This window comes from Sciurus carolinensis, chromosome 11, assembly GCF_902686445.1.
Source record: "Sciurus carolinensis chromosome 11, mSciCar1.2, whole genome shotgun sequence".
In the NCBI taxonomy this organism is placed as follows: Eukaryota; Metazoa; Chordata; class Mammalia; order Rodentia; family Sciuridae; genus Sciurus; species Sciurus carolinensis.
The window spans coordinates 19,802,268-19,874,356 of NC_062223.1; the positions used below are offsets into that span (position 1 = coordinate 19,802,268).

General features: G+C 36.9%; 1 protein-coding gene and 2 pseudogenes across 1 annotated transcript; all 3 read right to left on the reverse strand.

Annotated features, from left to right (window-relative positions):
* Positions 1-4,815: 4,815 nt before the first annotated feature.
* On the reverse strand, positions 4,816-10,020 carry LOC124959134 (olfactory receptor 4C13-like; annotated as a pseudogene).
* A 7,823-nt stretch (positions 10,021-17,843) lies between these two features.
* LOC124959135 (olfactory receptor 4C46-like) lies at positions 17,844-18,810 on the reverse strand (annotated as a pseudogene).
* A 29,290-nt stretch (positions 18,811-48,100) lies between these two features.
* Positions 48,101-49,060, reverse strand: LOC124959136 (olfactory receptor 4S2-like). The gene has a single exon (XM_047517767.1). It carries the CDS (start codon positions 49,043-49,045, stop codon positions 48,101-48,103), a length of 945 nt encoding a protein of 314 aa, XP_047373723.1. The 5' UTR covers positions 49,046-49,060.
* Between the last annotated feature and the right edge of the window lie 23,029 nt (positions 49,061-72,089).

Genomic DNA, 72,089 nt, shown 5'->3' on the forward strand with positions numbered 1-72,089 from the left:
GATACTGCATACACTCTCATGGTTTGAGGTACTCCCGATGGTAGAGGATTCCAGAATTCTTGCAGCTCCACTCAGATCACTTTTTCCAACTCACACATCAATCATTGCTCACTGATTACTTTAATACCTCCTGTCCCTGCTCCCTTGTGAACTTGCCTTTCCACTTTTGTTTTAAATTGAACAAGGTCATTCCAATCAAGTTCTAAGCCCCAGAATGCTGCACATTGTATGGACGCCCCCTGCCTCTCCAATGACTGGTCCTGCTAATTCCCACCTCCTTCATTCTGACTAGCATCCTTGGTTTGTTCAATTTCCTAAATGTCCTCTTTGTGACTTTCCCTGGAATTTTCTTCTTTCAGGTGTATTTTCTTGGCTATTCAATTTATTTTCTGGGCTTTGAACTAAAAGTCAACTTTTCTGGTCAACCTGTATAAAATTTCCACACACATTCACATGGATACTTGTTCACCATAAACTTAACAGTATCTCATATATTATGTGTTATGTATTTACTTTATTTAGTTACTGTCAATTATAATAATAAGCTCAAAGAAGGCAGAGAATCAGTGATGTTTTTACTCTACAGAATAAAGGTTGACATGTAGTAAATAGTCAATTAATATTCATTATGTGAATAACATAAATGCATTGACAAAAATTACAAACATGAGGTATTACCTAAAATAAGGGCATATTCTCATACTTATTTTCAGAAATATTTCCAGATCTAAATTCTCCTTCAAAAGTTCTCTATTCCAAACCAGTATATTTTTTTGTTTAATAAAAGTAATATTTATTATACAACCTTGAGAAAATAATAATAACCAGAAAAATCACTCATAGGTTAGGCCCAAACTGACACTTTATGCTTCTGTTTACTAAGCAGGCAAGTCCTATTTTGGGGTTCATATTTTGCAAACTACTATAGATGTTGCCAGCACCTCATCCAAATTTCAACTAATTTTTTACTACTATCAGAACCCTGAGATTGTTTGCACTGGCAATTCACCAGTCTCCCTTAGAGCTGGGTAGCTGTTGGGCACAACTATGAGCCAATGAAACCTAAAATATAGTTTGTCATAGAATTTTTGGATACTTTTGCTTCCTTATTGGCTTTTTTTTTCTTTTCCTTTTCTTCCTTCATTCCTATGATCCTGAAACCTGCAACACTCATTTTGCAAGCATAAAGACAAAAGACTCAAAAAAAAAAAAAAAAAAAAAAACAAAAAACCAAGGTAGAGCAAGAATGTGGAAGAGATCTTGATCTTGGATGGATGATTCAAACAACTCTTGCATGGACTGTATCATTCAAGCATCTATAACATTATTTAAAATAGTCCCTTCATCAACCTCACAGAAAGCACAGGATCCTGTTTCAAATGCTTAATAGATGAACCAGTGTCAAGAAACCCATAGAGGCTTGGGTTATCAGCTGCATATGGAGTATCATTGCTGTATTAAATCCATATTGTATCTAATAGCTCTCCATAATCTTTCTAAAAAACACTTAGTATTTTGTTGTAAATATTATATAGATTAATTTCATCAAGTCTTCATTCATGTCTACAATTAACTAAGTTTGAAGTATGGATTTGTGTGTAATAGAGGAGAATTGGTTACCTCAATGTTAATACACATATTTCTTTACTAACCTTATTATATACAGACTTGAAGGAATGTAGAAGAAAAACTGAGTGGTCAGCAGCATAATCTTTACTATTTTTAGATCACAGTCTATCATTATAACTATAAAATGAGCCATAAACTGAACTGAGTTCACAGCCTCAAATTTGGATAGAAATAATCATTACTCTCACTCACAGAAAGTACAAGATATGTATATTCTGTATATTATGTGCACATATACATTTTATATATGGACATATATGTATTCTGTGTAGTGTGTTTGTATATATACTGTGTAGTGAATATGTGTGTGTGGTGCAGGTTCTAACACTTTTCCTCCTTTTTTCCACTAACTCATTCATTAAAGCCACTGTGATTAGAATATGATATCACTGAAAGTGGTCCTGAGGACATGTGATGTGTCTGGTGCTTTGTGATTGTCAGGAAGTTAACTTTTCAACACAAAAGATCCATTAATGATAGTCCAACTGTGTGACTTTGGACACAATTCATATAATGTTCCAAGTATACAGAACTGGAGATAAAGATTTTTACCAAGTGACATATGGAAGTCAGGGAAGCCAATATGGTAGGGAAGAAAGTATGTTGTCTCAAGTGAAGTCTGGCTTTAGCTTTGGCCTCTGCAGCTCTACAGTACTCCTTGTACTGAATAAAGTTGTCTGCATGGAGGCCAGGGGACACAAACCTTTTGTACTCTTTTGATAGTCTGTTATTATCCCCTTGATTCATAAAACAAGGTTCTGACTACATCACTTGCTAGATTTGAAATGCTTTCAATGTTTGACCTACAGTCCTTAACATTAAGCTTTAACAGTATTATGAGACATTTCCTGATCTTGGCCTTTTCTGTCCCTCAAATCTCAGAAGTTACAATTTACCTTTATACTAAGTTAGTATGCAGCGGAATGCCTGGCACTACTGGGGTTTTGATGAAAATAGTGTTGAATGAATGGATCATTTAATAACTACAACTTAGTTGAATTGAAGTTTTTCTGCAGTTCTTGTTTTTTAAATCTGTGTGTCTACTACTGGTCCTAGGAATGATTTGACCTCATATCTTGTCTATTCACTCTACTGATCCCACCCTAACTCTGGGGTGTCATTTTTTTATGTTTTTCCATCTACGAATCCTTTTTCTTTCCCTGTCAAATTTATTTTATTTAATTTTAATTTTTTAGTTTTACAAGCTGCATTTTGATTCATTGTATGTAAATGGGGTACAAATTTTGATTTCTAAGGTTGTACGCGACGTAGATTCACACCATTCATGTAATCGTACGTATACATAGGGTAATATTGTCTGTCTCATTCTACTATCTTTTCTTCCCCCAACCCCTACCACCCCATTTTCCTCTAAACCCTCCAAAGTTTTCTCATTTTTCTTTTCCCCCCTGCCACCCACCCCCTTCATTATGTATCATCATCCACTATCAGAGAAAATATTCCATCCTTGGTTTTTTGGACTTGTTCTATTTAACTTAGCATGATATTCTCTAACTCCATCCATTTACCAGCAAGTGACATAATTTTATTCTTTATGGCAGAGTAAATATTCCATTGTGTATATATAGCACAGTTTCTTTATCCATTCATCAAATGAAGGGCATCTTGGTTGGTTCCACAATTGGAACTATTGTGAATTGAGCAACTTATTGACTCATGCCCCAGATCTCTGTTTGGTACCTATCATGTATCATTTCATAGCACCCTTTCTGTCTTATTCTTTCTAATACTCAGCAGTAATTTTCTACTCCTTTCTGAGAGTCTCTCAATTGATTTTAAGTTTAGAAAGGAAGAAGCTAATTGTACGTTAAGTCACACCAGAAACCCACCAATATATATTCCTTGGAAGCAAAATTATGTTTATTAATGAGTGAAGGAAGAATTGCATTAAAACTACTTAATACTGTAATTTCTTTGTGTGTAGAAAGATCTATGTGTTATGAAAAACAACTTTTAATAATGAAATATAACCACAAAGAAAAAAGAAAATTATAAGCAGCTCACATTTGTAGAATAATAAGGTTCTCCTGAGGGAATACCAAGGTAAACACTTTTCATATATTGTGAAACTCAGTTCCATATTCATTCCCATTCCTCTTTTTAAGTGAAGGTTAGACAAATTTTTGTTTTCATTTAGAGGACAATTGAGAATTCTCTTCAGAATTCTCCTCTGAAGAAAATAAAGGCAGAAAAATTTCCTGTAATCTCATATATAGATAATCATTTTTAGTGTACATTTTATTGAATTCACTTCTGTGATTTGTACTTTTTAAAATTTATTCAATATGTAATCAGGTTCCAAACATTGTGCAACTTGTGAAAAATATTGGCAGCCAGTGGGCAAGTGTTTTATGGATTATAACTGCACTTTTAGTAAATAGGAATTCCGGAGTGACATTAAGGCACTCTTGTTTAACTCGTCCCTCTTTTTAATGGGTTATCAGCAGGTAATGATATGAACAATACCTTGTTTCTAAAGACTAAAAGGAATCTTAGAAACATAGGTGAATCTTTCTTACCACTTGTAAAGTATATGAATGACCCAAAGAACTTAGACACCATAATATTAAAAATATATGACCATCCATTCTGACTTATAAAATAATAATGAATAATGATAAAATATCTTAATTTTAGTAATAGATAATCAAATAGTATTATAATATGCTAAGTACAGTCCTCTTCTCTAAAATTGTAACAAGTAAAATTATTGCTGACAGTATAAGAATGGAGCTAAGTGGATGGTCCAGAAAATCAGTAATATTCTGGTTACTTTATCATCAGTACATCTGTTCTGATAACTTCCCATTTCTGTCAGGAACAATAGCAGTGTTTACATGATTTAGTGTGATAGACATAATTGATCAATACCAGTGTTTTTTTGACATCCATACTTTTATTAGAAGGAAACACTATAAATCCATATAAACAGATAAAGTAAGGAAAAACAGGATGAGATTTGGTAGAAACTTGTAATATGTGTAAATTGTCCGGGGTTAGGTTGTCTCCATTTTCTGAACCTATTTCTACTTCTTTCAAAGCAGAGTTTATGAATAACAATTTTTATTTTCATGGTCTTCTAACATATTTTGCTGAGATATTACAAAATGTTCATTCATCCTTTCCTCTCTTGAATCAATGTTGGGATTTGGGCACATTCATTTATCAAATAATTTTTCTGCTAAACAATTTTCTAATGGCACTTTCCATTTGAGCATTTCTCAAAGTGTAAATCACAGGGTTTAACATGGGAGTTATCATGGTATAGAATACAGCAACTGCTTTATCAATGGATAAATTAATTGGAGGTCTCATGTACACAAATATGCAGGGAACAAAGAATAAAATGACCACTGTAATGTGGGAGACCCAGGTGGACAGGACCTTGCACCTGCTCTCCATGCTCTGTGTCCTCAGGGAGCGCAGGATGACCACATAGGAGAACAGCAGGAGGAGGAAGTTTAACAAGCAGATGAACCCACTGTTGGCAACAAGGAAGAGCCCCAGAGTGTGGGTATCAGTGCAGACCAGATTGAGCAAAGGGTTCAGATCACACATAAAGTGATCTATGACATTAGGGCCACAGAAGGGTAGTGGGAAGATGAAGAGCAGCTGGATGGTTGCATTGAAAATGGCTCCCACCCATGACACTCCCACTAGCAGAATGCACACTCTCCAGTTCATGATGTTTGCATAGTGTAAGGGCTTGCAGATGGCCACATAGTGGTCATAGGCCATCACTGTGAGCAGAATTATCTCAGCACCTGCAAAGAAATGTTCCCCGAAGACTTGGGCCATGCATTCACTGAATAGGATGATCTGCTTTTCATGGAGTGAATCCACGATCAGTTTAGGAGTATTGACAGAGGCATAGCAGGCATCAATAAAGGAGAAGATAAGCCAGGAAAAAGTACATGGGGGACCCCAAGAGTGAGCTGGCAATGATGGTTATCAATATAAGCAAATTTCCTGCCATAGAGATGATGTAGATGAGCAAAAACACAACAAATATAATTTTCTACATCTTTGGGTTTTGTGTAAGTCCCAGAAGAACAAACTCTGTCACCTTGTAGACTCCATGTGTTTCACGTGGCAGTTTATTATATTACCTGGAAAGGTTGACAGAACCTTGGATTTATTCAACTTTTCCATTCTAATAAATATTAAATGCCTGAATTCCACTGAGTTGTGAAATCTTAAGATATTTGTATGTTTTTGTGGTATCATTTATGTTTTTGGATGGAACAAAGAACTCTGAATTCCTGAGGATTCTCAAATTGCTCCTGGGTGAATAGTATGAAAAAAATACTATATACTTTTGTAAACTGGATGATAGGTATCTTAGTACACTTACGTATCTGGAATGAGTTTCACCCTGAAATGAAATAATGGATTTCATACACCAGTAGTAGCTTAGGCCAAAAAGGGAGGTAGAAGATGAATCTGCTAGATATCTACTTAAAGGTAAAGAATTTTGCACCTTATTACTAGGAAATGGAGAATGACAAATGAGAATAGAGAATGAGTAAAAGGATCACAAGGATGTTGAGTAAGGGGAATCTTGGCTACTAGTCTTGTGTGTCCTGGATGAAGCTGAGTGAGGTTCAGTAGAGTAGAAGCCAGAGGCAGGAACCTCAGGTAGAAAGGTATTATAATATTTAATATAAATAATTTTAGAAATGTAATAAAATATAAAAAGATACTACAAAATAACCTATATTTAGTGACTAATTTCAAGAACCTACTAATACTTGATAATGAAATATTTAATGTGAATTCTGTGTTTTCCAAGGTACAAAGTACTATGCACACAATTCATTTTAATAATTAGAATAACATTGTGTTTGGCATTATTTTGTACATTTAACAGGTAAGAAAATGATGTCAGAAACTAATGTCTACTGTTCTAAAAACAATGACAATATTATCTGAATCTTTCTGAACATTTCATGTGTTTTAAGCAATTTAATGGATTCGTGTTGCAGATTCTCTTACTTGGGGTGCATTTCCTGCCAATTCACACACCTACAGCATCATCTATAAACTGAGAATAACAATACCTCCTCATCATTTGTTATGAGGATTGATTGTTATGTGAACAGATCCACCACAGAGCTGGGGATACACATAGGAACTTTCACTCATATTTATAAATGCATGTGCACTCAGCAGAGAGCAGAATTGACAGTTTGAGAAATCACCTGAGAAAGTTTTGACCCTACAACAATCTAAGGAGGAATGATTTCCAAAATTACTTTTAAAGAAGTCAGAGACACCTGTATTATCCAGTATTTGACACCAGAAAGAGTCCCACTTGTCTATGTTAGACTAAAGAGTGATGATTTGTGTCCATTAATATTCATATTTAGGTCTTTTGTGTGTGAGTGGTGTATTAAATTTTGTTTTCAAAATTAACCCCAGTTATTAATTTATATGTCTATTCATGAAATAATGGTTCCTGGTGCTAGACACCTGGATTTTAGAAAGTGCTTCATCTTTATCAGTAACAAATTGTTTAAAGCTAAATTAGGTTAATATTATATTGCAAATGAGCTTTGAAAATTTGGGGTACAGATGAGATTTTCTATGATTGTATTTGACAAATATAGAAAAGTAATGCTACCTGTATATAAAAAATAACAATATTTAATAAGCATCACCACTGTTGAAAACCTACTTTTGCAGTTCTAGATGATTTTAGTGACATTTCGGTGTGTTCAGGCACAAATCCATCATCAAATGAGTTCCTCTTGCAATAAGCATATTTCAATATGAGAGATAAAATGGAGTTGAGAAAAAAAAACACTCAATTGAATATCAAATCAAACATTTTTAACCATGTGTCTTTTTAAGTTTAAATCTTTCAGTCTCACATAAGAGACTAAAGTGATTTCACAGAAATCCAGAGGTTTTAATTTAGAATGGATTCACTTGATTCACAATGGAGAAATGATCTTCATTACCTGGTTCTGGTCCATCACGGCAGGATGTAGGAAGTGCAGAGGGAAAGCATTTCAGTGGGTAATTGCACACACAAGTTGTCTGCTCTACAACAAGGAGCATTTACATCTCACACTCTCCAGATATTTAAAGTGGTTCCCATAAAACCTCAGGTACCTTGCTTGCAGCTGTGCATTCTCTCTCAGGAATTAGTTATCCCCTTGTTGGAAAGGCTTTGTTTTAGAAGTGATTGTCTTGGCATTATGTCTGAGTGTCACCCACTCTTGAACACAGATTGCGTTCCCTGCACTTTGAAGGTAAACAAGTGGGGATTGCTAGGAAAGCTGAATGCCATGTAAACAGCATGGTGGCCTAAGTCCAGCCTGGGGACCAGTGGTGCAGGCTCCCTGATGATACTTGTGACAGAGGGATTTTTTAATTCTTACCATTTTTAAACCACTTGTGAAAACCCATTCTTGATTGCTTGGGAGCTAAAGCAGTGAAGACATAACTTTAATGAGAGACATTTTAAGTAGATAACTCCAAAGCTGCTTTTCCTAATTTTCATAGTCTTTTGGAAATAGTCAGAATCCCCAGATGACTCTAAATTAGTAATCCCCGGTCTCAGGGTCTGGTCAGTTTGGAATAATAAGCAGCATGACAAATTTGGAAAGATATTTGAAACACAGGAAGAAAGTTTATATCTCTCCATATTTTGTCACTTGGCATTGTTTATTGTTTTCCATTCTGTCATTCTATGAAGTATATAGGTATAAATTGTTTTGGTTTTAAATTAAAATTTCCTGATGACTAACTACAGGCATTTTTTTCATATTCTTATTTTTCATTAATGATACTATTTTGTGAAAATTCTATTTATATCTTTGCATAATTTAAAAGTATTTTTTCCTGATTTCTTCCTATTTCATTATAAGTGCTCAGCATATTACAGATATAGTCTTTGTCAAGTCCAGTATGTGTAAACACACACACAATTTACTCAAAGCCTGTGGATTCTGTTATCATTTCTCAAATAACACTTGTTTGAGGTATAATTTACACATGAAAAACGTACAGAAATAATATATTAAACTTGCTGTTGGGAGATAGATGTAAGTATATGAAACTGTTCCCACAATCTAAATCATAAAACCATTCAATCACCTATCTTATCCTCTTCAAAATTGTTCCTCACCTCTTGTTTGTTACTATTACTGTGATAAGAACATCTAACATATGATCTACCATCTTAGCAAAATTTTAAGTATGGAAAAAAGTACAGATAAGCATAAGAACTGAGGTGTATAGACTTCTAGAACTTATTCATGTCATGCAACCAAGCTTTTGCATTCTTCGATTAACATCTTCTCTTTCCCTCTTTCCTCAGTTCATGACTGCGGATATTCCACTCTATGAATCTATGAGTTAGACTCTTATACATTTATCCTATAAATGTTGCCATGTCATATTTGTCCTTCTGTTCCAGACCTTATTTTTTTGTCTTTTTTATATTGCCTTCTGGGTTCATCCATTTGGTTGTAAATGAAAGGATTTTCCTTTTGTAAGTCTGAATAATGTTCTGTTATTTACATATGTTGGATATTCTTTAAGCAATATACATGCCATGGTCCTATGTTAGATTGACTCAATTTTTAAAATCAACTTCGACTTTCTCAATGCAAAGTTTATGAATAAAAATCTTTTTAATATTTGTCTTATAATTATACTTTGCTGATACATTCCAAAACATCTTAAATCTTTTCCTCAGCTGAATCACTGCTGGGTTTTAGGCACATTTATTTGTGACCTGAAATACCTGATAAATAATTTCCTCATTGCATCTTTCATCTGAGCATTTCTGAAACTGTAGACAAAGGGCATGGGATTTATCCTGGTATAGAATACAGCAAATGCTTTATCAAGGGTTAAAGTAACTGGTGATCTAATGTACACAAAAATGCCAGCAACAAAGACTAGGACAACCACTGTGATGTGGGAGGCACAGGTAGACAGGGCTATGCACCTGCCCTCCAAGTTGTGGGTTCTCAGGAAGCACAGGAACACCACATAGGTGACCAGCAGTAGGAGAAAGTTTAATAAGCAGATGAACCCATTGTTGGAAGCAATGAAGAGCCCCAGAGTGTGGGTGTCAGTGCAGGCCAGATTGAGCAAAGGATTCAGATCACACATAAAGTGATTGATGACATTAGGACCACGGAAGGGTAGTGGGAAGATGAAGAGCATCTAGATGGTTGCATGGAGAAAGCCTCCCACCCATGACATTCCCACTAACAGGTGACATACTCTCCAATTCATGATAGTTGTGTAGTGCAAGGGCTTGCAGATGGCCACATAGTGGTTATAGGCCTTCTCTGTTAGCAGAATAATCTCAGCACCTCCAAAGAAATGATCCCCAAAGACTTGGGCCATACCTCCATTGAAAAGGATGGCCTTTTTTTCATGGAGTAAATCCACTAATCGGTTTAGGAGTATTGACAGAGGAATAGCAGGCATCAATAAAGGAGAGATAGGCCAGGAAAAATTACATGGGGGAGCCCTAGAGTGAGCTGGCAATGATGGTTATCACAATGAGCAAATTTCCTGCCATAGGGATGATGTAGATGAACAAAAACACAACAGATACAATTTTCTGCATCTTTGAAGTTTTCAGTAAATCTCAGAACAAACTTGGTCAAATTTTTCTTATTCTCCATGAACTTTATGTGAAAGTTAATTACATGACCTGAAAATGTTGATATGACCTTTTTTAATTAAACTTCTATGTCCTAATAAATAATATGTGCCTGAATTCTTCTGAGATGTGGGAACTTATGTTTATTTATTTTTTTTTTGCATGTGTTTTTTACTTCTTCAAGTGGGGCAAAGAACTCTGAATTGTTAAAGACTACTCAAATAGTTTCCTGTGTAGAGTTTTTTCAAATATATAGATGAAGAAGTTTTGTAAACAGACTAGGTTATCTGCCATGTAAACATACTTAATTTTCTGAAATGATGTGTTGCATGAATAGATTACACACACTGTTGCAGCTTAGCCCAAAAAGGGAGGTAAAAGACAGATGTAATAGATTTCTCAACACAGGTAAAGAATTTTGTTCTTTATTGTTATAAAATGAAGAATAATAAAAGATAATTGATAATGAATGGAAGGATGACAGGAATTTGAAGAAGGGGGAATCTTGGCTACTATTCTCACAAATGACTTTGTAGATGTAGCTGAGTGGGGTTCAGTAGTAAGTGGAAGTCAGAGATAGGAAGCACAGGCAAAGTACTTATAATAGTTGATATAGAGAATGATGGGAATCTATGAAAGTATAAAAGAGATACTATATAATAATCTACAATCCTTATTGACTAAATCTCATTACTATATAATTGTTGATATTCAAATATTTAAGGTGTATTTTGTGCATTCCAAGGTACCAAGGGCTATGCACACTTGATTCATTTTAATAGTTAGAATGGCCTTTGTGTTTTTTATTATTTTATTCATTTAACAAGTAAGGAAATGATGTCAGAGACTAATGTTTACAGTTCTAGAAATAATGATAATGCTATCTGAAGCTTTCTGAACATTTGCTGTCTTTGAAATGATTTTATAGACCCTTCCTGCAGATTCTCTTACTTGGGGTAAGATTCTCTTACTTCTGACCCTACAAAAGTCTAAGGAGGAATGATGTCCAAAATTACTATATTTATTAAATATATTACTATTTACTGTTTGTGATGTACTGTATTCAGTACATCACAAACTCTCCTCTAGTTATCTGTCAATTGAAATTTAGGTGTCTTTCATATTTTGTGTACTGTGAATAGCACAAAATGAATTTGGGAATGCACATGATTGCATAATTGAGATTCTGATTGAAATTCCTTTGGTATTAGTATTAGTATTAGTTTTATTTTTTGAATGTTTTAAAAAGGAACCTTCATACTGTTCCATAGAGGCTGAATCAATTTACACTCCCACCAGCAGTGACGTTTTTCCTTTCCCGACACACTTGCCACCATTTGTGATTTTTTTTTTATTAATTCCCATCCTATCAGGTTGAGTTGCTATCTCATGATTCTGATATGCATTTTTCTAATGATTATTGGTAGAAATGACATTTTTATAAAATTGTTGGCCATCGTTATGTCTTCTTTGAAGAGACGTCCATTCTAGGTCATTTTGTTTATTTGCTTATTTTCTGTTTATTTTAAAACAATACATAAAAGCATACATTTGTTCATGTTATGGGGCACCATGTTATATTTTGGTGCATATACACACATGCATAAAGTTTAAAGCTGTTAAGTCATATTTAAGTCTTAAAAATTAGCATTTCCCTGTGGCACAAACCCTCAAAATAATTTCTTTTAGTGTTTTGAAGTGTGTGAAAAATTCTTGTTAACTGTACTCACTCACTCATTTCTCTCTAATTGTTACTCTGTATCCATTTATCACTGTATCTCTCTCACCTGCCCCCCTACTCTCTCTGACCTTTGGTATCCACCATTGTACCCTCAACTTCCATGAGTGCACATTTTTTATTTCTCATATGAGTGAATTCATATGGTATTTGTCTTTTCTGCACCTGACTATATCATTCAACATAGTGATTTCTACACACTTTTATCTATTTTGTTGCAGAAAACAGGATTTCTTTCTTCTGTATATGTACCATAATCTCATCTTTCATTGTTGAAGGACAACTAGGCTGATTCTGTACCACAGTTGTAATTAATTGTTCTACAATAATTTCTTAAACCTAAGCATTCCTCTGTCTTTAAATGTTTACCCTGTAATACATCTTAGTCACCAGAAGTAATAAGTTATCCATTGTAAAGAGACAACATGTAAGTCATACCAAAATTTTTAATGCCTTTCATTTTTATGATACTCTATCATACAAACATGGAGTATATCTTATTCTAGTTAGGATTCCAGTAGTCTTATGGCTGTACATGATTTAGAGATTTACTGTGATGTATAGGAAAATTATGTCAGAATCAATCCACTGTCTTTCCTATTCCTTAATTTCCTTTTGATATGTATCCAGGAATGGGATAGCTTAACCATTTCAAAGATCTATTTTGAGACTTTTGAGGAACCTCTATGCTGTTTTCCATGGTGGCTGTACTCACTTATGTTCCCAAAAACAGTGAATAAGTGTTCTTTTTCTCCACTTTATCATCATTTATTATTGTGTTTGTATAATAATAGTTTTCCTGGGAATGTCTTTGTTTCTCCTTTTTTGTGAGGGGAGTGGAGTGTACTGGGGATTGAACTCAGGGGCACTCAAACACTGAACCACATCCCAGCCCTATTTTGTATTTTATTTAGAGACAGGATCTCACTGAGTTGCTTAGCACCTCACTGTTGCTGAGTCTGGCTTTGAACTCTGGATCCACTTGTCTCAGCCTCCGGAGCTCCTGTGAATACAGGCATGTGCAACCATGCAACCAAGTATCTCTCCTTAATTACTAAAGCACAGCTTTGGTCCTGACAGTATTCTTGACTAACAGGTTTGCACTTTTTATGTTTGTTTGCTGTGATTTTGTTTGTTTGAAATCATTTTAGAGATTCTCGGTCGTGTAAAGTTTTGAAGTTGAATGAAGGTGCATGACTTTCTGATTTAGTGATTCAGTTTTGACATTCTTTCACTTAAAATAAAACTTCTTAGCTTGAACATATCGAGAATTTATTAGGAATATATCTCATTTCTGGGAATACTGAAACTACCCAAGGGGATAGGAGTTTTCTGGTCATATTTGGTCAGATTTTTCTGATATCTTATTCACTGTGCTGTTTGTCATTGTAGCTACAATGCTTTTGAAGGTTAAGGGATGCCACTGGGCCCTGGCTACCCCTGCATAAAACTACTCTCTTTATATTTAGATTTCTTACTTCAGGGACCATAGTTCCCACTATAAAGTCTTTTTTTTTTTTTTTTTGTGGTGTTGGGAATTAAACCCAGGGCCTTGTGCATGCAAGGCAAGCACTCTACCAACTGACCTATATCCCCAGTACCCACTGTAGGGTCTTAACCACAAAGGAAGTGCAATCACAGAATACTTCAAGGATGTCAGGGCTTCCTTCAGAAATTTATTTCTCATAGGAGTGATTAAATATGTGTCTTCTGAACATTTCCAGGGTGGTCAAGTAGGTCCTAAATGACAAATCATGATACATTCCACTTTTTCTAAGACTTTGAGTCCCTTTCTCACTGTTAGACCAGGGAAAGTTCAGAATTTCTAGTTTAATCATGAGCACTATTTTAGTGTCTGTTTCTTTTTTTTTTTTCTTTTTCTTTTCTTTCTTTCTTTTTTTTTTTTTTTTAAGAGAGAAAAGATTTATTTTGGCTCACAGTTTCAGTGGTTTCAATCCATGCTTCACTGGCTCCATTGTTTGTGGGCCTGTGGTAAGGCAGTACAACATGGTGGAAAGGCGTGCAGAACAAAACTGTTCACATCATGGAGGCCAGGAAGCAGAAAGCAGTTGGGGTTCTAAAACAAAATACACACTTCAAAGGCACACCTCCAGTGACTGACTTCCTTCAACTGTGTCCACTTCCTACTAGCCCACTCAGGTATGAACTTATTAAGGAATTACTCCATTGATGAGGTTAGTGCCTTCCCAATCCAAACACTTCCTAAGGGCTCTATCACTCATCATTGCTTCTTTGGAGATGAAGCCTTCAGCAAACGTGACTTTGTGGTACATTCTGGATGCTTTAAAAAGAAAAACAGGTTTTCTTAATAGGGTCTTTTTTGTTGCAACCAACTAACTGAACCAAGCCCTTCTCTACTTCCCTTGATAAAAATACTGAAAAAAGAATCTTTGCTAAATAAACCTATATCATTTGATCTCATCCAACTTTATGTTTGTTCCACTGTTACCCCATCTTCATAATATGTACTACCACACATGTTCCTATAAATAAGTTACAAATTTTATGTAGCCCATTGGATTCCAGTGTGTGTATTCATGAGTCACACTTTGTAGCTTAGGTTTCTTTTTTAATTTGAGTCTAGATGTAGGTCTAGGAGCCAAAGAGTGTGGTGGATATTAATCCAGAGTCAGAATTATCTTGCAGAGCATCTGCCTCAGGGGAGATGAGGAGTTTCTTTAGGGGTGGGTAGAACACCTACTGGTGTAGGGATGCACTTCTACTGGAGTTGGAGAAACCCCTTCCATGTAGGAAGACTCATAGTTCTCTGTTCCATCTTCTCAGTTTCCTCATCCATCTAGTGACAGAAGAGTCATGATTAAGTCATGACTCTTCTTTCACTCTTCCTCAGTTATTTCTTTTTTATGACTTATAAATATTTGGGGAACTATCTCTTTTTTTCCAAATCAGTTTGTGTTCTATAGATGCAGAACAAGAGGTGAGAACTTTTATGAAGGTGATGTATGGAGGCAAAGACTTAGAGAAGTTGATGAGGTAGGGAAGGGAAGTGCATTGTGTAAAGTGAAGTCTGGCTTCAGCTGGGAAACCAGGCAACTCTGGTGTGTTCACTGTGCTACACTGCTGACTCCATATGGAGGCAGGAACCCAACTTTCATGGTCTTGTAATAGTCCTTTATTGTGAGCTTTGGGGTCCAAACATGGGGGGACATAATCCCTGGGTTGTAGCTTCCCTTTCATTTTGTGAAATTACCTGGAAAAGATTAAGACTGTGAACTGTTAGCATCCCAGACTCATACTAGCTGTGTGGGGCCCTCAGGCCTTGTAAGAGGAGATCTGAGGTGGATTCAACAGTCCACTGTACTTCCTTCACAGCAGGACCAGTGTTGAGTCCACAGTCTTTCACACTCTTGTCATTACAATAGTCCTCTGTTAACCTGCATGTCAATCTTCTTCTCCTTCAAGTTATTTCTCTTACTATAACTTGAGTTATCATTGTGGAACTAAAATCTAACCATGTCACTCACTGGTTTAAAAGTACTTTCAATGTTTTCTCCATGGTCTTCATCATTAGGGTTTGACAGGATTATAGGAGCCTTCATGATCTTGCCTATGATTGCCTCTCCAATGTTAGGAGTCATAATTTACCTTCATAGTAGCTTAGTGTGCAACTATAATAGCTTAGTGGCTCACACCTATGGTGTTTCAATGAATAATTTTTTATTTAATAATCCCAATCATGTGGAGTTGATTAGTGTTCTTGCATGGTCCTTTATGCCTCCTGACTCTTGTTGTCTATTACATGTCCTAGGAATGCTTTGACTCAATTTCTTGTCTTTGTACTCTACTGATCCCGTTCTATTCTGTGGGTGCCATTTTTTATGTGTTTCCATCTAGGAATACTTTCCTGACCCTCCTCTTCAGATCTTTGTTCAGTGGTCCTCCAATGTGCTTTCACCACATCCTTTCCATTTTACCAAATATAACTCTCAAAAATAAGGTTCTACACTCTCCTTGGAGGCTCTCAATAGATCCTTAGCTCTGTGAAGGAGGTAGCTCTCTTGTAGGTATCTTTTCATTCACCTGAAAAGCTTTCAAAATATCAATATTCCTTTGGCTCAAACCTATGTATGGCAAGAAGTAAATGTGAAATATTTTTGAAATCTCTTTTTGTATAAGCAGAGTTACTTAAATTTAAAAATAGCATTTAATAATAAAATGTGACCACCACATAACAGAAAAATCATAAATACTCCACTCCCATAAGAGAATGAAATCTTGTTGAGAGATATTAAAGTAAAATGTATGTTCCTAAGATGAGAAACACATTTAAAAATTTCTCATTCCTCATATTAAGTAAAAGTAAATATGCAATGAGGTTCCTCTAAGAGGTCTATCTGGGATTCTCCTTAGTCTGAGTGAGGTGAGGTGAAAGCAGAAAAAAAAAAAATTCCCTTTTCTCTCTTACTCTTTCCTGCAGTGTATTTAATTTATTTATGTTATTTTATACATTTAATCTTTCATTCAATACTTATTGGGTGTAAGACTTTGGTATGTTCTGGAGATAATTTTTAGCAAGTAAGCAAGATTTTAACTGTGTATTTAGTAAATAGAGTTCCTGCCTGACATTCAAGTTTTTTTATATTTTTAATAGTTCATTTTGATAGGTCATGAACTTAGGGTGACCTTAGCACTACAGAACCCCTCTGAAGATCACAAGAAATGTAGAAATTTCATTGAATCTTTGTTACTCACCACACAGAGATTAAATGCTCCATGTGTTTTCAAGCTCTGAAATCCTTAGATACCTGTAATATTACTGGAAAAATAGGAACATCAGTTGTGATATGCATATAATAAAAATATTAAAGAAAGCTGTTGAATTATTAGTTATGATCACTTAGTATATATAATGTGCATGGCACAGTTTTGTCTGCATTGAAACATGTGTACTTATATGATCTTTTTCTCATCATTTCCTGGCAGTATATCATAGGAGTTAAGAGCATGCTCTGGAAAATCAGGAGCTTTCTGGTTATGGGATCATCACTGTATCTATGTTGACAGCTTCCTCATTCACCAGTATCTGCACAAGTAAAATGGAGATAATAACAGTTGTTTTAGTCAGCTTTAGCATGGCTATGACCAGAGTACTTGACAAAAACAACTTAGGGGGGGAATGTTTCTACTGCGGGCTCATGGTTTGAGAGGTCTCCGTCTGTAGGCATCTGACACTACTGATCTTGGCCCAAGGCAGCACAGCAGGAGGGAAGGGTCCATGGGAGGAAAGCTCAGCTCATGGCCCAGTGGGGAGGAGACAAGCAGAGGAAGGGCTACAGGGAAGAGAGCCTTCCAGGGCACATCCTCAGCGACCTCCTCCAGCCATGCTCCTCCTGCCTACATTTACTACCCAGTCAGTCCATTCAAAGTAGGATAGCCTATCAGTTCACTGCCCTCATAATCTAATCATTTATCTCTGATATTTCTACACTAACAGGTGCTTTGGGGACACACCTTGAATCCAAATCATAACAGCAGTGTTTATATCTCATGAGTGTTATAGAGATTATTGCCCAATACCACTATTTGTAATTATTTATTTTTTATTTTCATTAGAAGGATAGCATATGAATGCATATACATGATTGAAGCTAGAGATACAAAGCCCTGATTAAGAAGAAATTTACAAATATGAGAGAATCATCCTGGATTAGGTATTCTCCACTATTTTGCAATCATGTATGGTTGTATCAATGAAGAATTTATGAATGACATTATGGTTTTTCTATATCCTTTAGGCATTCCTTGCTGAGATTGTTCGATATCTTTTGATCCTTTCTTCAGTTAAATCAATATTGGACTTGAGGTATCTTCATCTGAAATGGCTTTGCTGCTAAACAATTTCTTAATGGTATTTTTCATCTGAGCATTTCTTAAGGTATAGATTAACGGATTTAATCTATAGGATTAAATCTATAGGAGTAATCATAGTATAGAATACAGCAATGGCTTTATCAATGGGTAAAGTAGTTGCAGGTCTCATGTACACAAATATGCAGGGAACAAAGAACAGGACAACCACTGTGATGTGGGAAACACAGGTGGAAAGGGCTTTGCGCCTACCCTCCAGGCTGTGAGTCCTCAGGGAACGCAGGATGACCACATAGGAGACCAGCAAGAGGAGGAAGTTTAACAGGCAGATGAACCCACTGTTGGCAGCAACAAAGAGCCCCAGAGTGTGGGTATCAGTGCAGGCCAGATTGAGCAAAGGGTTCAGATCACACATAAAGTGATCTATGACATTAGGGCCACAGAAGGGTAGTTGGACGATAAAGAGGAGCTGGATGGTTGCGTGGAGAAAGCCTCCCACCCACAACATTCCCACTAATAGGCGACATACTCTTCGGTTCATGATGGTTGCATAGTGCAAGGGCTTGCAGATGGCCACATAGCGGTCATAGGCCATCACTGTAAGTAGAATGACCTCAGCACCTCCAAAGAAATGTTCCCCAAAGATTTGAGTCATGCATGCATGGAACAACATGGTTTTCCTTTTTTGCAGTGAATCTACCATTGGTTTAGGGGTATTGACAGATGTTTAGCAGGCATCAGTAAAGGAGAGATAGGCCAGGAAAAAATACATAGGGGACCCCAACAATGAGCTGGCCATGATGGTGATCACAATAAGCATATTTCCCACCATGCAGATGATGTATATGAGCAAGAACATAGCAAATTCAATTTTCTGCAACTCTGGATTTTCAGTAAGGCCCAGAAGAATGAACTCCATCACAATATTCCTATTCTCCATGTATTTCATGTAAAAGTTACTCAAATACCTGCAAAAAACAATCCAACTTTGAATTTGTTTGACTTCTCCATTCTAATAAGTAAATAAAGAATAGATTCTATTGACTTGTAAGAATATATGTGCAGATTTTTGTATAATATTTTTGAGTGAGGTAAAAAAATGTTCTGAGTCTTAAGATTACTGCCCCTCTCAGTGCAGATTCTGCAAAGACTATATATGGGAGAAAGGTCAGAGGCTGAACATCCTTAATTGTCTGAGATGACTGAGAGACTAATTTGAATTCAGAGGCTACATTCATAGTGTTATGTAAACCCCAAATCAGAGGTAGGAGCGGGATGTGACTGCCTTCAAGGTATAACTAATGAATGTTGCCCTTTTTTCCTTAGGAAATGGGGAAAGGTGAGAGCTTAATAAGAATAGGAGTCAAGGATGATGGTAGCTTAAGGAAGGGGAAATGAGATGTTGCTATTGTAATTGTCATTTTGTGTCCTGGATGAAGCAGAGTGGGGTTAAGTAAGGGGTGAAAGCCAGAGATCATAATTCATGTAGCAGATTAATTAATGATAACAACTGATGTAAAGAGAAGAGGATGACGCTTAGGAAAATGTAACCAATGTACAAAAGAGCAACTATAAAATAATTCATAATATTTGTTGAATGAATCTAATAACTGTATGACACCTAATTATAAAGCAAGTAATATTTGTTCCGTGTATAGCATGCTACCAAGTGCTTCACATGCACAATTCCTCCTAATACTTGAGATAACCTCTGTGACTGATGTTATTCCATCATTCTTACACATAAGGAGATAATCTCAGAAACTAACATGAAGAACTGTAATAACCTTGAATATGTCAACTGACAGTAACTGAACTCTGTGTATGTTCTAAACATTTTATAGACATGTGCAGATCTAGTTCTCAAAAAAAGGTTAATGAATGGTTAATGCTATCATTTATTTTTACCCATCTTTATGCTATTTTATATATGCACAGAGGAATTAAGGATCCCATTTCAGAACAAGTTTCTAATAAGTAACAGAGTCAAGAAGAGAAAAATTAGATTATTAGATTTTTTTTTTTATTCTAAGATGGTGTATTATGATGTTACTCAGGTTGACTTTAAAATTGTGATCCTCCTGACTCACCCTCCTGAGTAAATGGGATTTATAGGCATGCATTTCTGTGCCTGGCTTTAAGTTAGTCCGTTATTTATTTTTTGTCATCCAATTCTTTAACATATATTGTTCCTTTCTCCTTAACCTATAATTCTCATACTATGTTATACTAAACAATGATGAACAACTTCAGAGGGAAGTTTAGGCAAAGCAATTTCATCAGTAGACACAAAGACACATAATAATTCATTTCCACTCCCAAATGTTAAGTAAATGAGTGTTTCTTCATTTTGGAAGGGCTCCTTTCACTTGGTCTGTCCCTCACACCCAGTTTTTCCTTCTCTAATACCACTATAAAATATTGACCCCAGAGTTAGATGGAAAATATGAACAATCTCATGGTGGTTAAGAGAGAGACTGGTTTGGGAGACAGTAAGACCAGATTCAAATCCTGTTTCTTCTGCTTGCAACTTCTTTTACCTGGGTACAGTTCCTGGTCCTGCACACGTCTGCTTTATCATCTACGAAGTGAGAGTGAAAATATCACCTCTTGAGTTTTTTGAGAATTGATTGTGACATGAGCACATTCATTACAGTTCTGGGGACACATATAGGGCTTTCATTTATTTCCAAAACTGTGTATGCACTCAGAAAAGCTAAATGGACAGTTTAAACAAGAATATAGAAATATTTTCAAGCCTCCAGTCAGTTCAGGAGTAATCCTCTGCATTACTGCTTTTAAAGAATACAAAGAGACCTGTTGTAACCACAGCAATTGATCCCGGAAAAACTTCCTGTTTGTACTAGGGCTCTGCAGCTTATGATTTGTGTCATTTAATATTTATATCTAAGTCTTATGTGTGTGAGAAGTGTACTTAAATTTCATTTTTATCTGCACAATTAGTCTTGGTTATTAAATGAGATATCTCAAGGCAAACTAACTTTTTTTGTTGTTAGAGGTCTGTATTTTATACATAGTTTCATCACTATGAGTCTCAAATTGTCTAATGTTAAATTTTCTCAATGATATTTACCAAGTATCTTTTGAAAAAGTGGGATGAGGATGAACTATTCTATAACAGTATTCAACAAATGACACTGACTGTATGTAACAAATCTAGAAAAGTAATGATCTCTGCATATGAAAAATTATAAAATTAATAAATATCAGCACTGTTGAAAATCTTACCTTAGTAGTTTTAGATGATTTTAATTATGTTTTGAGTGTCCAGAAACAATTTCATCTTCATAGAGACCTCCTCTTGGAATAAGAATTTTAATATGAATTGGAAGTAAACTTCCAAAGATATTATTCAGGTAACCTAACATCAAATCAAATGTTGTTAAGGATGTATCTTTAAAAGACTAAATCTTTTCATTTAGCTTAAATCCTAATATATTTTAATAGAAAATCTGTGATTTTAATTTAGAATGGATTTTCTTGATACATTATGGAGAAATGAAAATCATTCTGTTGCTCTGGTGCAAGAGGACAGAAGACAGGAGGTTGGGAAGAAAAGTATTCAAATAGGTCACTGATGATGAATCTCATCCTGGATGAATCAACTGCAACAAAAATATTATCATCTCACAATATCAGGATATTTAAGAGCTTTCCAGAAGGATTTAGAGAACTTGCTTGTACTTGTGCTTTCTCTCCCAGGAATTAATTGTATCTTTTGATGGAAATATAGAAACAGGTATTCTAGAAAGATATATTTGAGAATCTCCAAGCTCTGAATGGGGAATTATATTCCCTGAAGTTGGAACATAATTTCTTTTTCAATCTGAAACTGGGTTGTTAGGAAAGCTGAATGTCATGTAAATAGGATTGTAGCATAAATCCAGTGTGGGTACAAGTGATGCAGTTCCCCTATTATGTGTGTCATAGAGAGAGCTTCTTTCTTACTAATATTAAATCCTTTCTGAAAACCACTATGAATCACTTGAGAACTAAAGAAGTAAAGGCATATTAATGACAGCTATTTTGAAGTTTTTTACTCCACATGCTGCTTTTCCTGATTTTCAGTGTTTCGGAAGTAGACAGAAACCCAAGAAGGGTCTATGTAACAGTGCTCTCTGGGACACAGCATGGAATGATAGGCAACATTACAGATTTGGAGAGACATTTAAAACACAGTAAGTGAGTTCCAGTCATTCCACATTTTGTCCATTGTAAAAAGTGCCCTTGTTACTTATTTGCCATTTAGTCATTTTAGGAGGCCTGTGCATTTTTTTTTCTTAAAAACCATTTCTTTGAGGTAATTAAGATACAAAAGGCTGTACATATATGAAATGTACAACCTGATGTCTTGGGAGATACACATACACATGTGAATCTGTAACCACAATCTATACCATGAAACTGTCTGGTCACCTATCTGATCATCTTCAAATGTGTCCACTTCTTATTTATTGTTATGATGAGGATGAGGAAGAGGATGATGATGATGAGAACATCTAACACAAAACCAACCCTTTGAGAAATATTTTAAATATCCTGAACAGTATCCGTCGGTATAGGCACAATGGTGTATAAATCTCTGGACCTTATGCATGTTGTTCAACCAAATCATCATACCCTTTGATTGGCCTCTTCCTCCTCCTCCCCTCTTCCCAGCTCTTGAGAACCACTGTCCCACTCCCTATATCTCTGAATTAGACTATGTTAGATTTATCCTTAAATGATGTCATGTTGCATTTGCACTTTAAAAATCTTAAAAGCTTGACACCAAAGAAAACAAGAGAAAATAAACAAAAACTACCAAAAAAAAAAACTTTAAAAACCAACAGCAAAAACAAAAAGACAAACAAATAACCCAATCAATAAATGATGAAAAAAACAAACAGACATTACTTAAAAGAAGAAATGCAAGTGGACAACAAATATATGAAAAAATGTTCAATATTGCTAGTGATCAAACAGAGGCAAATTAAAACTATACTGATGAGCTGTAGTTGTGGCTCAGTGGTAGAGTGTTTGCCTAGCACATGTGAGGCACTGGGTTCATTTCTCTGCACCATGTGAAAAAATAAATACAGGAATTGTGTCCATTTACAATTTTAAAAAAATCCTGAAATTTCATGTCACTCCTGTTAGAAGGGCAATTGTCAAGAATATCAATAATGATTTTCTTCTTTATAAAGACTGACATTATTATTTTTGCAATTATTTTAGGAAACTCCATACTATTTTTCTGTAAAGGCTGAACCAATTTATATGATACCAAACAGTGGTAAGGATTTCCTTTTCTCATATCCTAAACAACATTTATCATCTTTTTGTTTTTGTTTGTTTGATTTTTATAATTTCCATCCTATTGGATTGAGTTGATATCTCATTGTTATTTGATTTGCAATTTTTCTGATGTTTATATTGGCATCATGCACCATTTAATTTATCTGCTGGACATTGGTTTGTTTTCTTTGGAGAAATGTCCATTCAAGATATAGCACATTTTTTTGTTACCAATTTTTTTATTTTTACTAATGTATAGAAATGTAAAAAGCTGTACACATTAATGAAGCACCATTTAATACATGTACATATAGCATAATGTTTAAATCAGGCTAATCATGTATATCTCATTTATCATTTCTTTAGAGTGTAAACTTTCAAAATTTTTTCTTCTAGTTTTTTTGAAATGCACTGTACATTGTTATTACCATCACCTGATTGTGCTATAGCACACCTGAACTTCTTATTCCTCACTAACTGCAGTTTATTACCCAGAGATCAGTATTCCCCCCCATATCCACCCCTTGATCTCCCCAGTCACTTGTAATCACCAGTCTACTTTTAATGTCTATGAAATTGATCTCTTTATGTTCCACATTTGACTGAGGTTGTGCAGTCCTGTTTTTCTGTGCCTGGTTTATTTCCCTTAACATAATGATCTCTAGCTTGTTGATGCAAATGACAGAATTTCATTCTGATTTAAGCTGAATACTACATTTTGTATATGAGCCATATATTTTGAATCTATTCATCTACCGATAGATACTGACATATACCTAGGAGTAGGATAACTGGATCATATGGCTGCTCTATTTTTAGTTTTTTGAAGAATTTCCATACTGATTTTTATAGTGACTGGTAAAGTTAAACCTGACTTATGACTTTGCTGCTTTTCCTCCTGTTTATTCAGAATTTACCTAAGTTTGGAAAATATTTTTAATGATCCATTTGAATAGGTTATCTACAATATGGCATTTTCAACTTCTTCTTGAAATCCAAGAATTCAAATATTTCATCTTTTAATTCTACCTTAAAGTTTCCATAAGCTTTGTTAATTTTTTTGAATTCTTATTTTCTTTTTACTCCTTAGACTGTATTTTCAAATAAGTCTTCAATCATATTGTCTCTTTTTGATCTATTTTTGCTATTGATGCCCTCTAATTAATTAAATAATGTATTTGTTGAGCTTGAGGATTTGATTTTTAATTTCTTTTGGTCTACATTAGAGTATCAAATAATTTTTCTGTGTTCTCTTAAAACTTATTGAGTTTTTCTATAAAGGGCCGCTTGGGTTTGGGTAAGGAAATTATGAAATAGATCTAGAACATCATCCCCTAAATTAGGAGATAAATTGTGCATTGCTGGCATTTTTGTATAACAACAAATTGCTTCTGATGGTCTTATTGAAAGGTATGGGATAGAAGTATTTACCAGATCATTAGCTATATATGAACTACAAGGGGGATATATTAATTTTTTCAGGCAATGAAACCACTTTTGGCACAGCAGCTGAAATTGGAGTTTCCATCTGATTAAGCATATGAAATTCCACTATAATTTTGTCATAACCATCTGTCTTTTGCACAGAAGCAGTTCAATATAATGTGGTGAGAATACCATTGGTGGATCTTTCAAGTTCCTGATGATGGCAGCAATCTCTGAAATCTCTCTAGGAATGCAATTGATCTTTGTAAATTGTAATACAATACTATGTTTACTGTGCAAAATAGAAGTTTGCTTTTGTTTCACTATTTCCCTGGATAGAGACAGTTCTACTAGTTCCTGCTTGGCCTTTTCCACCATAATATTCTTTGTTCCATAGGTTCAGTAGTCACAGCAATGCCTGATTATTTTTCTTTCCCTAATGAACGGTTAACCTGAAAAACACTTTCGGGTATTGAACAAGGAGGGGAGACAGATTCACATAAATCCGAAGCAGTTGCTCCTGGCTCCTACCTCAGGCATGTTCAATTTCTCTTTGATTTTAGGGGTCTGCATATGCAGAGTGGCTCAAGTCTGGAAGTTGATTGAGGGAACATGACTTTCTGATTTGAGGATTCAGTTTCTATTTCATTCACTTGAATTTTCTGCTTAAATATATCAAGTAAAATCTCCTTAGGATTTCTATAGTACTTCACTACTAGGAAGCCTAAAATCAACCAGCCAAGATCACAGATCTTTTCAGGTCAGCAGGTTTCTTCTTTAACTCTGATGTTCACTTGTTACCATCTAGGGGTGTTGGGTCCATTGTCTCTGTTCAGGAAAGAATTGAAGAAAGAGACACAGAGTGAGCAAGCAGCAGGTTTATTGATAAAGTGACAGAGACACATTTCCCCAAAGAAAACCCAGAAATCTGGTGGAGTAGTTTTGGACTTTTTTTTTTTTTTTTTTTAATGATTTCTGGAATTTCCTCTTTTCCTTATCTTCTCCCTGTCCATAATTTCCTCCCTATTATTGAATCATGGTCCCCTCTGTCCACTCACCTGTTTTAGTTTTTCTATTGGATCCCCACTAGGGGCAGGAGTACCAACATTTCAGTATGATTGGATCCCCTCTGTGTCCAGGAGCACTCTCATCAAGCAGATCCTCTCCATGCTCCTTTGTCCTCGCCCTTCTCCTGACCTCCTTACTCACCATCTTGCCCTGGCTGTCTAAGCCCTTCTATCCTCCCTCACACTCTGGTAAACACAACACCAAAACCTGGGAGGTGGAGTGCTGCCACTTGGCCCCTTGCCTTCCCTGGACCAATTATTCACTTTGCACTTTGAGTTTCCAGTCCAGGGACCACAGTTTCCACTGAGGGGTTCCTCTGACAGGGAGGAGCACTCAGAGAAGTCTTCAAGGATGTCAGGGCTCCTCTCACAAACTTACTACTCACAGTTGTGATGGAGGTTAGTCTTTTGGATTAGTCTATGGGGTGAGTAGGTCTTAAGTGACAAATAGCACTGCATTTTGATTTCTCTGTGCCTTTGAGTCCCTTTCTAGTTCACTCACTGTGAGCCTCATTTGGTTCTTATTACAAATAGCCAAATAGAGACCCTTTCAATTCCCTGAGCTGCAGAGCTAAAGAAACAATCTTTGCTTAGTGGAGCCTGTGTCAGTAAATTTGACCTGATCCAAATTTACATTTACTTCATCATTCTTGTTTATTCTTAACATGTATTAACACATATACTCCTGCCTTCATGTCTGCATAAATTAAAAGATCTTGAAGCCATTGGAGTATATTTCACCTTTTCATGGTCACACATTGAGCTTCTCTAGGACCCTGCTGGGACTTGAGTCCAGCTAGAGGTCTAGGAATCAAGAAGGGGTCCAGGCTAGGAGTCAGTCCTAAAGAGAGTTAGTCTTGCCTCAGGGAAACTTCCTCAGGGAGCAGTCACTGTGGTCTGTTCAAGCACTGTTTCAGCATTCCTTAGACAGGCTGGGGAGAGCACATACTGGTGGTTTCAGAGCCCCTCTGCTGGAGATGGAGAGGCCCTTTTCACTTGCAAAGTTCTCTCCACTCCATCTCCTCAGTTCCTAATCCATCTAGTGATGGAAGCCAGAACATGCATCTCACCCATGACTCCTCTCTTTCTAATCTTCCAAATCAATTGATCACTTTGTCTATAACTTCTAAATATATAGGGAACTGTTTCTCTATTTCAGTTTGTGCTAATGAACCTGAAGTGGGATTTCTATGAATGTGTCAAATGGAAGCAGGGACTGAAGGAGTCTGATGAGAGAAGGAGAAAATATGTGGTGCCATGAAGTCAAGCTTTAACCTGGGCCTTGGCAGCTCTGGAGTGCTCATTGTGTGATCTGAAGCTCAGCCCCATCCCTGATGCCCATCCAGTAAGGAAGGCAGGCTTTTGAGAAAAAAGAAAAAAAAGCTTCATTGATTTGCTAGAGAAAGAGAAATACAAGAAGACTCCTGTCCCAGAGTCTGTGATTCCCTCCATCAGAGGCAACAGAGAGATTTTAAAGAGTTGATTCAAAGGGATCCCAATTTTCTCCTGAGATTAGGAAGAGGGATTGTGGAGAAGCAATGAGGAAGGGAAAGAGGAAGAAGAGAAAAAATAGGTCTGTTTTAGAACAGCAAGGGCTACATTCAAAGCATGAAGTTGACTACTGTTAAAATTGTAGTACATAATTTGTTCTGCAGGGGGAAAGGGCACACACAACCTTTTTAAGACACTTGAGGTAGTCTTTGATTTTTCCACTTGAGATCCATAAAATAGTGGAAATAATCCCTGGATAAAAACTCCTACTTTCTTTGGTGTAGTTGTCCAGAGAAGGTTAGGGCTATGAACTCTAAGCAGCCCAGAGCCACAGCACCTGGGTCTTGTGCACAGTGGCCTGGTCATGGAATTTGAGCATGATTCAAGTATCCACCACACTCTGCCTCTTCACCAGCAGGACCAGAATTCAATCCCAGCCTTTCACTGTCAGATCATTATACTAGCTTCAGTTCTCCTGCTCATACTAGGGCCAAGTTGTTGTAATCTGAAATACAATTGAAACATTCACCACCTTAGAAATACTTTCTATATTTGCCCAAGGTTTCTACCATTAAACTTTAACATGACTTTGAGATCTTTTTTGATCTTGTCTGTTCTTGTCTCATTCTCAGGAGATACAGTTTACCTTTATACTAGGTTGCTGTTCAGTTTTGTGCCTGGCACTTGGGTTTAAGTGAATGAATGTTGAATAAAAATATAAATTAATAATCACAACCATGTTGAATGATTTAGGTTTCCTGAATATTTTGTTGTTTATTTTTTTATTTTTTTTATTGTAAACAAATGGGATACATGTTGTTTCTCTGTTTGTACATGGCGTAAAGGCATACCATTTGTGTAATCATAAATTTACATAGGGTAATGTTTGATTCATTCTGCCATTTTTTCCCTTCCCCCCCTCCCCTCCCACCCTTCCCCTCCATCTATACAGTCCTTCCTTCCTCCATTCCTGCCCCCCTCCCTAAACACAACTCCAACCCCAACACTAACCCTTCCCACCCCCCATTATGTGTCATCATCCACTTATTAGCGATATCATTCTTCCTTTGGTTTTTTGAGATTGGCTTATCTCACTTAGCATGATATTCTCCAGTTTCATCCATTTGCCTGCAAATGCCATAATTTTATCGTTCTTTATGGCTCAGTAATATTCCATTGTATATATATACCACATTTTCTTTATCCATTCATCAACTGAAGGACATCTAGGCTGGTTCCACAATCTGGCTATTGTGAACTGAGCAGCTATGAACATTGATGTGACTGTATCTCTGTAATATGCTGATTTTAAGTCCTTTGGGTATAGGCCAAGGAGTGGGATAGCTGGGTCAAATGGTGTTTCCATTCCAAGTTTTCTAAGGAATCTCTACACTGCTTTCCAGAGTGGCTGCACTAATTTGCAGCCCCACCAGCAATGTATGAGTGTACCTTTCTCCCCACATCCTCACCAACACCTGTTGTTGCTTGTATTCTTGATAATCGCCATTCTAATTGGGGTGAGATGGAATCTTAGGGTGGTTTTGATTTGCATTTCTCTTATTACTAGAGATGTTGAACATTTTTCCATATGTTTGTTGATTGCTTGTATATCTTCTTCTGTGAAATGTCTATTCATTTCCTTAGTCCATTTGTCAGTTGGATTATTTACATTCTTGGTGTAGAGTTTTTTGAGTTCTTTATAGATTCTGGAGATTAGTGCTCTATCTGAAGTATGATTGGCAAAGATTTTCTACCACTCTGTAGGCTCTTTCTTCGCATTGCTGATAGTTTCCTTTGCTGAGAGAAAGCTTTTTAGTTTGAATCTATCCCAGTTATTAATTCTTGCTTTTATTTCTTGTGCTATGGGAGTCCTGTTGAGGAAGTCTGGTCCTAAGCCGACATGTTGAAGCTCTGGACCTACATTTTCTTCTATAAGATGCAAGGTCTCTGGTGTGATTCTGAGATCCTTGATCCATTTTGAGTTTAGTTTCGTGCATGGTGAGAGATATGGGTTTAGTTTCATTCTGTTGCATATGGATTTCCAATTCTCCCAGCACCATTTGTTGAAGAGGCTATCTTTTCTCCATTGCATATTTTTGGTCCCTTTGTCTAGTATGAGAAAATTGTATTTATTTGGGTTTGTGTCCGTGTCCTCTATTCTGTACCATTGATCCACCTTTCTATTTTGGTACCAATACCATGCCGTTTTTGTTACTATTGCTTTGTAGTAGAGTTGAAGATCTGGTATTGCGATACCCCATGCTTCACTCTTTCTGCCAAGGATTGCTTTACTATTCTGGGTTTTTTATTCTTCCAGATGAATTTCATAATTGCTTGCTCTATTTCTGTAAGGTACATCATTGGGATTTTAATTGGAATTGCATTGAATCTGTATAGCACTTTTGGTAGTATGGCCATTTTGACAATATTAATTCTTACTATCCAAGAACATGGGAGATCTTTCCAGCTTCTAAGGTTTTCTTGAATTTCTTTCTTTAGTGTTCTGTAGTTCTCATTGTAGAGGTCTTTCACCTCTTTTGTGAGATTGATTCCCAAATACTTTATTTTTTTCAAAGCTATTGTGAATGGGGTAGTTTTCCTAATTTCTCTTTCTGAAGATTCATCGCTTATATATAAAAATGCCTTAGATTTATGTGCATTGATCTTATATCCCGCTACTTTACTGAATTCACTTATGAGATCTAAAAGTTTTCTGGTGGAATTTCCTGGTTCCTCTAAGTATACCATCATATCATCAGCAAATAGGGATAGTTTGAGTTCTTCTTTTCCTATTCATATCCCTTTAATTTCTTTGGTCTGTCTAATTGCTCTGGCTAGAGTTTCAAGGATGATATTGAATAGAAGTGGTGAAAGAGGGCATCCCTGCCTTGTTCCAGTTTTTAGAGGGAATGCTTTCAGTTTTTCACCATTTAGAATGATATTAGCCATGGGTATAGCGTAGATGGCCTTTACAATGTTAAGGAATGTTCCCACTGTCCCTATTTTTTCTAGTATTTTGAGCATGCAGGGGTGCTGTATTTTATCAAATGCTTTTTCTGCATCTATTGAAATAATCATGTGATTCTTGACTTTAAGTCTATTGATATGGTGAATGACATTTATTGATTTCCTGATGTTGAACCAACCTTGCATCCCTGGGATGAAACCCACTTGATCATGGTGCACTATCTTTTTAATATGTTTTTGTATGCGATTTGCTAAAATTTTGTTAAGAATTTTTGCGTCTATTTTCATTAAGGATATTGGTCTGAAATTTTCTTTCCTCGATGTGTCTCTGTCTGGTTTAGGAATCAGGGTAATATTGGCTTCATAGAATGAGTTTGGGAGAGTTCCCTCCTCTTCTATTTTCTGGAATACTTTGAGAAGTATTGGAATGAGCTCTTCTTTAAAGGTTTTGTAGAACTCGGCTGAGAACCCATCTGGTCCTGGACTTTTCTTTGTTGGAAGGCTTTTGATGACTTCTTCTATTTTATTACTTGAAATTGGTCTATTTAAATTGTGTATGTCCTCCTCGTTCAGTTTAGGCAATTCATATGTCTCTAGAAACCTGTTGATGTCTTCGAAATTTTCTATTTTGTTGGAGTATAGATTTTCAAAATAGCTTCTAATTATGTTTTGTATTTCGGTCGTGTCTGTTGTGATATTTCCTTGTTCATTCCGAATTTTAGTGATTTGGGTTTTCTCTCGTCTTCTCTTTGTTAGTGTGGCTAAAGGTTTATCAATTTTTTTTTATTTTTTCAAAGAACCAACTATTTATTTTGTCAATTTTTTGTATTGTTTCTTTCGTTTCAATTTCATTGATTTCAGCTCTCAGTTTAACTATTTCCTGTCTTCTACTACTTTGGTGTTGGTCTGTTCTTCTTTTTCTAGGGCTTTGAGCTGTAGTGTTAGGTTGTTTATTTGATTAATTTTACTTCTTTTATTAAAAGCGCTCCATGAAATAAATTTTTATCTAAGTACTGCTTTCAGAGTGTCCCAGAGATTTTGATATGATGTTTCTTTGTTCTCATTTACCTCTAAGAATTTTTTAATTTCCTTCCGAATATCTTCTGTTATCCATTCATCATATAGTAGCATGTTGTTTAATCTCCAGGTGTTGGAGTAGTTTCTGTTTTTTACTCTTTCGTTAATTTGTAACTTCAATCCATTATGATCTGATAGAATACAAGGTAGTGTCTCTATCTTCTTGTATTTGCTGACATTAGCTTTGTGGCATAATATATGGTCTATTTTAGAGAAAGATCCATGTGCTGCTGAGAAGAAAGTGTATTCACTCTTGGTTGGATGGTATATCTATAAATGTCTGTTAAGTCTAAATTATTGATTGTGTTATTGAGATCTGTGGTTTCTTTGTTCAATTTTTGTTTGGAAGATCTGTCCAGTGGTGAAAGAGGCGTGTTAAAATCACCTAGTATTATTGTGTTATGGTCTATTTGGTTTCTAAAATTGAGAAGGATTTGTTTAACATACATGGATGAGCCACTGTTTGGGGCATAGATGTTTACGATTGTTATATCTTGCTGATTTATGCTTCCCTTAAGCAGTATGAAATGTCCTTCTTTATCCCTTCTAACTAACATTGGCTTGAAGTCCACATTATCTGAAATGAGGATGGATACTCCAGCTTTTTTGCTGAGCCCATGTGCATGGTATGTTTTTCCCCATCCTTTCACCTTTAGTCTATGGGTATCTCTTTCTATGAGGTGAGTCTCTTGTAGGCAACATATTGTTGGATCTTTCTTTTTAATCCAATCTGCCAGTCTATGTCTTTTTATTGATGAATTCAGGCCATTAACATTCAGGGTTATTACTGAGATATGATTTGTATTCCCGGTCATTTGGTTCATATTTAAAATTTTTGACACATCTTGGTTCCTCCTTTATTTGACAGTTCCTTTAGGATAATTCCTCCCTTTGCTGACTTGCTGCTTTGTTTTTTATCTCTTCCTCATGAAATATTTTGCTGAGAATGTTCTGTAATGCTGGCTTTCTTTTTGTAAATTCTTTTAGCTTTTGTTTATCATGGAATGATCTTATTTCATCATCAAATTTGAAGGTAAGTTTTGCTGGGTATAAGATTCTTGGTTGGCATCCATTTTCTTTCAGAGCTTGAAAAGTGTTCCAGGCCCTTCTAGCTTTTAGGGTCTGGATTGAAAAATCTGCTGATATCCGTATTGGCTTCCCCCTGAATGTAATTTGGTTCTTTTCTCTCACAGCCTTTAAAATTCTGTCTTTATTTTGTATGTTAGGTATTTTCATTATAATGTGCCTGTTGTAATTTTGTGTATTTGAGGTCCTATAAGCCTCTTGGACTTGATTTTCCATTTCATTCTTCAGATTTGGGAAATTTTCTGATATTATTTCTTCAAATAGATTGTTCATTCCTTTGGTTTGTTTCTCTAAGCCTTCCTCAATCCCAATAATTCTCAAATTTGACCTTTTCATGATATCCCATAGTTCTTGGAGATTCTGTTCATGATTTCTCACCATCTTCTCTGTTTGGTCAACTTTGTTTTCGAGGTTAAATATTTTGTCTTCAATATCTGAAGTTCTGTCTTCCAGCTGTTCTATCCTATTGGTTATGCTTTCTATGGAGTTCTTAATTTGGTTTATTGTTTCCTTCATTTCAAAGATTTCTGTTTGGTTTTTTTTCAATATCTCTAACTCTTTATTGAAATGATCTTTTGCTTCCTGAATTTTCTCTGTTAACTGTCGATTGGTGCGATCGTTCAATGCCTGCATTTGTTCTTTCATCTCATCATTTGCTTCCCTAATCATTTTAATTATGTACATTCTGAACTCCCTTTCTGTCATTTCTTCTGCCATGCTGTCGTTGGATTTTATTGATGTAACATCTAGATTTGTTTGGGGCATTTTCTTCCCTTGTTTTCTCATATTGTTCAGGAATCAGTGGGTCATTAAGATATTGCAGATTTCCTCTATCAACTTATAATGTCCCTGAAGATTGCGAGTATATCCCCTCTTATCCTTCAGTAGCCTGAAGTCTTGGAGGAGGTTGATAATGCAGAGCTCCACGAAGAAGCTGCCTCTCTAGGTGTGGTAACCCTCAGGTGGCGTATATTCCCTGCTAGTGGTCAGAGGTGCCTCTACTTGTTGACCAATGGTCATCCAATGGGGAACTAGACTGAGGGTTGAGGCAAGGCCTGTTTGTGCCTATATCTCTGGCTTTACCGTCCCTGTGGGAAATCCTCCCCTGGCCGGGAAGAGTCACTCGGTGGGGACGTCTTGCTGGTTAGTTGCCCTCCTAGAGGTTCCCCTCAATCTACAACTACCACCTGGGCTGGGCTGTCTTCCTCTGCAATGATCCCAGGGGCCCGGACCTACGTCCTGGGCCTGGGAGCCTCACCCTTCGCAGGCGAGTCTCCTTAGGCTGCCTCTCCCAGAGAATCTGCCCGCCGCCCTGGAAACTTCGCTCCGCCCCTAGGCGTGTCTCTGTGCGGCTCTTCCAGCAAGAAGCCACCTAGCTCCTGGGACCCTGCTCTGCACCAATTGCCTGGCTATGCAGCCCCTCCCCTGAGCCACCTCCTGGAGCCCCGCACAACAGCTCCGAGACCCAGAGACCCGCCACACACCTCCTCCTCCGGACAGCCGCCCGGCTTCCGATGCAGTCACCAGGAGTCCAAACAACTCACTTCGGGTCTCCTCCTCCCGCCAACCACCCATAGCCCTAGGCAGTCACTCCAAGTCCAAATGACCCGCCCTGTTCCTCCTCCTCCTCCTTGGGGTAGCCCCCGGGTGTTCAGGAGCGGTGGCTCCGAGACCAGGTGACTCACCACACTCCTCCTCCAGGCAGGCCACCGGTGTTCAGGAGCGGTCCCTTTTAGTCCAATCAACTCACCACTCGCCTCCTCCTCTGGCAACCGCCTGTGGTTCTGATGCAGTCACTCCCAGACTAAGCGTCCCACTGCTCTCCTCCTCCAGGCAGGCCACCAGTGTTCTGGAGCAGCTGCTCCGAGTTCAAACAGCTCGTCACGCAGCTCCTCCTCCGGCAACCGCCCGCGGCTCTGATGCAGTCACTCCCAGGTCAAGCAACCCGCCGCGCTCCTCCTCCTCCTCCGGGCAACCTCCCGGCACTCAGGAGCGCTCGCTCTGAGTTCAAACAGTTCACCACGCAGCTCCTCCTCTGGCAACCGCCTGTGGTTCTGATGCAGTCACTCCCAGGTCAAGCAACCCGCCGCGCTCCTCCTCCTCCTCCGGGCAACCTCCCGGCACTCAGGAGCGCTCGCTCTGAGTTCAAACAGTTCACCACGCAGCTCCTCCTCTGGCAACCGCCTGTGGTTCTGATGCAGTCACTCCCAGACCAAGCGTCCTGCCGTGCTCCTCCTCTTCCTCCGGGCAACCCCCCAGTGTTCAGAAGCAGTTGTTCTGGGTCCAAACAGCTCGCCACGCAGCTCCTCCCCAGGCAGCCGCCCGGAGCCCCAGCAGCTGCTCGAGTCCAAGCGCTGTGCTGAGCCACCTCCTCTACGATGATCCCAGTTGTCCGTGTTTACCGCTCCAGCGGGGGGAGGGGCGTCTCGCCGAGCAATTCCACTTCACAAATTCCCTGCGTTCCGGGGCTACTGCCCCATCTGGGATGCCTCCCCAACAGGAGAGACTCACCCGGCAGCTTTGATTTGGTCCCAAGTCTCTCACTATCTCCTCTTTTGAATCTTTCATCCTGGAGCAGCGTGAAATGCAGCCGCCCTCTAGTCCGCCATCTTGGCCCGCCGAATATTTTGTTTTTAACTTACCTGTCATTTGAATTCTTTGATCAAACCTCTTGACCCTTCACTCTCCTTACCCACTCCCCAGGTCATTTTTGTTGTCCATCCAATATTTTTTCATAGAACCCTGTCCATCTTAACATGTACTTATAACACTCAGTGGTATTTTTCTACTTCCTTCTGGTGTCTCTCACTTAAGCACCAAGAAAGAAGAACCTAGGCATGTTTTATTTACCTCAGAAGTCCCCAAAATTTTAATACTTTTGGAATAAAATCTTGGGGTTTGTTAATGAGTAAAGGAGGTATTGAACAAAAAACAATCCTGAAATTGTTTTGTATCAACAGATGCACCTTCTTGACAAAATAGTTTTTACTAATGAAATGTTACCACCAGGTAACAGAAAATTGATAAACAACCCATAAGCAGAGGATCATGAAATCTTGCTGGGGGAATATAACAATATAATATATGCTCATATACTGAGAAACTCGTTCTAAGTTATTTGTCATTCCTCGGTTTACACAGGGATAAAAACAAATTGTGATTTCCCTTAGAGGTCAGTCTGAATGAGTAAAAAAAAAAAGAATCTTTAGTTTTCAGTATTTTTTTATTGTATATTTTATTTAACTTATTTATGTTACATTTAACACTCATTCTTTATTCACTATTTATCATGGGCAAAATGTTTTGCCAAACTGTAGAAAATATTGTTTGCCATCAGGCAACTACTTAGTTGAGTCCATCTGTGCATTAATCAACTAGGAGTTTCTGTCTGAAATTCAAGTGTTATTTGATTTGACTCACCCCTCATTCTCCTGGATTATCAGAGTAGAGTGAATTGAGTATACAGATGCTGTCTAAAGACTACAAGGAAATTTGGTTAAGTCTGCATTACTTCCAATCAAAAGTTATTGTTGCTTCAATTTTGTAGCTCTAAAGTTCATAGTTACCATAATACTCCTCGAAACATATTACCATCAATTGTGATATGCATTCTTATAAGAATTTTTTTATGAAAATCATTAGATATTTAGGTATGAAATTCAACTAGTGTATGAAGTGTGACCAATACTATCTTTTTTTCATAAATGGTAATTACTACAATAACATGATCTATTTATTATAATTACTTGGCCTTATAATACAGGAATTAAGAGTATAATCCAGAAATCTATCATATTCTGATTTCAGGATAATTGATACATGTATTCAGATAACTTCTTTCTATTAGTTTCCTGACAAATAAAATGGGGACAGTAATTATGCTCTGCTTATTTCTTTTGAGTGTTATAATCATTTTTGCTACATACCAACATATGTAGCTATTTAATTTTTGTTGGCTCAACATATGAATCCATGTATGGAAATGAAGGAAGCAAAAGCAAGCCCTGATTTGATAAAAGTTTCCAAATATGCAGAGTGGTCATGAAGTAGTTATTTTCCTTCCTTGAAAGCAGTAGTGTTTTGATTATTAGCTTTTGATTTTAAGTCTTTGTGTTTTACATTTATGAATAATACTGGAATTCATGATCCAAACAAAACATAATTTGCTAAATCTCAAGAGATTGATCAAAAGAATTTTGAATATTTTTTTTTTTTTATCTCATAAATGCTGCTCGCTAAGATCATGCAAAAGGGCCTTTCCTCAGTTAAATCACTGTTGCTCTTCAGGCATGTTTGTCAACAGAAAGAAACTTCCTAGTAAGTAATTTTCTAATGGTACTTTTCATCTGGGCATTCCTCAAGGTGTAGATCACAGATTTTAACATGGGAGTTATTGTAGTGTAGAAAACAGCAACTCCCTTGTCAATAGGTAGACCTGCAGGTCTCAGGTACACAAATAAGGAAGGAAAGAATAAAAGGATCACTGTGATGTGAAAGACACAGGTGGACAGGGCTTTGTGCTTACATTCTAGACTCTGTGTCCTCAGAGAGCACAGGATGACCACGTAGGAGACCAGCAGGAGAAGGAAGATTAGCAGGCAGATGAACCCACTGTTGGCAATGACAAAGAGCCCCAGAGGGTAGGTATCAGTGCAGGTCAGATTGAGCAGAAGATTCATGTCACACATAAAGTGATCAATGACATTAGGGCCACAGAAGGGTCATGGGAAGATGAAGAGGAGCTGGATGGTGGCATGAAGAAAGACTCCCATCCAGGACACTCCCACTAGCAACATACAAACTCTTCAGTTCATGATGGTTGCATAGTGCAAGGGCTTGCAGATGGTCACATAGTGGTCATAGGCCATCACCGTAAGCAGGATGACCTCTACACCTCCTAAGAAATGTTCCTCAAAGATTTGGGTCATACATCTATTGAAGAGAATGATCTGTTTTTGTAGGATTCAAACACATATATTTGACCTTTCCTTGGCTGCCAACACCCAGGATCCTCTTAAGTGAGCCTGTCTGACTAATGATGCTCCCATGTTGCACACTCCTGCCAGGCTTCAAGACCCTCACCACTGCCCAGTTATCCATCTTCCTCGATGTTTAGCTGTATGTTGCCTACAACACAGGCTGCCTTCATTCTTTTGCTAATGCTATTTTTGAAATCTTTAGGTTCAAATCCCTCAAAATCTATTTCAAATATATAGGCACAGAGTGGAGGTGAAAGAGCAGGGTCCATGGAATCAAACGAACCTGAATTTAACCACTAACCATGTGACCTTCAGCAAGTCACTCACCTTCTTGATGCCTTAGTTTCCCTGCTTTTTTTCAAGTTGAAGGGTGGTTGATAGATAAGGTAAATATAGAAGCAGATACACAATGCCTGACACATCACCATTCCCCCACATTGGCTCTTCTTCACTCTATCAGCAGCCAGTTCTAAGTAGGTGCCGTTCCTCAAACAGGCTAAGCTTGCATATTTATTTTTTAACTGTGTAGCCCACAGGACACTGGTCATGAAGGGATTAAGCAAGATGCCTAGGCTATTTCCTAATATAAAGAAAATTTAAGGACAATATAAAGAAATTTTCATTATGTATGTCTCCCCCTGTGCCCCCAAAGGAGCTGTTCCTAAGTCAGACTTTCACCTGAAAGAAAATCTGCTTATGTAAAAACCTTTCAAAAGCCTTTCTTATACACTGTGGGAATGTAAATTAAAACAGTCATTATGGAGGCTCCATAAAAATGTAAAATTAGAACTACTGTGTGATCCAGCAGTTCCACCACTGGGAATATTTCCAAAGGAAATACAATCTTGTGTCAAAGAGACAGTTGTCCTCCCATTTTTATTGCCAAACTATTCATAATAACCAAGATATCTATCTTGATGCCCATCAAGTGAGGAATGAGAAAAGAAATGTGGTATAGGTAACTCATGGACTACTACTATGCCATGAGCAAGATGAAATCCTGTTATTTGCAACAGCATGGAGAGACATGGAAGGAATAATATTAAATAAGTCAGGCATAGAAAGACAAATGCCACACTGTTTCACTCCTATGCTGAGGCTGGACAAAGCTGATCTCACAGAAGTTAGGAACATAATAGTGATTACTGGAGGCTGGGGAGAGCAGGTGGGAGGAAGAGTGGGGGGGCTGGTAAACAAGTACAATGTTACAGTTGGACAGGTATTATTGTACAGGAAGAAGGTATTATTGTGTTTCTTTGCACAATAGGGTGAATAGGGTTGCTAAGAATTCATAGTATATCTAAAAATAGTTAAATGAATTTTGAATTTACTCACTACAAAGGAATGGTAAAAGTTTAAGGTAATGAACATGCTAACTACCATGATTTGATAATTGTAGAATATATGAATAAATCAAAATACCACATTATAACCCAGATATGCACAATCATTTTGTGTCAATGAAAAGATTAAAATAATTTCAAAAAATTTTCTCTTCTATTCACAGTGGGCAGAGAACATAGAATCTCATCAGTGTACTATGATTCCAGCAAAGACAGGAGAGGCACAGAAATGCCCAGCAGGGAAGGACCAGAAGACATGGGGTCTCTGCCCCAGTGAGCATTGGCAGAGTACACAGGCACAATCTTCCCTAGAAATCATTGGGTAATACTTGGAGCTCATGAACTATATTATTTACTTGTGTAACTGTAAGAAATAAAAATTAGGACAAGAAAGTGAAGGTGTGAAAAATACTTTCCAATAGAAAGAATCCTATGCAACAAGAATATACTGAACAGGATCCAAAATGGAAACTCAAAATTACATTGATTAAATTCCATTCCCATTTTTTATTTGTTGGTTTTGTGTGTGTGTGTGTGTGTGTGTGTGTGTGTGCATGCAATGTGTTAAAAACAGCATGAGAATTCACAATCTGTTAGTGGACTTGTAGTATCACATTTTAAAGTTATTAAATAAAGCATGAATCCAGAAATTCTCATAAAGTATTTCCATTTCTTTTATGAAGCTCTCAGTTGAAAAAGATTTTTGAAATTAAATTCATCCATTCACTCAAAAACTGTCCACTGAAATCAAACCATGTTATCAAGCACTGCCCTAAGCCCTTATAACACAATGTTGATCAGAAAAGATAATGTCCCTAATCTTATGAAGCAGATATTTAGTGGAGGGAAATTATACAAGATATAAATAAAAATGCAAAACTCAGTGATAATACATCCTATGGGGGAAATCTAAATACTGTGGATTAGAAAAGAAATACTGGAGGAGGTGTTATGACTTAGTCAAAAAAGGCCTATGAATTGACCTTTGAAAAGAAATGTAAAGGTAGGCAGGGAACAGGACAGAGAGACACGTGGGTGGGGAGTGCTTCAGGCAAAGGGAAAGGTGCTCATTGCAATGTCCTTAACATAGGTTAATAACCAGCATGTGCAGGAATTGCAAGAAGGCCAGATGAGCCTAGGGCTAAGACACAGGAGATGGCATCAAAAACTCAGGGACTATCAGGGCCTTCCCTTATTCCTTCTGAGAATCTTTGGCACACTTCATATAGTACTTATTACGCTGTTTTGTAATTGTTTTCTAATTGGCCAGTTTGACAGAATACCTCTGAGTTTCTGAAGCATACAGACTATCTCTTTCATCTCTGTCTCTAATTCCAAGCATAGATTCTGCCTGTAATAATCAATCTCTCCTTATTGGACAAATTAATTACAAATCATACAATAGATTTATGCAATACTGGAAGATTGAGCCAAGTCTCAGCAGGAGTTTAAACCTCCTGTTATCAACAGAAAAGACAGGTTTTGGCATTTTCAAAATGCTTTGGCTCTGAGGGCACATAAATTAAAGCTCTGCAGTGGTCTACTCATGGCACACTGGAGACAGCACTGTGAACCCAACTCCTAGGTCTGGGGTTAGATGGAAATATCTACTGAACTTAGCAAAGTGCAGCAACAGAAGTAGAGGACTACCACTTTAGTGAAGAAGCCCAAGGCCTCATGGAAGACATGAAGCATGGGTGACCCTACACACAAGGCTTGTGTGAAATAGAAAGGTGACAGGAATGGCAATGGCTATGTGAATCTCAGGAGTTATGGTGGGATCCAGGGCAGAAGCAACCAGAGGAAGAGGCAAACTGTCTTCTGTGGTTATGTACTCCCTGCGCCTGAGACCACAAATCAATTTTATCACTTCTCATCTTGGATGCTGTAGGAATTGGTCAGTGTTTTCCAAGTTACTCCTCCATACCTGAAGTGCTCAGAAGCAGTTCCAGGGAGCATGCTGGAACCTCTGGGCCTCTGGTAACCTGCCCCAGCTTGACATCAGCACATTTGCCACATCACCAACTTTTGCATGAAGAGATGTAGGAGCTCAGAGAGCAGCACAGAAGCTGCAGGCAGCCTAGTTATGCCACAGAGTCCACAAGCCAGACATCGACCTTAAACATCAGTGTGCCACCAATCTTCCCTCTGTCACTCAGGTACCCATGTAAGTACTTAAGGTCCAAAGAAAAAGCTCCTTGGAGCATCATGTTTGTCCTTCACACTTTGAATATATTAACGCACTGCCTTCAGGTTCCAGGGTTCTGATGAGGACTTTGTGAGGAAATTATGATGGAAGTACCTACCCTCTCATCCTCACATGTGGTAATAATGTCCCTATGTCCCTATGTCTTATGGAACAAAGCATGTATCATGATATATGGTGCTACCATCCTTTGGACACCAGTCATTCCAAGTTGAAAGAAAAATGAATTTAATATCTTGGGTGTAGATATGATAAAGTCTTTACAAACCAAAAGTTATAGACTTTTGAACTCAAAATGAAAAGGTCATTGAAGCATTCTACAGGTTTTAATTTACAAACAAGTAACCATCAGTCTCCATAATCCCCTAAGGAAATAACTTTTCAAGCCTCTCCTCTCTTATTATGAGAGTGGAAAAAGTCTGGGAGGCCAGAGAGACAATTATTGTACTTAATAGCCAGTTGTGACTGGGTCATTTTCTGCTCTGACCTCACAATGGCCATTGTGGGGAAATTTCAAACATCAGAACACCAGTTATACATCAGGTCCTGGCTTTGACTATATCTATATCTATATTAATATCTATATCTATCCACCTATCTAGCTATAAACAGATTTAGTACATACCCTCATTTGGTGGTTTGGGTTTTAGATCTTATTTTTTTGGAGGAGGTGATCCTTTATTTTCTTTTTTTCTTTTTCCTTTATTCTTTTTCTTTCCTTGCTTTTCAATTAACATTGTTTCTTATTGTTGCTTCTTACAATGTGTAGTGAGAATAGTGAGTTTAGTGAAGGGATGAGGTTCTCTCAGTCAGTTCCTTCTTTAATGATATGCTCATGAATCATTATAATGTTCTGAGGGACATTGTTTATTCTTTTTTAATCCCACCCCAAAATAATTTAACAGGCATTATCCAGCTGTATAAATAAGAAAACACAAGGTTCAGGAAAACCAATATTTCTCAATTTACATAACACTGAATATCAAAGCACCAGTCACATATTATTGAAATTACTGGTTTACACATAAAGTATTGTCATCTGCACTCACAGAAGAGTAAGATCCTTGAGATTCTCATGTTTGTGTCTCTTCTACTTTCCAGCACAAAGCCTGATACATATTAGGTACATGAATGGCATGTGTTGAATGACTAAATTAAAGGATAAAAAATACAAGAACAAATTTAGCTCTAATGCATTTTTCATTTTAGATTCAAAGTCTTCATCCTCCTGAGGAAGTAGAACCAACATTTAGGAAATCGCTTGGTCATAGTCTTACTTTCTAATGTAATTTTAATGAGTCTATGATATAGAAAACAAAATACTCTAGAAGACATTTAAACCCAGGTGACTCATCTTCTCCCTGCCTAAGAACTCTCAGTCATAGCAGGTCATAATGACATCATGATGGGTCATTAAAAAAGGACAACAAATCATTATAACAACACCATAGGTGATTATGATATCATTAAAGGTCATTATGACACCACAGCAGGAAATTATGACATTAGAGCAAATCATTATGACCCCATAGCAGGTCAGTATGACATCATATAAAATCATTATGATACCATTGCAGGTCCTTATGACACCTTAGAAGGTCATTATGGCATCTTGGTACATCATTATAACATTATGACAAATCCTCATGACACTATAGAAAGGCATTATGACACCACAGCAGGTCTTGATGACATCATGAGAAGTCATTATGACACCACAATGGGAAATTATGACATTATAGCAGATTGTTATGACACCACAGGAGGTCTTTATGATAGCACAGCAGGTCATTGTGACAGCAGAGCAGGTCTTTATGACATCATAGCTGGTCATTATTACATCATGGCAGGGCATTATGACACCACAGTGGATCATTATGACATTATAACAGATTCTTATAACACCACAGGTCATTTTGACACAACAAGTAGTGATACTGACACCACAACCTGTCATGATGACATCCTAGCAGATCACCATGACACCAAAGCAGGTCATCATGAGAGGTCATTTTGACACCATAGCAGTTCATTATGATACCACAGCAAGTCATTATGACATCATAGCAGATCACATATTAGGACTGAATCATTGTCCCCTGTGGTATGAGAAAGAATGTTCACTGCTGGTATTTTTAGATAAAACCACAGTACTATTGATGGTCTCTTACTGAAAAGTATGGAGAAGCTTTTGCCAGATCAGTAGCTACATACCAGGCACCAGGGGAATATGTTACTTCTTTTCAAGCAAGGAAGTCACATCGGGTTCAGCAGCTACACATGGAGTCTCCTTCTGATTAAGCTTATGGAATTCTACTCTAAGTTTGCTATACCCATCTCTATTCTGAACAGGACAAATAGTTCAGTTGAATGTGCTGAGACTCACCCCTACTCCTGTGTATCTTTTAAGTCCTTCTTGGTGGCAGTAGACCCTGAAATGCCTCCAGGAATTCAATTTGTATTTGTAATGCAACACTATACCATGTAATACAGTTTTGCTTTAGATTTGCTATTTTTCTAGCAAGAGGCAAGTGTTTTCCACTTGGACTTTCCCACCTTATTCTTTTTCTCTTTTTAGGTCAGGATGCCAGTGTGGAGATTCTACCTCTCCTGAGTTTGTCTTTCCTAATTTTAATTATAGAACAGGACAAATGACTACCAAATGAGTGTGGGGTCATACCACACTGAGATAAAAACCTGAATTAAAATTCCATTGATCACCTAAACTCCATGAGACCTTTCTCTTCAGGACCACTAATATTTGGGTGTTCTTTAATTAGTGTCAATTGATATTTGAGGTTCAGTTGTCACAGAGGTACCCAATTATTTCCTTTTGCCTAAAGCACTGTTACACTGAAAAGGATGTAAGTTACCTTGAATAATGGTGGGAGAAAGGCTCACATAAATTTTAGGCAGCATTCCAGCTTCCCTCCTCAAGCACACCCAACTTCTCTTTCATTGTAGGGGTTCTGATTCTGCAGAGTGGCTAAAGTCTGGAAGTTGATTGAAGGGACATGACTTTCTGTTTTGAAAATTCAGTTTTGTTTTGATTCCCTGAAACTAAAAAAATATTCTGCTGAAATACATCAAGTAAGAACCCATTAGGATTTCTATGATATTTTCCTTTTAGGAAGCCTAAAACCAACTAGCCAATGTCATAGGTCTTTTCTGGTTTCATTACTTGGATTTCTTTGACTCTCTTATTAACTGTGGTGGCCACACCACCCTGACCTTGGAGGTGGAGTGCTGCCATCGTGGATTCAATTATTCAATTTATATTTAGATTTTTCCTGTCCAGGGACCACAACTTCTACTGTGGAGTCCCACCAACAGGGAAGAGCAATCATAGAAATCCTCAAGGATGTCAGGACTCCTATCACAAATATAATACTCACGGTTGTGATAAAATATATACATTGAACTCTTCTAGGGTGCGTGAGACTTAAATGATAAATCACAGTGCATTCCACTTTCTCTAAGCCTTTGAATACATTTCTAACCCTTAACCCTGGAGAGCTCAGCACTTATAGCTCACAAGGACTACATTTTGATCCTTGTTGCAGCTAACTAACCAAAAAGAGCCCTTCCTAACTTTGTGACACACAACTATAAGAACATTTGCTTTGTGAATTTGCATCTATACATTTAGCCTGATCCAACTTTGTTTGTTCCACCATTACCCCACATTTGATATTCATTAACACATATGTTCCTGGATTCCTATCTCCATATATTAGAAAAATCATGTAGTTTTTCAGGAGTGTAGTGCACCTAGTCAGGGTCACAGTTTGTAGTTCTTTTGGGGTAACTTTAGGCTTGAATCTAGATATAGGTCTAGAAGTAATGAAGGGAAGCGGGATTTAGTCCTAAGCCGAGGCACCATTTTCTTTCAGGGCAACTGCCTAAGGGAGGCCATGAGAGAATCTTTAGGCAATGACAAGTAATCTGTAGACAGGGGTGGAAAGACCACATACTGGTAGCAGGATAGCACTTCTTCAGGATATACAGCAGCTTTGTTCACTTGCAAAGACTCACAGATCTCTTTGTTCCATATTCTCAATATCCTCATCCATCTTGTGATGGGGGCCAGAACCTGAATCTCACCTGTGACTCGTCCGTTTCCCTGTCATTTTGTGTTCCACAGAGGCAGAACCTGATGTGGGAATTTCTATGAAGGTAACAGACAGAAGCAGGAATGAGGGAAACTGATGAAGTAAGGAGAAGAAGAATGTGGTATCAAAAAAAGTTTGACTTTAGCCCAGGGACTTGACTGCTATGGAGTATTCATTCTATTACAAACTTAGTGTACCCATTTGAGCACATTGGATTTTTTTTCTTTTTTTAACACTGATCCTCCATGGAAAAGAAACACAAGAACACGCAAGTTGTTCTTTAATTTGACACTAATATTTGAACTCCCCTATAATACAGATGATAGAAGTGACTTCTCTCAAAAGGATATAAGGAAGGATGACTTTAGACATTCATTTTTGTAGAATTTTTAAATTTTTTTTACTTTTATACAAAACGCCATGTTCCTCTTCAAATTTCAAATTCTAATTACTGAAATACACCACAAGTAGGGTACTAAAAATTAATTAGAGCAATTCCTAATAGCTAAGTATGAGTGATAAAATTGTATTGCCTTGTATATTTTTAGAAACACATGTTAACTGAAAGAGCTAAAATATACAATGCATTCATGTTTTGAAATTGATTTAATTTTTCTTTATTGCAATGAAAACCAATGAATGGAGGCAGTTGCATCTCTTTTAACATATAGCAGGTTTTTCAGTCAAGATGTTTGTTTCCTACAGCAGAACATACCTACAGTTTGTATACTTTGCCCTGATAACAGAATTATAAAGCCCATTATATGTGAGATCATGATGGGAATTGTGAGTTAAAGAATGTCAGAGCTAGGAGGGACCTAGAGGTCATCTGATCTATTTGTCTTGTGTACAATCTCAGAGAAATAAAGCAACAGTGAGCGACCACGGGTCTTCTCTCCTCAAGGCTTGCTCCTGTGGGAGACAGCACATCCCACCACAGCACTGCTGTGTTTGCTGGCATCGATTCTGGGTAGGGAACTGGATCAGGCAAAGGGCTCCAACACCAGAGGCTCCAGTGAATTTCAGCTTGTCTTGACCCCACTCTCTCCCAGTCCCATTCTTCATGTCTGTATTTCTCAGTGTGTAAATGAGGGTGCTAAGTGAGGGGAAAACAATGGTGTCAACAGAGCATACACTTTGCCATTGCTGGCAGAGTCAGCCCTGACATAGGTGAAGAAGAGGGACAAGAAGAAGAGGAAAACCACAGTGATGTCTGAGGGGCAGATGGAGAGCTTTGAGGGGGCACTTGGAGGAATGACTCATCAACATGAACAGGGGTGATGATGTAAGAAATTACAAAGGCAACAAAGATCAAGAGGGACATCACCCTGTTGTGGTAATGATTGTCAGGTCCAGGAGCCTCACATCAGCTCAGTCTAGCTTCAGCATGGGGAACACATCACAGAATTAGTAGTCATTTTGATATGGGCCAGTCTCCATGAGTATCTCTCTTTTACAAACTTATACAGAACTGTGGGTTATGACAGTTGATATATAGGCACAGGGTTTCCCTTGGGGTGAAAAAATTTGAGAATGTTTCATTGAGAAAATGATGGTATGTGGAGGCCTGGGGAATAACCAGACATTTGAAGGCTCTTGGATATCATAAGCAACTTATTACCAATAAAATGAGAACTACATGCTATCATAATGCTTCAGGTGAGGTGAAAACTGGTGAAGAACATATTAGGAACTGATATTTTGCATAAAACTTCCTCAGAGCATGTTCTATGTATCTGCATGTTATTACTCTGATTCTTTCTCTAATTTTCAAACATAGAAATGGAAGAAAATTTCTTCAGTCATGATATTTTAAGTAAGTGTTTGATTAATAAATAAACAATTACTAAGTAATGATGAATGACAGCCTAGTTTTTATTGCTTATTTTTTTTTATTTTTGAAGCCCCTGCATCACCATCAAGAGAAAGTTTGCAAGGAATTTTAGAAATAAAATCAATCACAAAGGAGTTGATGTATTCCAACTTCCCATACTAATACCACTCAGTTAATTGATCCAGTATTATAAAAGGTAAATTTCCACTTCTTTACTTCTGTGATTCTGTATCAAAATACATAGTTAAAATGATCTGCAAATCTCTCTCAGATCTTAAATCCTAGACCCTAGACATAATTGACATCATAATATTTTATAATGGCAATTATAAAGGATCATGTTTTGATAGTTGTGTCCTTTTTTAGGAAATTGTTATCTTTACTGAGACTCCTTTTATGGAAATAGAGAGATCCTAGGCTTTCACATTTTGAGATTTGAACTGCAGTAAATACTATTAAACAATATGAAAAAATGATGTACTTACTGCACATTTAATACTTTATTAACAATGCTTCTAAAGTTAAACAATGTAATGTGATTATTCCATTTACATTGTACTTGTCAACACTATTACTTCATGATGAGAACCCTCAAATGGATGTCCTTAGTCTTAGTCTTTCCTAGACTACAATGTTGTTATCACATACAGTCACCGTGTTATACAAAGGGCCTCCTAAACTTTTTCCTCATGTTCACTGAAATTCTGTGTCCCTTGACCTCATTTCCCTGGAGGGTGCAGGAAAGAGCACTCCATTTTCAAGTAAAAGAGACACAGACCTGATATTTTCTGTTGCTCTATCACCTGTATTGTGGTTCCCACTAAGAAACTGAATTTAATCTGCCCAAAGTATCACTATCTGTGTGTAACAGAAACAAAAGTGTTAAGGTAACGAGGAGTGCAGATCCACAGGAAAGCTGTTTGATTCAAACTTTATAGGAACTAATGTTTTCAAAACATGCTTTTCAGCAAATCATATTTACCCTGATAACTGTGTCATAGTTGTCTAATATGTACCGGGAGAGTTCTTAACCCTGTAAACAACTCAAGTAATTCAGGGTAGGTTTTAAAATCATGTAAAGAAAATGAAAACAGGTAAAAATGAGAGAAGATAGTGAGACTGAGATTCTGTGCTTAGTAAAATTTCTTCAGTCGTGATATTTTAAGTAAGTGTTTGATTAATAAATAAACAATTACTAAGTAATGATGAATGACAGCCTAGTTTTTAACAATATGTTTTTGTGTCATTTTTTCCTCCTGAAAATTTAGTTGAGTCATAATTTAGTTTGTGGTGAACTGTGTATAAGCAAGACTGACAAAACTTAAGATTATTCTGCCTAAAATTATTACTTCCAACTATTTGCCATTAGCGTTCTCGAAAACCTTCCACTCCACAATTTCCTCATGGCATTCTTTACTTCTGCATTTCTCAGAGTATAAATCATAGGATTTAGCATGGGAGTGATGATGGTGTAAAACACAGCCACCATCTTATCCTCTGAGAAGGTCACATTAGGGCGCATGTATGTGAACACACAGGGACCAAAATAGATGATGACCACCGCAATGTGGGCACTGCAGGTGGACAGAGCTTTGCGTCTTCCTTCTGCTGACTGCTTTCTCAGAGACACCAGAATGACACTATAGGAGATGAGCAAAAATACAAAACTCCCCAGAGTGACAGTACCACTGTTGGCTGTCACAACAGCACCAATAACATAGGTGTCTGTGCAGGCAAGTTTGAGTACAGGACGGACATCACAAAAGTAGTGATCGATCTCATTGGGTCCACAGAAGGCTAGGTGGACTATCAGAGCCACTTGGATAATGGAATGCAAGAATCCACTTACCCAGGTCCCCAACAATATTTTGCTGCACCTCTCCCAGTCCATGATGGTCATGTAGTGCAGGGGTTTACAGATGGCCACATAATGATCATAGGCCATTACTATGAGGATGAAGATCTCAGTGCCACCAAAGAAATGCACCCCAAAAGCTTGTAGCATGCACCCCACAAATGAGATAGTTTTCTTCTTTGCTAGCAGGTCAACAATCATCTTGAGGGTTGTGACCGAAGAGAAGCAAATGTCCACAAATGACAAGGAGTTGAGGAAGAAATACATGGGAGTCTTCAGAAGATTTCCCATGAAGATGGTCAGCATGATGAGGAAATTTCCCAGAAAAATGACTGTGTAGAAGAAGGAGAACACCACAAAGCAGGCTGCTTCAACCTGTGGGTTCTGAAAAAGGCCCTGGAAAATAAATTCAGTTACAATGTTTATTTTTTCCATGGAATGAGTCCAGTAGGTCAAATTCTTGAAAGAATTATATTACCTAAAAAAATAAATAAATAAAAGGAAAGGATTTATTTTTAACTCAGAATAAATGAATGATCAGAGTATTTGAAAATGAAAAAAATGGGTACTTACTGCTGGTTGGCACTAAAGTGTATTTATTCTGATGCCTTTTCCTCTATAATATCCCTTTTCCAGTTTATTCACTTTAAATGAGGAAGTAAAATCCAGAGAAATAAATCACATCTAAATGTAATGAAAGCCACATATCTAGTTAAGAGTTTATCTTAGATTTCTGAGTTTATATTTATTTGTGGATAGAAGCGCACTTAGTTCTCTTTCTATAAAAGATATAATCTTTGGATATAGTGTTATCTGTATATCTGATTAAGTTTCCCTTACTTGGATCATAGAAGTAAAACCATGTCCACATGGTGCCTTCTGAATACTTCCATGCCTGGTCACTACATTCACTTAGGTTTCCCTGATATGTTGAGGTTGGGTGACTTCTGTAGTCTCTCCTTCAGATATTTCTGTGGATGAGCTTATGGTCCCTGCTGAGCTTAAGTACCTACAGTGAATAGGTGCTGGAGTGTGTAATCAAAAGAAGAGGACTCCTACACAAACCTGAGTCTAAAATGACATTGCTGTAAACTGGGTAAATCATTTACCATTAAGGAGCTTTCATTTTCTCATTTGTGAAAACACAGACTTTTAATTTCATTTTCACCATATGGATAGTAATTTCTACCTTGACATTGAATTCCTCATGTAGGTTAAAATAAAGGTAGAAAATAAAGAGAAAAGAAGAAATCAGTCTGTGGATTTAATGAATCCCTGTTTGATTTGAGAAGAAGAGTCTCAGGATATTTCTGGAACTTCAAACTCAGAGTGATGGAGGATTCCCCAGGATTTACTATGGCTTGGTATTTTAACATTTTGTCTATTAAGTGGAAAATGTACCAAGAACAAGAACAAAACATACAAAGGAAATGCTGCCTTTTAATGTCTGTATCCCTAATGTATCTTTTCCTTTTTTTTTAAAGTCTCCTTACAGAATATTTGAGTTTTCTCTGTCTGGATGCACTCAAAATTTCAGGAAGAGATTGTCCTTTAGTGATTACTATTATAGGTTTAGGAAATGTTTGGTTTATTTAAATGGATTTAATTTAATTTAAGTGGACCTTAGTTCCAGACTCACTAGTGGGACCACTTAAGTTTGGGTAGAAAAGGGCACATGGAGTTACTCTGACTAAGGGGTTTGTTAGGTTCTTCATGAAGTCAAGTCACAGCCATAAATGATTCCTGTCATTATAGGCTGTGCCCTGTAACCCCATTTCTTCACCACCTGTCTAGTTCATTGCTTCCACTGCTATTGAACCTGACGCTCTCAGCTAGCCTTTCTGCAGCACTATCTTCCCAGGGACTTTCTGCTTTGGAACAATTACAGGTTTAGTCAGAACTGTATATTAGAGTTGATAATCATTAAAGTCCACCTTCTCTTGTGCATTTCACACTAATTATAATTATAATGGTACAATATAATAATAATAATGTAATTCAGATTTGAAATCAAGCCCATGTCCCTACATTTACACACTTCTTCCTCTGTTGATTTTTTGCTAAATTTAGCAAAAAGTACTATTCTCCACTGAGGAGCACTTCAGTAAAAAAGAACTCAACTCACAGACTATTTAACAACCATATATTATGTTGCTTAACTCCTTTAGATGAAAATAAACCTCTACACCTGAGTTCTGTTCCTATACTGTCCTTACCACAAAATTCTAGAAATCTTCTGTCACCTGACATCAAGACCCTCCTAAAAGGAATTCACCTTCCCCTTTCTGATTATTTACAATGGAATAGCATCACACTTCGCTTTGCAATGACTGGCATCTTTTTATGGTACTTGTACTATCCTGATTCAGAGTTATTCCGGATGCATTTTATCATATTATCATCCTAGTGTTCTCCTCTATAACTCCTTGGAACACCTCCTTACACTTATATTACACAGTCTTGCACTAATTCCTATGTCATCCAACACTTCATATTTGTTAGAGAACAAAGAAATCTCACCAGTTTTTTGTAGGATTTGCATTTTGCTTTATTGTTCTGTCTCTTCCTAGTATAATTTGGTAGCGATGTCCAAAGTGAAATAAGTGATGTTTGATAAATAACTTTGTAAATAATCTGTACCTAAATATATCTGATTCCCTAAACACAAAAGGTTCTAGACATCAGACTTTGCGATTGTCTCACCTAAAGAAATCTGCCATTCCATGGAAGCTTTGGCAAGGAATGCTTATTTCTCTACTTGTAAGGTATATTTGAAAGCAATGATGCAATGCCATAATGACCTTAGGGAGAGCTTTTCCTCAGATGTTCCCCATAATCAAAACCAAATCACCAACCTGACAATGAGATTTTAGGCAGAGGTTTCTTTTGAAGTTTTTTAAATTAAAAAATGTCTTTGTTTGAAAACCAATTGATTCTCACATTTAGAACCATACCTAATTTAAAACAATTCACCTAACACAAGTAATTTTATGATTACATTGCTCCTTTAATTAATGACCTCAGATATTCACATTTAATAGTAATTTCATAAAATAATATGAAATCTTTTCTTTCACTGAAAAATATTGAACTTTTCTTCTCTTTTGAAATTTCTACTTGAAAGAAATACTGTGGATTGAATTGTGCTTTTGGAGTTCACTGCTTTTCTACTTAATTGGGTATATATCAATTTCTAGAGAATGAGGTAGGTTCAGTTTCAGGTATGATATTTGCCTGAACTGAACTGTAGTGTGGACAAATATTCTTTAAGTTTTTTTTTTTAAAGTAAAAGTCTTAATTAATATTGACTTTTGACCATGAATACTATTGATTTTCCATTTCCTATTTCTCTTACTTTATTTAACTTTATACTTGCTTCTTTGTTTTTTCTTTCCCTTTAATACCCATCTCATATTCTTCATCTTTCAAACCAAAAAAAAAAAGGATATATTTTTGTATTCTCATTATCTGTATGTAGCTGAAGAAATGATTTCTAAAAAATGAAGAGGAAGAGCTAAAAAAGTGATGGTGTTTAAGTTTGTGCAAACTTTCAAAATGATGTAGTTTATGAAGTCCAAGAGTTCTATGAGTCATTGGAATCTCAACAGTCCATGTAGATACTTACTCCCAATATTTCCTTTTGTCCATCACACCAGGGCCCAAAATGATAAAATTTGGAAAACTGTGCAATAAATACATGTTATCAATTTAGTACATTTTATTAAGAGTACTCTTTCCTATGTTCCTTTGCACTTAATTCTTGAATTTTGGGGTGAGGCATGATATGGAAGTTGTGGTGTCCTAGCAAAGTGGCAGCTGTCAGATTCATGAGTCTCACAAACTAGGAAAAGGAACATATGAGAATATGTAAGTTTCTATCAGTGACTTCAAAAACTTAGGTCATTCACAAAATTACCAAGCTAATCCCCACTAGAGGACCTCAGGGAGTATCCTCTTGATTACAGTGAGGGGCATCACCAAGGTACATGAAAACAGACTCTCCCCATTCTGCAGAGAGCAAGTCTGATCAACAATCTGTATAGATACATGATGACAAAATTAACTGCCAGTTTTGCAGTGTTATAGACATGGCAGATATTGCTTAGTATGGAGCCTTCACTGATGAAAATAATGACTCTCTTTTTCATTTAAAAGTTGAATAAATTAACTTGCCTTCAACCATTTCTTCCTTGGACATGTAAAAAGAGATGGACTTAACATTGACTACGCTTGGGAAGATGCTCTTTCATCCCTCTTTTGTTGATTAATTGTTAGCTGAAGGTTAAAAAAGATAATTGTGATGCATGGGCAAACAGATGAAGGTCTGCAATATTTGGGAGAAAAAAGATAAGTTTTTCAAAATCAATTTAATTTGAGAGTTAATAATGTTTCCTACATGCACAAAAAGAACATGCTTTTTATAAATAAGCAGCAGAGCTGGGCATGGTGACTTACCTTTCTAACCCCAGGAACTTTGGACGATTTCAATTTTGAGACCGGACTCAGTGATTTAGTAGGGTCTTAAGAAAATTAGCAAGACACTGTCACAAAATTTTAAAAAGGATTGGTGATGTACCTCAGTGGTGGTAAAGCACCTCTGGTTCAATCTCTATATGTTAGATTGAGTATATACATATACATTAAATATATATGTGTCTATGTATGTATACTTATGTATATATATGTATACACACATATATGTAAGTATATATGTGTAAAAAATATAGGTATATATAAGTGTATTTATATATAAGTATATATGTACATATATGTATATATGTATATTATATATAAGTATATGTATATTATATATAAGTATATATAGGTACATATGTATATTATACTTATATAATATATTATATTATATATAAGTATATATATAAGTATATATGTATATGATATGTATGTATATATAAGTATATATATATGTACACATTTAAGGATATATATATATATATATATATATATATATATATATATCTCCAACCACTGCAGCTATAGACTTTTATGTTCACCTTCACTTACCTCAATTGGATAAACCCTCCTGGAAGTAATCTTTTCCAGATCAATATCTGAGCATCTAAGCCATAACCTACTTGATCTGCTATTACTGTACTAAAAATTAATGTACAGTTAACTTTCATTAACAAAATGTGAATGATATAATTACATTATATTGCAGTTTTTAGAAGCAAACTTTGTTAAATGAAAGAGCTAAAATATACAACATATACATTTTTGACATTGCCTTATTTTTTATTGCAATTAAAACCACCAAATGGGAGTGCTTAAGGCATATTTCTACCTATGGTAGGCATCTCAGTCACAATATCTGTTTCCTAAATCAGGAGATAACTACAGTTTTTACACTTTGCTCTGATAACAGTATTATAATGCCCATTAAGTGTGGGATCATGAAGGCCAGAATAATTTATAGAATAACAAATTTGAGAGCACCCTGGGGATGATCTGATCCACTTCCAATGTGTATAGCTGAAGAGACATCAAGCAACCGAATGAGAGGGGCTAGGGGTCTTCAGTCTTCAAGGCTTGCAACTGTGGATGACACCACACAACCCTGGATAACAAAAATATTATCTGATCAAGATGACCAGAGAGTGGAGGGGCCTGCAGGTGGCTGTATAGTGGTCATAGCCAGGACAGCAGGGTGGATATCTTGTTGGCACTAAAGAAGAGGACGTGAATATCTGGGCTATGCAGTCATTGTAGGAGATGATGTTCTGCTTGGTGAGAAAATCCATAATCCTTTGGGGGGCTGCTATGGACATAAAACAGACATTCATAAAGGAGGAAAGAGTTGATGTTCTGATTATATTATATCAGATGTTCTGATTATATCTGAAATAACATTACATTTTTCCTTTCTGTAAAACACAGTATAAGAAAATTAAAAAACAAACCACATACTTGGAGACAATATTAGCAAAAAGTTCTTATAAATCACCATTATCCAGAATACACAAAGAATCCTTAAAACTCAATAATAAGAAAGCAAACAAATGTATTTAAAATCAGTTCAAAGTCTTTAGCAGACATATCACCAAAGAGGATAGGTGAGTAGTAAGTTTATGAAGCACCTCAATGTAGGTCATTGGAGAATGCAAATCAAAACAAAAATGAGATACTACTGGACACCTAATTAAATGTCCAAATCAAGAACAGGCAATACCAAAAGCAGTGAAAAAGTGTACAGAAACAGGATCTCTCAGTCTTTGCCACTAGGAATGGAAAATGGCAAGTGACAGCCATGGTGTGGATCAACTGGAGCTCTCAAACATTGCCAGTGGAAACACAGGATAGGGCTTCCACTCTGAAAAACAGTCTGACCATTTCTCAGCAGGTCACCTATGTAGTTGTGGTACGACCTGGCAATTCCATTTTTAGGGAAACATCCAAGAGAAATGAACACACTTTTTCACAAAAACTTATAAACCATGCTCCTGGAAACATTATTCAAGATAGCTAGAATCTAGAAACCATATACCTGTCAACTGATAAATGGAATATTATTTGATAATAAAATGTAATAAATACTGATAACATGCTTCAAAATGCATGAAGATTCTATGTAAATGATGATTAAAGAAGCATGTTACAAAATGCCATATATTATATGATTCTTTATTTGGCAAACATCTAGAAAGCAAACATACAGTGTAGAAATATTAGGATTTACTAAGGGCTGAGAAAGATACTGGCTGTGAGTAATGAATGCATTGTTCTTGCTAAGGGCATGAGTTTCTCTTTGCAAGATGAATGATGTTCTAAACTTAGGTTATGTTGATGCCTGAACAAAACTGTGTTGTAATTGTCCTTCAATTACACACTTGGAATAAGTGAATTCTATCCTATGTGAGTTAAATCTTAACAAAGGTTTGAAAATATATAAATGTAAAACCTAGTGAATTCTTCCATAGAACCTAAGGAGTAGAGTAACTCTCATTACTGGGGCTGTACCTCAGTGGAAGAGTACTTGCCTAGCATAAATGAGGAACTGGGTTTTATTCTTAGCACCACATAAAAAATAAACAAAGAAAACAAAGGCATTCTGTTCAACTACAAAAAAAAATAAATTTAAAGTGTCATATTAGAAGAGAAAGATGTGAAAATATTCTGCTAAAGTTGATAGATAACAGGGATTAAAAATCCCTAGTTATCATTATTATAATTCAAAAGATTAGCATTTTATTTGATAATTAAATACACATAATTCACACAGAGTAACTCTTACTAAGTTTTATCTTTTGGAAATGAAACACACATATCATGAACCAAGGCCACCTGCTTCTAATCTGTAACATGATGCCACATGGGCCACAGCAAGGACTTCTGCTTCAGCTTCTGTAGTGGTTTGTGCTGTTGCAGGGGAGAGGAGTATAGCCACTGAATGGAAGACACAGGAGGAAAAACTTAATATTCTTCATCCTGAAAATTAGAATGGTTTCCATCTTTTCATCAAAGAAATTTCCAACCAAGATGCATCTTTTCTATCAATTATAACAAAAAGATATTTACAAGTTGGCTAATTCACTGGCTCTACTTTTTATGTTTCCCTGTCACCTCAGGACATCTAGAAAGTTTAGATATTGTAAAATACAGTATGAACTTTGTGCACAATGAACACAACTATTTTACCAAAAATGTACATACAGATCTGTGGTTATAATCTATACCTGTCTTCCAGATATGGAGATACTAGCAAAGAACCCTTCCCCTCACCCTTACTCTTCTTCCTCTTCACTATTCAAGTGACTAAATTCAGGACTATCCCTAGCTCCCAGAGGTGAAATAACAAAGGTCATTCCCAGAAGATAGTTCTTACTAAAAACTAACAAGAGGATATTTATATAGGGATTATTTTGCTACTTTTAACAAACTTTGGGCATTAGGTTTTATCCTTTAATACCCAGCAAAATTAACTAAAATGCACATATAACAATGGCTAGACAATCTGAATAAATGGAAGGGGCACAGAGTGCTTATCTATGCATACTTTCTCATTCCCCCACCCACCACCCTGGGCAGTGTGTATCAGGACTTGTTTATTAGGCTAGCAGCAGAGGGCACAGGGACACACATACTGAGAGATGGGAGCCAGTGCTCAAGGATTTACATTTTGACGTGAGCCACTGGGTGTGCATCTTCTGGCTGTACTGTAAGAATATTTTAATTCATTGGGAACATGAATTCTTGCTAATATTTTAGTAGTAGAAATCTGGTAATGAAATAATCTTGGTGTTTTCTATTGTTTTGTGTCATCTTAAATTGATCATTAAGGGAATGCATTATTTTAGTTTTAATTCTACCAATGTCTATCTAGAGGTCTGTTGCCACTGGTCTTTGGTGAAATTTTTGTCCCCAAGAAAGGATAACAGATTTAGTGGGTATAGTGAATTCTTGGTTATCAAAAATACTCATGTAGCTTTGGGATTATGAATGGGTGAATATTCATGATGTGTGAAAGCATGATACACACATGATTTTTCTGATGCTGTATACTTATATGCACAACCTGGACGGACATGTCCAACTAAGCTGCTTTTGACTAGATGATCTTGTTACTTGCTTTTTTTTTTAATTTTCCTGTAATGCACGCATTAACTTTTTTTTAAAAAAGTGCTATTAAAAAAAAAATTCTCCAACCAAAGTCACGCCTTAACATAAGGAATTATGCCCCTAGATATAATGAATGTGGTAACAGATAGAAACCTAAAAGAATAATTTAAAATATATATATGTGTAAGGGAATTTCCATGAAACCACGCCGGACATGGGAAATCACATAAGGGAATTTATTAAGCAAACAGTGTCTCCCTGCAGGGTAAGAGAGAAAATGAGAAAGGAAAAGAAAGGGTGCATGCTAGAGAGAGTGGAAAGCCAGGAGGATAGAGAAAAGTGTGCAGGACACACAGAAGAATGGGAAAAGATGGCAGCAAAGCTATAGTAAACATTTGAATTCTACTGGGTTAACAGGGGACCAATATCGGAGAAGGATACTTGCAAGCTGACTGATGAACCTATAGCTAGACAGGATGTTCACACATTGACAAGTGGTTGGGAGGCGGGGAAAATTAGTGCACCTGATGGGTGGGGGAGCAGCTTTATACATTATATTCCCCCATTTCTGTTTTTATAAGAAAATCTTTAGCTCTCCAGTTCTTTCTGAAGCCTTCTCTCTCCTTTCTGCCTAAGTGACTGGGGCTGGTTTTGCAGGTGAGATGTAAAAAGTCCATTCTCCTTCCAGACTTCCAAAGCAGATGGCTTTCATGGACTTCATTTCCTCAATTTGACTGATCCCCTATTTCTACACTAACTGCCTGTCCCCAATTCTGACTTCATTCACCCCTCTAATTCTAGGAACTTCTTTGCTGTAGGGAAAGGGGGTCGATGACCACTCTGGCTTCCTTGAGCTGAAAGGGGGCAGCGTGGGGCAAACAGTTTGGAGTTCCCTTTTTAGAAATTGGGTCAATTGAGGGGTCCAAGGTAGAAGAAGTCTGGTTGGGGAAGAGCAGGTTGTAAAGGCATCTGGGGGTGGGTGCTTCTATGAGAGAAGAACAAAAAGACATGAGTACTGAAATGAGATTGATACAATATAAATGTTGCAGAATCTGGAACATGTCAATGCATATCGCAAAGATGACAGAAGTCAATAATTCCTCACCAGGGGGTGGAAGAACTGAGAAGTTGTTCCCATAACAAGGCCTAGCCAAGGCTGGAGAGGACAAGGCCTTCATATTTGGGAACTTTAACATTGTCTAGGTTATCAGGAATGTAAACACAACATTTAGTAGATATACTAGCAAACATAGATTAAGTCTAGTTGTGTCTGTAGACCTTAAACTGACTAAAAACATCTGACTCCAGCAGTTTCTCTTGATAGTTATTAGGCACATTTTCCCAAGAATCTCTCTTTTGTAGCTGTTAGTCTTTATTCTAGTGGGCTAACACAAGTGTACATCTTAAGTTACATTTAAGTATTATTTCTTTTAAATGCCCAAGAATGGCTATATTTTGGTTTTAACTGTTTTGCTAGGTGTTTAAGATCAAGCTGGTCAAAGTGACCTGTTCCTGTCTGTTAAAGAGTCAGCTGAGTTCCCACAAGGGTCACTCATAGAGAACTTAAGAGCAGCTTCTTAGCTCCATTAGTATCATTGGTTAGGCAGGATCTTCTCAAAGAATGGCTCCCCTTGGAAGCACTGGGGGTATCTCCCTTTTTCCATGACCCTCCTCTGCAGCACGTGCACTGAGTGGCTTTTCCTCTAGTGGCCTCATCAATCTCCTTGGTCAGGAGGTTGTGTGATCCAGTGTTGCAAAGCTCCTTGGAGAAGTCCTCTTGTTCCCTGGGTTCAGGCTGACTTTGAGGGCAAGACCCAAATATGGACTTTTCTTGACCTCTGCATTTAATATCAATCTGTAAGTTTGATCTTAACCATGAAGCAAATCAGTCTCACCAGTCATAAAACAAGAGTACTGGGCTTTAACGTCAATGTCTATGACTTTACAATTATTTACCCCCTTTTATATATTTGGGGTTTACATTATCTATCCTATAGCTGATGGCTTACTATTCCAAGTTAATTTATGGTGTTCACTCTTGTAGCAGTACTTCTACAAAAGATTGATCAGGCAACAATTAGAGTTTATAAGAAAAATACAAAATGGAATCATCAACAGTAAAACATTCAGTTTGTGCAATAGCTATCTTGAATTTTGGCTGAGCTCCCCTTTGAGATCACAGTAATCTTTACAATAAACATTAGACTTTTGAACACAACTTTAAATGAGTTAAAGTTTGGCTTACTTTGAAGCCATTCTGACATGCAGCAGAGTTGCGAGGAAGAGCCTTATCTCAGTTAAGGCGGGGCTTTTCCCAAAGCTAATTTTTCCTCTTTTGCTATGACCAGCATGACCAAATTCTCAAGTTCAATGAGGGGCAAAGGAATATTAGAAAATAAAGGTTTATAAACACAGATTTTGAAGATTAAGCTGAGATTAGATGGAACTCTGTTCTCTGATGGAAATGCAGATCTAAAGAGTTATGTCAGCAACGTTTATGTATGTATGTAAGCATTAAAGAAAAGCTGAGAGAGCTTTCAACTGTCCTCTGAATAACTTTTAGAAATACATTTAACAAATTTTACATACACCCTATTGATGACAGGTCTTATAATAGAACATTAAATGATAGGTTTACCATTACAGACAAGTTTAATTTGGAGAATAGCAACTTGATAAATTTTACGCTTTAAAGGCTTGTATACCTGGAAAATATGAACACATTTAATATACAAAGAATAATGTTTTTAAGTATGTTACTCCATGGAATAACTTTATAAATTAATTAGATGTCTCTAACAAACACATTTGAGTAATCCCATACATGTCGACTCTAATTCACTCATCTTATTGTGGAAAAACCAAGATATTAGACAATTGTACCAACAGTTTTTGCCATCTCTTTCCTGTTGAAGAAAATTCCTAGAAAAATTGATGCTAGGCATTTTATAAACATTAATATTTTGTTAGTGTGACCACCTAGAGACTTCTGAGTTAATTTTAAAGACATTTTACTTATTAGTTTACCCAATTTAAATTGAACCTCTTTAAATCACATGAATTAAAAATATTTGGATTCATTTTTAAAATTTTAATTTTTATGCACGCTTATATTTAACACAAAAGTAAAGGCCTTGTAGTATTCATCTCCATTGCAATGTAACAGATGTTCAAAAATAACTCTAGAGAGTTGGATAAAAAGAACTGATCAAAAATTATTAACCTAGGTATGTAGGATCAAAATTGTGAGCTCAGAAATACAGTATTTAAGAAAAACAAAAGTTCTAGAAGAAAAATGATAATGGTTTTTAATTAAAGCATGAGAAAATGAGAAGGAGAGAAAAGATGAAAGGGAGAAAAGTATTCTGAGTTGTAGCCCAGGAGAAATTTAAAAAGGATACTTTTTTTTTCCTTGGGTTTGAAATTGGTCTCCCACTGCGCCTTCCTCCAGTAGGTAAGGGAAGTTGGAAGCTGGATCTGTAACTTCGGGATAAGAATTGGCTGTAAGGGCTGGGTCGGTCAGGCTGGGGCACAAAGCGGGGCTGGGCATGCTCCGAGACCTGGCCTGCCCCCGCAACCTGCTCCCTGCCCCCTGCCCTCTTCCCCCCTTCCCTCCATTTACATTTCAATATAAGCCTTGACTGAGATCAGAATCCAAGAGGGTCTAAAATGTTCTAGCAGAAACTTGATGCTTAATTAATTTAGCATCAAGGTCCTTTTAATTTAGGTTTGGATGCAGAAAATTGTAAAACAATTATCTCCCACTACTTGTGGGGAATGGTGCTGCTTATATTATATGTGGATGCAGGGGAAGACAGAGAAGCAGGGTCTGGAGGCGCTTGACCTGCAGGAAGAGCCAAAAAACAAGAAAGATGAGAATTGAAGATAAGGAGTCCCCTTTCCATCTGCCTGCTCACTCACGGAAGCTGTGTGCCATTACACAAAGGGATTTTGATGAATTTAAGTACCGGGGGTTGGGTGAAGGGTTCCCAGGGTGGAATCTACCAAATTGGAGGACCCAGATTCCGTGGTGGGGACTGATACAGCCGAGTCTGTGGCCAGGTCATCCCGAGGCCAGAGTACTGGGCTGGAGATGAGGGGCAACACATTGATCATGTCATCACAAAAACATCATGTGGGGCCAGGCAAAAGCCGAGAAGAGTTGAGGACATGATGTTGAGAACAGGGTGATATCTGTGCTGCTAACTGTCTCAATCACCCAGATGCAGGCCATACAGGACAAACAGGACTGCTGGGCCCCTGTGCTTACCAAGGTTGTTAAGAGATATTTGTCTGAGGAATGTGCGGTTTCCTGGAGATCTTATCTGTCAAGGACAGGGGGGGCTTAGCCCCGACTCATCTCCTGCATAGTTCACCCCTTCCCTCCTCCCTTCTTCCACTAGGGCTGTTCAGTTCTGGGAGGACCCAATGAGAATCAAATAGATTGGCAGGACCCAACCAGAGGAGGACTAATGTTTAGCTGTTCAAATGTTAACCAATTAAAAGAACACTGTAAACTGCTTGCCTTTTAGTATAAAAACCCTGCTAAATGAGGGCTTGGGGCCTCTTAGCATCACCGTTTTTTGAGGGCACAGAGGACCAGGCTCGAGCTTGCTAATAAATGACTCTTTGTTGCTTGCATTGATCGTGGTCTCTGGTGGTCTTTGTGGGGTCTTGAGCCTTTGGGCACAACAATGATATCAGGGTTTTTGAGTGCCAATGTGAGTACAAGATGAGTCTCAACACTGAGAGAGATCTCCACCATAAATCAGGAATCCACCCAGCAGATAAGACCGACTATAGGGGCCTGTCATAATTAAAAATTGGCCTAGGGAAATCAGCCTACTTACCAACCTGAAGTCCGGTGATAAATGCAGAGCATAGTGACTGAGCAGAATGGAAGGTGGAAACATGTCTGGTGGCACTGGGGCATCAGATGGGGTTCCACTCTCTTAAGAAACAGTGGAAGATCCCATCCCAAGTCACGGCACCACTGTAAGGGAATTTTCATGAAGCCACAACGGACACGGGAAATCACATAAGGGAATTTATTAAGCAAACAGTGTTTCCCTGCAGGGTAAGAGAGAAAATGAGAGGAAAAGAGAAAGGAAAAGAAAGGGCATGCGCTAGAGAGAGTGGAAAGCAGGAGGATAGAGAAAAGTGTGTAGGACACACAGAAGAATGGGAAAAGATGGCAGCGAAGCTATAGTAAACATTTGAATTCCGACGGGCTAACAGGGGACCAATATCGGAGAAGGATACTTGCAAACTGACTGATAAACCAATAGCTAGACAGGATGCTCACAGATTGACAAGTGGTTGGGAGGTGGGGAAAATTAGTGCACCTGATGGGCAGGGAGCAGCTTTATACATTACAATATGAACCAAATTACCATCAAAGAAATAACTGTTAGAATATAAATGTGAATTATTCATATTTCTAGTGTAATATCAGTTTGTTAAATTCTAACTTGGTATTTATTGCATGGTTACCAGTAGTGCAAAATAATATCTAAATAATAGGAAATAGTACAAATTACATGGAGCTTCAAAAATCAGAATCATTATATATTTAATCTTATTATATATTCTGAAAAAAGTTTTTAAACAACTCAACTATTTGTCTAGTTGCTTAGATCTTTTATAGCATTAACAATTTAGATGAAACATGGTTGCTGGCAAATTCTTTTTAAGAAGAATTAAAAACAAAACATACTTAATGGCAATGTTGCCATATTAGGCTTTTCTGGTTTTCAATCTTCTAAAGGAAAATATTTTGATATGACTGTCTTTCATCAATTTTTTAAGGTCAATCCAAAAACATATCCACCAACTTTAGAGATAATATGTAGCATTGTCAAGACATTTATATATTTTATCCATTTAGGAAAGTCATCAGATGCTATCACAGAACAATTAAGGCAGTAAAATATTGGTGGATATTTCATAGAAATGGCTGGCTTTATATGACAAAGTCCCACTCGAATAATTGTTCGAACATAAAACCCTAAGTTCCAAGGACCAGTATAATTGACTGGCCTAGGTATTCCTTATGCTTCTTTTTCTTAAAGGTTGCTTCTAGACAGTCAGAGTCTATCATGGGACCAGCATATAGGTAAGACAAGAGCTTCCATCCCTCTTGGGGAAAAATGTCAAAATACTTCCATATCCCGTATTGTTAGACTTTAAATAAGCCAGTATGTCCTGAATGTCCTCTAAAAATATAGCTAAGTTTACTTCCTAGTGTAGTAACATAAAAAGTGCATAACTTATATTTATTTAGATTTAAAATATTAAATAATATAATTAATTTATTAATTAATTTGCTATTATTTAAATTTTAAGACACCATTATTGAAAAGCTTTAGTTTGGGGAGCATCGACTTAATAACATGTCCCTGCAAATCTAATATTTTAAAGATTTCTTTCTTTGGAAAACAAGGATATAATTAACATAAGAAGGACTAATTACCATGGTTAATTAAAATATAGTTTGATGTTTTTATATAAATCAAATTTGTCTTCTAAAGAGAAATTTGAAATTTGGGATGCAATGTGATATTTTAAAATAAGTTATTGTTAAACCAAATTGTATAAACCATAATGCCTTTGAAATTAGTCTTTTTTATATAATAGAAATTCAATAGGCAAAAGAAACCATTTTATTATAATGAGAAATTAATGTTTTAAGTATTTTATTTTTCTTTTATCCTTTGGTTTGAAGGTCCAATTAAGAAGGGTTTGTTAAAAGATTTTATCTATATTTGTAAATAGCCTCTATGATAGAACTTAGTAGAATTCAAAGAATAAAAACTTTTAATAACCTTAGCTGATTTTGTTAATTATATATAGCCAATTTAATTATATATATATAGCCAATTATATATAGCCAATTTAATTACATGTAAATCTTTTGAAAATTATTTTGTACAAATTTTGTTTTAATTTACTCCACATGTAATAGTCTTCTATTTTATCAGGTGAAAAAAATGTTTTTAGACACTTACATATCACACTTGATAGTTTAAGTGCTAGTACCTTGGTTCTCAATGAACACATAGAGAAAAAAGGAATATTAGACCTTATTTATATTGCAAAATTACAAACATGTCTAACCTTTAAATATATTTTAGTTAAAAGTATCTGATGTTTTCATATTTAGTAGATGATGTTCCAATCAATGATCTTTTATCATTCCATCCTTGTAAATCAATTATCTCCTGTAATTAAAGCTTAGATAATTACACTTACATCAAATTAAATTTATTTATACTTAATTGCAAAAGTCAAGACATCAAACAAATGTAAATAATAATATTAATAATTTCTTTCCATTTAAAAAAAAAACATTAGAAACAAGGAACATAGATAAATATTATAGAATTTAACAATTTTAGTGTTTATTTGCCCACCTGGAAAAATGTGGATTAATTAAGAAGACTTTTTACCTGGAAAAATCTTAGTTGATAAGTATAAAGAAGCATGATTTATTTTTAGTTGTTTACCCAATATAAACTAAGTCATTAATTCATGTGATTTAAAGTTATAAGGATCCATTTTTATTTTAATTATAAAATGCAAGCATGTTTCTTAACTCTAAGTAAATTTTGAAGTCATGTAATTATAGTCATTTTGTGCAAACATTTATCATCAGTCAAGAAAAGGAAATTTTTATAATTTATTGTAAGTGAAGTTACATAGCAAAGAACAAACATGTAAGTGAGGCTCCACAGCAATGAACAAACATGCATTAAAAATTCATTTAATTTGTCTAAGAATTTAAGATATGAAAAGAAAAACTTCAAAATATTTCTAGTTGCCAGGTTTTTGTCCTGATGATTGTTATTCACCTTTAAAATCATCCCTTAAAAAGCAAAAAATTAATCCACCAAAAAGCACAATCAGAACCTTTATCAACTTCAGGAAAAAAAGTCTTTACTTTCAATTTTTTGTTTTCTTTAGAATTCAGTGGACTCCTATTAATCCTGAAGTCTTCTCCATTTACATCTCAATATAAGCCTTCACTGAGACCTGTAAGGAGCTAAAGGAGATTAGTGAGTCCAGGAAAAACTTGATGCCAAGGGCATTTTAACCATTTCTCATTTTTAGTACAGGTTTGTGTTGTGCCCAGCGGCTCAAGACCCCACAAAGACCACCAGAGACCATGATCAATGCAAGCAACAAAGAGTCATTTATTAGCAAGCTCAAGCCTGGTCCTCCGTGCACTCGGTAACCAGTGACACTAAGAGGCCCCGAGCCCTTGGTTAGCAGGGTTTTTATAATGAAAGGCAAGCAGTTTTACAGTGTTCTTTTAATTGGTTAACATATAAAATTGTAAAGCATCTTAGTTTAAGTTCTGGGTCTCCCTGACCTCTGAGAGGAGGGTCTTCATTATCTTTAAGTTTGCTTTTTGGGTCATCCACCTGGCCTTTACAGATAAGATTAGAGACAAGACGTAAATTCTTTGCAGCTTTTATGAGGGGTTGAGGGCAGTTTGGGAAGAGCCTCATATTTACACAGGTGCAAGCTTTTTCTATCTTTTCATTTGGATGTCAAATAAAATTATGAGATCTTATTTTCCATCATTTTTGAGAATGAAGCTACTATGGTAAGCTCCTTACATATATATGCCACTGATTGTGGACCTGATTTGTCCATGGCTGTCTATCCAGTAGTTTTGGATGAATATTTTTAGGATTATTTTTCTCTCAGTGACAAACAGGTTAAATCTTGTTCCTTAGATAAGTTGAGAACAGGGGCTTGAAGTAAGGTCTCTTTTTGATATTTTAAAAACCTTTAGTATGTTTTGGTTCTCATATCAGGGCAATTGTTCCTTGGTGAAGAGTTTTTTAAGGAGGCTGTAAAATGCCTTAGCTAATTCCCTATACCCAGGAATCCAGGACTTGCAGTATCCAGTTATCCCTAGGAAGCCTCTGTAATGTCTTAATATACCTCCTGTGTAGTAGCACATACAGGATGTCATCTACATATTGGAGAACAATTACAAGTGTTTTATCTCTGAATTTTGTTAAGTCCTTAGCTGGAGTTTGTCTGGACAGGTAAGGGCTATCTCCAAATCCTTGAGGCAACACTGTCCAGGTTAGTTGTTAGAAAGTCTGAAAAATTTCCTTTGCCAAATTTGACTGGGTTTAGAGCTTTTTCTCCTGGGTTAGGTAATTTTCTCCATGCTCATTGTGCACAGGTACTTATTTAAGCATACATTTGTAAATCATAAGTCAATTGTTGTCCCAAATCAGCACATTTTCCTGAGCCAGTAAGCATATCCAAGGTAATCTGAACTCCATTCAATTTATTAATTTCCACCTAATCTGAACAATCTCTGTTCAATCAGATTTCCATGTTAAATACTCACCTCCAGAAAGGCAGGAGTTACCTAGTAGGAGTGGTAGGGCCTCATTATATATTACTTGTAAGAGACTTAGTATGAATGTCATGTTCACTCCATACATAGAGCATACAGATTTTAACTTCCTAAATGTTGTAAAAGGAATAGATATATGAGTTCTTTTTTGTCCCCTCATAACTTTGAGAATCATTTAGCTCAAAAATGGGGTGTAGCCTGAATTTTGCTAATACCTTTTCTGCCTTATTAACAGTGGTCAGTATTGTTGGTCTCCTGACTTCTCTAGGGGCATGGCGAGGCACTAGAGTAGGATCTTTCAAATGTAAATTATAGAAGTTCCATGCTAGTTCATCTTCCTCCACATCTGAATGCCTTCCAGTTCTCTGAATAGAAACTTTGCCACTACTATCAGGTCTCTCTCTATCCACAGAAACATGCTTCGGGCTAGTTTTTATGTCCTTTTCTAGTTTACCAACCAACAATTACCCAGAGGACAAAGAGGTCCTGGAGGATGAGAATTTCTGACTTTTAAACCTAAATCTCTTAACAGCATTACTAAGATTTGTACTCAAATATTCTGAAACCCCAAATTGACATCTTGTTCCAAATAGAAGTAAGTTCCTATTACAGTCCAAACTAAATTTCCATAGCCTGCCATTGGGCTTCCAATCCCCGTGCTATTTCTCCTCCCATCAAGAGGCTTGGCCCTGAGGACTTCTGCCTGAGCTTGGAGCAGCCATGTTCTGTAGGCTTCTCTCCTTCCCACCAGGGAGCAGAAACCATGCTGTTTCTGGAGGGCTGGAAGTTGTGGCGGGAACACACATATTTAAACTAGGAAACTTCTCGAGGAATTTTACCTTTTAAGTTAGAGATTTTCTCAGAATTCCTGATTAGGATGTTTTCTTCTTAGGATTCTAAACTTTTGCATCCTGCTAAGTCAAGTTAGTGCTCAGTCTCATACACTCACAGATATGCAGGCAGACCTGCCTGATTGAGTCTGCAGGATTTAAAGGGAACAGGTCTCCATTTACATTTCAAGGACTGTAGAAATTGTTTTTTTTCCACTGAATTTTCACTCTGGCTAAGAAATGAATGTAGCTGAATAGATTTATTTTTATTTCTCCTCTGTAGAGAGTGAATTCCCCAGGATTACCATCACACAATTAAATTATCTTTCCTTTCTTACTACTAAACTTATTCACATGCATGCACTTCCCACAGAAAGGGTCCCACATCCTTACCTTTCTTCTTTCTTCTAAAATACTCTTGAAAAGTCCATGTCCAGGCACCAAGAATGGGGGTCCTCTCTGCCACATCCTGTGTGGAGGAGAAAAGGGTTAACTGCTGGAGGAGGATGTTGGCTGTATATCACTCAATTACCCAAAAAACTTATCTACTCAATAAATACACAAGAACCAATACTCTTTATATGAGAAGGGTCATGACTGCTCTGGCCTCTTGCAACAACTCACCCGACTCTCTTTTATTTATAACATACAGGTAAAAGGGGCTAGGACTGGGAAGAGAGACTAATGTGATAGACAGGATAGTGTGGAGTTAAGGAAGTCATTGTTTTAGGGGGAAAATTCCATAAGGAAACAGGGAACCACTCTGATATAGTGCCACATACTTCCTGGCAGTTCCTAGAAGCCAGGCCTCTGTGTCCCATGGTCCAACCTAGTTTGAGTCTGCTAAATAAGTATGGTTTCCCACACTTATCCTCTTCTATTTTTCCCCTGAAAACCTTACCATATATATATATTTAAAAAATATATATATATATATATTTATATATTTTTTGGACAATAATAAAAAAATGTAAAAGAGATCTTGTTCATATTTTTGTCATCTGGTTTTAGCAGAGAACTCGACTCAAATAAATATAGAAGAAAATGTGTAATAGTTTCATATTTGTACCTAGTTAATAAAGCATAAGAGCTCTGTGAGCCAATAGAAACCAAGCAGTTCATTTTGAAATATAATCTCAACAGTTCTGCTGTCCTTCACTCAGGGTTACAATTGATGACATTTAGAAGAAACTGTAATAAATATGTCATCCATTTGATACATTTTATTCACAGTAGTATTTCCTGCATGCCTTTGTACCACATTCATGTGTCCTGAGGGATATTAAGCATATTAAAATTTTAATGTTCCTACCAAAACAGCAGTTGTTAGATCCATGAGTCTCTGCCAGGTAGTGGAACATATGATAATACACCAGTTTGCTTGAGTACCTTCATAAACTTAGGCTTATTTACAAAGGTTTCGCAGCTAATACCCATTGGAGAAGCTCATGGAGTCTACTCTTGATTACTATGAAGAATATGAGAACAATTCATGAGAACTGAGGGTCTCCATTTGTAATGACAGTCTAACCCACAAAACTGTTATATTCCAAAGACATATGGTTATAAGACTGTCAATCTTGAAGTGTTCCATCCTTCCTGTGACAAGATAGTAAATTACAATTTTGGTTGACTCTTTCATTAGTTAAAAAAACAGCAACTTTTTTTTCATGTAAAACAATTAATTTAGTTATTAGAAGAACAAACTGAAAACATTTCTTCCTTTATCTTCTAACTGGAGTTTTATGAACTTTCCATTAGAGTGATATAAGCTAGTATAAACACATTTCTAAGCAATTCCCTTGGAATATGTAAACATAGCTTTCATCTTTCTCCATAGGCCAATGATTTCCTCATTTACACATGCCCAGAAATGAAAACACTTATCACATCAGGGTCTCCAGAATTAAAGTCTTCAGTTTGCAAGTGGGAATGCCTTGTTAGTTCATTGTTCTGATGTCTCTACTTCCTGTATGGTGATCAGTTGTGAAGGTGATATTCCATGCAGAAAAAGATAATCTTATTATTTAGTTTTGAAGGGAAAGCTACCTTGAATACATCAGGCTTACTATGATGTCTGGAAGTAAACCCAGTCAAACACCACTAGGTCAGCTGAGAGTCAGTTGGTTCAAAGACCCATGAGAGACAATTATACATTTCTTTTTTATCAATCATGAGCTTCAGAATGGACATTGGCATGGCAGCATTGAGCTTGCTAATCCAAGACAAGTACTGATCAACTGTACAGTTGTGGAACTGGGGCCTCTGATATATGTGCACTGAGTAGAAATGACACCTTACTAAAAGTGTCTGATTACTGAATTTGTCATCTCTGCCGCAAAAGTTGGTTAATCAAATCTATACTGGATGGCACCCCGACAGAGAGAGAACATCAGTGTTCAACCTGCCTCACCATAGCCTCTAAAAGAAAGAAAAAAAAAACTCAACCCCTGATTTTCAGCATCATTTTGAATTCCTTAGTTTAAAAGATAATTTTTCATAGAAAATAAGATTAGTATTCAGCTTATAAAATAAAAGCATTTTTTTTTGCAAGGAAGCAAGTTATTATTGTGAGTGAGTGTGTTGAATTAGATTATGTGATTTCCAATAAATGGCCTATGGCTTAATTTTTATCTAATCTTGGATAATTTCCACAACTCTCTGGTTTTTAATTTCCTCAATTGTCCAACAGTGATTATAGAACCTAACACAAAGTGTTCTTGTGTATAACAGGCACAGATATGTGTATGTAATAAAATTTAAAAATTAACCAAGGGTTGGTTGTCAGGGGCAGGCTCTGAGGGCTCCAGAGCTGCATCGTGGCCTGATCTCTAAGATGGCACCTGGCAGCTTGCCAGACATAGCTGCACTCATATACAAGTTTTAGGAAATAACTGTGGTTGGCTGTTGTACATGAGGCAATCCTGGTATCTGCCTGGAGACTGTTCCTTGATAGGCTGACTTTCCTGGTAGTCTACTCTGTGATAGACTGATGTTCTCAATATAAGTCTGAGACTTGTGGAATAAAATCCTTTTGGTTCCTGTGATCAAGAAGAGCGTACACGTTGTGTACCGAAACCCGGGAACTCGAGTTACAAAGAAGAAACTGATCAGGTAAATACAGGGAAAGTAAAGTACAGTCTGGCCAGGTTAAAGTTCGCTGGATAAGCGACGAGTTAAAGTTCGCAGGGTAAGCGATGAATTAAAGTTTGCGGGATAAGTGACAGAGATTGAGTGTAAGTGTTTTCACTTTTGTTTTGCTAGTTAAAGTGCTTTGCACTCTGTTAGTTTAATAGAGAAATATGGGCACTGAAGTGTCACGAATTTGCATGGAAGGTTCCTTAAAGGATTTGCTCCGGGCCAATGGAATTCCTCTTGAAACTAAAACAGCCCGAACCAAATGCAGAGAGGCCATAAAACAAGGGGAAGAGGTTTTGGAGGAAATAAAAGAGGAAAGGTCTAAAGCATCAGAAAGGGCGTCAATAATAGGGGAGACCTTCAGGTCCCCTAAAGATAAACTTTCTCTTTACCTATTTATTTTCAATTTTTTAACTCTGGATAATGAGGGTCGCTCTGCCACTGAGAGACATGGCAATCATAAACAACATGATAGAGCGATGGTAAAATGGAAGGATGTTCTTACAGGACAATGGAACGGCCCGGACCCGGTGCTTTGCTGGATCCGCGGCTCGGTTTGTGTGTTTCCACAGGATAAAACATTGCCTATCTGGGTTCCTGAGTGACTAACTCGACCAGTGCCAATGCTACCAACAAGTAACTCAGACCAAAAAAATGAAGATGCTGAACATACTCCTGATGACCATGATGCTCGTAGCCTTTCCCCCCTTGAACTAACTTACAACCTCTTTTTAGTAACGAAACAACTGTTTCTCTCAATTGTATCTCTCTCACTATTGGAATGCTTCTAGGTTTCTGCTGGCAGTCTTAATGTGTGTTCCTACCTTCCTACCAGTCCCAGTCTGTTACAGATGCGGAATTGCCAGTGTTGGCATTACAGGGGCCGTGATCGCCATGGTAGCAGTCTCTGCAGTGGAAGCCACAACCGAAGCAGCAGCAGCATTGACACAACCATACAGACAGAAAACAACAATCACTTGGCTGAAAATACAGCTGCAGCCTTACAGACTAAAGAGACCCTAAACCAACATCTAACAGCAGGCATACTTGTAAATCAAAGAGTGGACTTACTACAAGAACAAGTGGATATCTTGCAAGAACTTTTGGGACTGGGATGTGTTTATCCTTTAAGAGCAGTGTGTGTCACCCCTATTGCTTATAATAACCTTAGCTCGGTGGTTATGTTATCTAAAAATCTCTCTGTCTACCTTACTGGTAATTGGTCATCTACGTTTGATAATTTAACCAGTCAGCCATGAGCTGAAATACTCAGAGTCAATGCCACCAGGTTTCAAGTTGCATCGGTATCTGAGATGTTCTCTTTGTTATCTAAAGCCCTGGGATTGACAAAACAGTGGGCTGGAACAGTAACTGTTCTGATTATTATCTGCTTAGGGATAGCCTATGTTATACGCAGACAAATCAGAGCTCGCCAAGATGCCCGATGTCATCAACGGGCTATAGTACAGACTTTGTCAGCCATTGAGACAGGCACATCCCCCCAAGTATGGCTAAGCATGCTGGACCAGTAGTCAAAGACGGGTAAGATCCG

Excerpts from the sequence above, each read along its gene's own strand:
- LOC124959136 (XM_047517767.1), bottom strand. The coding sequence starts at position 49,045 with ATGGAAAAAATAAACATTGTAACTGAATTTATTTTCCAGGGCCTTTTT.